General features: G+C 39.1%; 1 long non-coding RNA gene across 1 annotated transcript; it reads right to left on the bottom strand.

Annotated features, from left to right (window-relative positions):
* Positions 1-2,516: 2,516 nt before the first annotated feature.
* LOC144577985 (uncharacterized) lies at positions 2,517-44,473 on the bottom strand. The gene is made up of 2 exons (XR_013522871.1): positions 44,338-44,473; positions 2,517-3,809 (listed from the first exon to the last, which is right to left on the bottom strand). It is a non-coding gene; the product is annotated as an uncharacterized LOC144577985 (long non-coding RNA).
* Between the last annotated feature and the right edge of the window lie 8,134 nt (positions 44,474-52,607).

Here is a 52,607-nt window from a genome sequence, read left to right as displayed (position 1 = left end):
AGGAGATGGGTTATTGAGATTTATCATAGTTAGGAGATGGGTTACTGAGATTTAACATAGTTAGGAGATGGGTTATTGAGGTTTAACATAGGAGATGGGTTATTGAGGTTTAACATAGTTAGGAGATGGGTTATTGAGATTTAACATACTTAGGAGATGGGTTATTGAGATTTAACATACTTAAGAGATGGGTTATTGAGATTTAACCTAGTTAGGAGATGGGTTATTGAGATTTAACATAGTTAGGAGATGGGTTATTGAGATTTAACATAGGAGATGGGTTATTGAGATTTATCATAGTTAGGAGATGGGTTATTGAGGTTTAACATACTTAGGAGATGGGTTATTGAGATTTAACATAGTTAGGAGATGGGTTATTGAGGTTTAACAGAGCTACAGCAATCCCTCTATTAGGACCTTCCTCCCTCCTCTTACAAGATAGAAAGGAGATACTTATGACAAATACCTTCATTACTGGTTACACACAATGCAGGAAAGGAGGATCACATACTCCCAGAGGCTGCTCTTCATCACACATGCCTTTCTCAATGCATGTATATGTGTATTAAGTGTGTTATCTCAAACAGGTTTACACCTCTGACTGGGTTTTTTCTTTGAGCTATAATGTACTTAATAGTCACTGTCACTATTTGTGGGGCATGCATGTGTGTGCATGTTTGAAACATTCTGAGAAAAACGTCTACAGAGAGTGATGATATGTGCCTTTATGGGCATCTTGTAATGTTGACTGTTGATTTCTTTTGCTGATACTTTTTTTCTCTGAGGTTTTTACTTTTTAAAAATAAAATTCTCTCCTGGGTTTCCTCTTACATTTACATTCTTTGGAAATCGTAGTCCCTTTTGGATTGATTTATTTACTAAACAGTCTTTTACCAGTCCTTAATACATCCAAAGTCACACTTTGTAAATCATGTATGGCCTAAAAACATGAAAATTTCTTTCAAAAGAGACACAGCCTTTCAAAATAAGTTCCAGAGCTGCTTCTCATTCTTGGCCCAACCATCACTGAAGCTCCATGAAGTATTAATCCCAAATCAACATGAGCCTTTTTCAACCTTGCAATAGCTTCCAATTTCTGTCTTAGAAAACCATGTGTTCCTCTTAAATATTTCTCTCTTTCAGAATGCAAAAGTGCACCTTTGCAATGAGAACTGGAGAAAAAGTTTATCTATTCAGCATTGACCTGGGGGGTTCTGGCCACTGCTATCAGACAAGGGAAATAAACACAAGGAGTAAAGGTCCAGAAGAAATATTTATAGATCAAGTCACTGTTTATAGAAAAAAAAAGAAACATCTACAGACAAATTATTAGAACTAAAGCATGATTTTAACATAGTCATTGAATACAAGAACAGTATATAAAAACTGTTTTTCTGTGTACTAGCAATAACAGTTTGCAAATGAAGTTAAAAAATATCAGTTAAGATAGTATTAAAAACAAATTTGACAAAAGATGTGTAATTGTGACATGGTAAAAGCCCCATAAAATTGGCTGGGCATGGTGGCTCATGCCTGTAATCCAAGCACTTTGGAGTCAAGGCAAGCGGATCACCTGAGGTCAGGAGTTCAAGACCAGCCTGACCAACAAGGTGAAATCCCATCTTTAAAACAAGAAAAGAAAAGCCCCATAAAACTGCATACCTCAACCATACCTCGGCTTTCTGTTGAAACCGCTCTCCATAACCCAAATGTAAATAAGTAATTAAGGACTGTAATTTCCACCCTACCCAGACAATGTGTAAACAAATGCTTATCTTGATTTGTGAACCACTTAAGTAACAATCAAAAGTCCCCTGGCCCTCGGAATGTCCGGAGCCCCTCACCCTCATCTTCACCCAGGAATCTACTGGAATGTCTGGAGCCCCTCACCCTATCTCTGCCCAGGAGGTGATTTACAGAATCCACTAGCCCTCAGAACGTCTGAAGCCCCTCACCCCCACCCCTGCCCCTCACCTTCACTCCCAAGGTGGTTTTACGGGTATAAAAGGTCTTGACACCCTCCTTTCAGGGCTACAGGTTGGAGAGACTCGAGTCCTTCGTGGCCGCCAGCAATAAAGACCCTGCAATTTGGCATCCTTTTGTCTTAGTGTTGACTTTCTATGTTTGGGCCAGTACAACATAATACCTCTATGCTAAAAATTACTGAACAATATTGAGAGAAATCTCCACTCCTAAATCAGTGGAAGATATGTTATAGTCACAGTTTGGAAGATTCAATATTTTTGTGATGTCAATTATGTAGAAATCGATCTACAGATTCAGTACAATCTCAATCAAAATTCAAGCAGGTTTTTCATTGGAGATTAAAAGTTTGATTTTAAAATAGTTATAGAAATACAGGGATCTAGACTTGCAATGCTTTGTATAAAAAGAGAAATAACATTCAAGGAGTTAACTAAAACCTCACTATAAAGCTATAATAATTAAAAGTTTGTGTTGGTGCAAGAAAAGACAAATAGACCAATGGAATAGAATAGGGAGCCCAGAAGCAGATCTGTACTTACAGAGTCACTTTATTTATATAAAACTAATACAACTATGGGCAGCAAGGATGGTCTTTTAAATAAATGTTGCTGGGAAAAATGCATATTTCTGTATTAAAAAAATAATCTTGGGCTGTTCTTTACAATGTCCGCAAAATTAATTTCATATGAATCACAGTCCTAAATACTAAAGGGAAAACAATACAAATTTTATAAGAAAATATCATCATGACCTTGGGGAAGGCAAAGCTTTCTTAAATAATACACAAATAATTCTAATCATGAAAATTTTATCAATAGAACCTCATTAAAATTAAGAACTCTGTTCCTTAAACAATACCATTTAAAAAGTGAAAAAGTAGCCATTTACTTAGAGAAAATATTTATAATAATTATATTCAAGAAAAGAGTCATATCCAGGATACACAAAGAACTCCTACAAATCAATCAGGAAAAGACAATTCAATATAACAAATGGGCAAAGAATTATACAAGCTCTTCACAAAAGAAGATACCCAAATTGCCAGTAAACATATGAAAAGAGGTTCAGCCTCATGACTTTTCAGAAAAATGCAAAGTAAATCACAAGTTGCCATAGTTTTCCAACTACATGTCCATCACAATAACTAAAGCTGAAAAGACTGACAACTTCAAATGTCAGTGAAGATAAGAGCAACCAGAACCTTCATACATTCCTGGAGCAAGAGTAAATGGATAAACCATTTTGAAAAACACTTAGATCACATTCCAGTACCTAATAACCAAGAGAAATGAGTACATATGTTCATCAAAATGCTAGAGGAATCTTTGTTTACCAAGCCTCTAGTTTAATAAAACATGACTAGAGAGACTCCATCTTGAAGTAAATAGCTAGGCACTCTCAAGACACCTATAAAGTTAATGTTTATCATCTGAAAATAGCCACATTCTAATCTGACCACCAATTATAATTACAGAATATTTTATGGCCATATAGAACATCTCCCACCAAGCCTACAGACTGTCCAGATATCCTAAGTGTGCAGCCCACTTTACTTAAAAATAACATTAATGATCAGGGTTAGGTTAAATAGTGAGCACATCTGCACATTCCATGTTTACTTACCTCCTTAGAGTGTTTTAAAAGTAGAGACACTACAAAGGATGAAGCATTTTCCTTCCTGCTTTCTGAAGACACCCTGCTCTGTAACAGAGTGGTTTCCAATAAGCTTGCTGCTTTCACTGTGCTCTGTGACTCCTCTCAAATTCTTTTCTGTGCGAGATCCAAGAACCTGCTCTTGGGGTCTGGATCGGGATACTCTTTTTCTGGCAACAACAACAAAAAAAACATACACAAGGATATTAACAGCAACTGTATTCGTAATTTTCCCAAACTGAAAACAATATAAATGTTCATTATCAGGAAAGGGAAGGGGTGTGTGTGTGTGTGTTGTGTGTATACACATATATACACACTTGTTCATGTATATGTATTCATAGATATATATACATATATTCATCTAATGGAATACCATACAGTGATGAAAAAGAAAGGACTATTATATACAACAACTTGGATGAATTTCAAACATATTTTGTTGAGTAACACAAACCTAACACAAAACATATATAATAGTTACCATTTTAGGGGGGAGTTAACAGGGAAATGAGCTAGAAATGTTTTTATTTTCTTTAGTTTTTTTCACATGTACAAGGAGCCTGCATAGAAATGTTTTATATCTTTTTTCTTTTTCATTATTTTTTTTCTATAACCTCAGAGCAGAAGAACTGTTTTATATCTTGCTCTGGGTGGTGGTTACATGAGCATTTGTATGTGGAAAAATACAGTAAGCTCTACACTCAAGATTAATACATTTTGTGGTATATATTTACACCTCAAATTTATAAACTTAAAAAAAATTAACAAGTTATTCTTTAGTAGGGTTGGTGCTACGAAAAGAAATTTTGGCAACCACAGAATTAAGACTTTTCCTCATTTTGCCAGATTTGTCCAGAAACACAATTCCTCCAACTCAGAACAGACTCAACTGTTTTGAAGCCAAAATTAAGCCTCAAGTCCAACTAATTGGACTCTTTTTTCAAAGAAAGACACACCTCACACAAACAGCTTCTGTCTTAAAGATCAAGTTTTTGTTATAGCCTACACGCTATGGAAAATTCTTCCCAATGACTTGGGGCATTCATTTCTCCTTTATTTCTTGCTAGCAGAGCCACAGTTTTGTTCAGTGTCCAATAGCTCTCCACTTGACTTCTAGGAAGGTAACTCTACCCATAGGTCCAAGGTAAAACCTGATTCAGATATAGGGCAAGAAAAGGTAGTTTTTCCTCTACACTTCTAAGTTCTAAACTGAAGCCTCTTTAACAGAAGACAGATTAACAAGAGGAAAACAAAGAGAAGTATATTAACATGTATATCCCATATATACATGGGAGATGCCCAGGGAAATGACTAACTCTCAGAGAGCTGGTTCAGAATACAGGTTTAAATACTATCTGCAGCTAAAAACAAAGGAATGAGGGTGATCAGGAAAAGTACAGTAAATGAGAGAAAGGGTTTGTTATGCAGATTTTAGTCTGTGCCTCCTCCCTTGATAAGAGTCTCTTGTTATTTAGAGTCTTTATTCTCTCCAGGCATAGAGAGAAAGTTACCCTTACAAATGCAGATTTCCCGCATAAAGTACATTTCCCTTACAAAAAGGCAGTGTTTTGGGCTCAAGGAGCTTCTCCTGTGTCTGCTGTGTCTCATGTTGAGAGCTGAAAATAATCCTGACATCAAAGAGGCATACTTTGGGATTTGGGGGTACCATATTCTTATGGTCCCACAGAGTAAATTACGGTAATCTCTGTTCCTTTGGCAGGAAATGGCCTAGGAGTGAGCACGTGAAACAGTTCTGTCAAGTCATATGGAAAGAGATCTGCTGTTGACACTGCCTTTGCAAAAACCGTAACAGTGAGAAAACTGTGTCAGTGTGGGAAATCTGATCTAGCCAGTCCTGCCTCTTGTTTTTAGCCTTCAGGCTGCCTTTAATTATTTCTAGGCTTAGGCCAAGCTAAATTTGGGACACATTTAGTTTACAGTTCAAATGATAATAGCCTTTCCCCAAACTCAACCTCCTTTGTAAAGTTAATAAGAGAGCAGTCTAGGAGGATAGAGGCGCCTAAACTCTGCTAAGTAGAGGTAAATGATTGCCAGCCATTATTCCAGGGGGTCACTTTAGTTGAAATGTGCAGCTCTTCAGTTACTCCTGCATAGAACATCAGGGCTGTAGAACCTAAGACTGGCCTTTTGAGATATCTTTTCAGGTTTTTTGCATGCCTGAGGACCAGCGGCTCTACCTGGACCTGCCAATTGCTCCTGTGGCCCACCTAGAAGTGACTAAACTCAGACCCAGCAAATCAGCACTCCCCATACCATAGTCCCTGCCCACCAAACTATCTTTGAAAAACTCGTAATCTCTGAACCTTCAAGGAGATTGATTTGAGTGATACCTCCATCTTCTGCTTAGCATAGCTGGCCTCGTATCAATTACTTTCTTTACTGCAATGCCATGGTCTCTGTGAATTGATTTTGTTTCTGCAGCAGTCAGGAAGAACCTGTCAAGAGGTTACACTGTCTGCATGCACGTGTGTGTGTGTGTGTGTGTGTGTGTGTGTGTGTGTGCTGTAGCTGGCCTAGAGTTAGAGCCTGAACAACACCACTTTATATAAAGACAAAGCTGTTTTTCAGAAATAACTTGTAACGGCTGCCCCATTCTCCTCACAATAACTGCTGACCTTGGCTTCTGTAAATAAAACGGCTAGCTTGCTCTACAAAATGCCCACTATGTAAAGCTGCTTACCTTTTCTTATCAGTAACTGCCCGAATTGCTGGCCTTTGCTTACTAGTAATGACTAGAATAAGCAGCCCAAGCTAATTCCATCCTGGCCCCTGCGACTTATAATAAGTAACTAAGATCTGTGGATTCCACCACTGCCCAGACCATGTGTAAACTAACGCTTATCTTGACTTCTGTAAACCACTTAGGTAACTATCGAAGTGACAACAAGTCCCCTAGCCCTTGGAATGTCTGGAGACCTGCACCCTCCTCTCTGCCCAGGAGGTGATTTATGGAATCCCCTGGCCCTCAGAATGTCTGAATCCCTTCACCCCCACCCCTGCCCCACACCCTCACCCCAGAGGTGGTTTACGGGCATAAAAGGGTCTTGTCACCCTCCTTTCGGGGTCACAGGTTGGAGTGACATGAGTCCTCCATGGCCACCAGCAATAAAGACCCTGCAGTTTGGCATACTTTTGTCTTGATGTTAATTTTTATACTTGATCAAATACTTCATGTGCATGTGGGTGTGTGTACACACATGTTGCAGACATGTTTCTGGCAAAGGCTTGTCATTCCTAAGCAGGAGATACCAGAAGAGAAGTTCATTCCTGCCACTGCATGCTGCTACCTCTGGACTTCTGCTAAGGTGATTGAGCCTCATGTCTTACTTGCAGCCAAAGATGCCCTAGTTGATACTGAGATCTTTACCTGCTTCTTTAGATTAGTAGCTCTAAATCTTCCTCATTTGATTCCAGCCAAATCATACATTTTAAATTTCCTCAACGTATTTTTTTTTTAATCTCTCTTACCTCAGAGCCTTTGGATGTGCTTTGTCCTTTACCCAAAATATTCTCCACCCTCCTTCATCCACTTTACAGCTATTCATTTCCTCAGAGAACGAGCCCTCACTCCTCAGACTGAGTCAGGCTTCCAATTCCTTTCTCTCTCAGACAGAGCAGGGACCCCTCTTAGGGGCCTGCTGGGCTCCCCAGTACCCTCAGCATAGAAATAAAAGATTTTGAGTTCTTCAAAAAAAATTCCAGGCACTCAGCCCTACAACCAGCAAGAAGGAGAGTGAATGAATAACCTGCTAAACAAGAAGATAATAATAACTTAAACAATAGCCACCCAAGTATGCCAGGGCCACAAGATCTTTGGTTCCCTATAGAAACTAAATATAACATTTTCACAAATGTCCTTGAGTTGTTTTTCAGAAAAGGACCCCTACCTGATGGAAAATGCTAAATGCTGTCACATAGACCTCAGACAGACTGGAACCAGAAAATGGATAAGGAAGTCCCAGAAATTCCTTAGCCTCTAACTCACTTTGGAAGCCTCCTCACCTCCGCCTTTGAAAATCCTTGCTTGTAAGCCATCAGGGAGGCTGCCTGTCCTCCTTGGTTGATGCCCTATTATAAATGCCTCATTCTGTCTCACTGCAAATCCCAGTGTCAGGGTTTGCCTTTTTCAGCATGCCGGGAGAGTAAATCCAAGTTTGTTTCAGTAACATCTAGTATCCTGTACAGTTCTTCATACCCCAGTATCATGTCTACGTTTTGAGACAGGAGATTGCATTTCAGAGCATATGAGCCTTATTCAGGCTGCAATTGTGCATATAAAGAAGTGTGTCCTGGTCAGGTGCAGTGGCTGATGCCTGTAATCGTAGCACTTTAGGAGGCTGAGGTGGGTGGATCATTTGAGGTCAGGAGTTTGAGGACAGCCTGACCAACATGGTGAAACCCCGTCTCTACTAAACATACAAAAAAAAATTAGCCAGGCATGGTAGCGTATGCTTGTAGTCTCAGCTACTCAGGACGCTGATGGAGGAAAATCGCTTGAACCTGGGAGTTGCAATGAGTCAAGATCATGCCACTGCTCTCCAGCATGGGTGACAGAGTGAGACTCTGCCTCAAAAAAAAAAAGGAGTCTGTCCTTTGGGTGAACGATAATGTGTCCAGCAAGATTATATTCTCTTTATATTTGACCTTTCTCCTTACCCTCAGATTGTTCCACTGAGCCCTCACAGACACTAAGACATTCACCTCTAGTGCCCTTGATATTCTTATTGGAGTCACCATGTGGTGGAGGTGTTTTGATGGCACAGGAACATGAATTCTTTGTAGCTTTGGGCCATTTTACCAAGAATCTACGTGACCTTGGCATGTACCCAGAGATTCACCCCAGATTGCTGCCAAAAGGACTGCTACTGCTGAGGCACTGTGATGGGTGCTGTGGTCTGAATAGGCCACCCCAAAATTCATACGTGGAAATCCTAACCCCCAAGATGACAGTATTAGGAAGTGGGGCCTTTGGGAGGTGATTAGGTCATGAGTGAACACCCTTCGTGATTGGGACTAGTGTCTCATAAAAGAGACCCCAGAGAGCTGTGCTAGTTAATCCCTTCCACTGTGACAGGCACAGCAAGAAGGTACCATCTCTGAGGAAGTGGCTCCTTACCAGACACTGAATCTGCTAGCGCCCTGAACTGAGACTTCCCAGCCTCCACACTGCAGGAAATACATTTCTGCTATATATAAGCCACCCAGTTGGTGAGATCTTGTTCTAGCAATCTGAATGGATTAAGACTGTGGGATTAGTGTTCTGAGTTTTGTTTGCTGATTTAAGGTGACACATTGATAAATGGAGCTGTCATGTTGACAGAACCTTGCGTCTGTGGAGGGGCTCCCCTGCACAGGCGGAAGGACAGCTCCATGAGTCCCTCCAAGATAGACAGGACAGCACTCTCCATCTTTTCAACTTACTACATGATTTCCTCAATACATAACTTTCAATGCCATTCTCTCTTAGCTACCTCCTCTCGCTCACACCTCCATTTTCTCCTGAAGTTTTCCTTCTCTAACATTTCAGGCAGCAGCATCTTCCCAACTGAGCACAACTTTTTATCTCCCGTTACTCTTGTTCTCTTCCTCCCTCAAAACTCTCCTAGGCTCATGTGAACTCTCATTCTTCAACCAGTCCACTTTCTGCCCATCTAACAGCTCCCTGCTGCCTGCCAAGATTTCCTTCCCCTTCCCACTCTCTTGGTTTCTGTGAGACCTGTGGATTGAGAGGTTTATCTGTAGAAGGGACTTGTGGATTGAGACTGACTTGCTGATTTAAAAACAAAACAATCTTAATCAGTTCTTTCTTAAAATGGTCAAACAAGTTTCTAAGTGCAGAACATTTCAAATTGTGGTTTCTAGGTAGATAAATTCTCTTTCTGATGCAGGTATAAATAGCTGAAAATGGAATGCTGAAATTTGAAGGACATGATTCAAAGGGGCAACAGGCACTTTTAAGTTCATCAACTGTGTGAGAATTATATTCTATGCAAAGGCAAAGATGGAAAAGCAGCTTAGGCCAGATAACTACATCAAAGATCAGTCTGCTTTCAGCCTTTGAAGTATCTGGAGAGACTATGGGTTAGAGGGAATAACAGAATATGCATTCTATATTTGTCCTTGTAGGAAAAGACTGGATAAGCAAATTACATTAATTTCCTTATTGGTACACAGAGCCTGCATTTCAGTCATTTTAAAAAGAAAGCAAGTTTGGTTGTGTTTACAGATGAGGGAAGTATTTCTGTCTCCAGACCCCAGAGTCTATTATTTAAAAGATAAATTCCCAACCTAGTAAAGTGAAACGACACCTTGGGTCAAGATAAGGAATATCTTTTCTGAATAATGCATAACACAAACTTCTTTGCTTCTGACTTTGGTCCCAGGACTACTTTTTTCTTCCGAGGCTTAAGTGCTATTTGTTCTCTAGGGGAGTTTGTGCTCTATGCTCCTAAAGATACTTTCAACTTGATGCTTTCTTGGATCCTGGGGTTCTCTTGAGGAATCAACCATTGAACTAAGATCTCCCCAGAACCCCGAACTTCAGGAAGACAGAAAATACAAGTATCCCTGGTTTTGCACTAGACATGGCCTTCAGCTGGTCTCTGCCCCCTAGCTGATCTCTGCCGTCTCTGAACTTGCTTTCTTTGCCATAGCATGATAGTGATAATACTTACTCTGCCTATCATGTGGGCTGCTGAACAGGGGAAAGGGCTTTATTAAATATGAAATGCAATGCAAACACAGATGTTCCTGTATTCTTATTGCACAGAAATACTGCTGGGGATAATTTTAATACCTGGAAATACTATGATTTGTATGCAACAAAAATGCCATTCTCAGTTCCTTCTCTGCTTTTTATAAAGAGTTCTAGTCACTCTTCTGAGGCTGTTTTCCGCCTTTAACACCTTGCAAGGGTAAGTATGGTAACTACTGTGTGAGACAGATGCTAGGGGGATACATAACTTCTGTCTTCAAGGAGCCTACAGTTTAGCTGAAGGAAGAAGACACACACACATGAAAGGTTTATAGAAAGCAGGTTAATCTCTTTGCCTGATTTTTAACTGTCAGAATATCTCAGGGCTCTGCCGTCTTTGCTTCTCCATATTGATTCCTTCATTGTGTGATCTTAGCCCCTCTGTGACTTTCTTTTTTTTTTTGAGTTTTTTTTTTATTGCATTTTAGGTTTTGGGGTACATGTGCAGAACATGCATGATAGTTGCATAGGTACACACGTGGCAGTGTGTTTTGCTGCCTTCCTCCCCTTCACCCACATTTGGCATTTCTCCCCATGCTATCCCTCCCCAGCTCCCCCCCACCCTGCTGTCCCTCCCCTATTCCCCCCAATAGATCCCAGTGTGTAGTGCTCCCTTCCCTGTGTCCATGTGTTCTCATTGTTCATCACCCGCCAATGAGTGAGAATATGTGGTATTTCATTTTCTGTGACTTTCAATACCAGCTTTACGCTGACGACATCCACAGCTGGATCCTCAGCCCTGACTCTGCCCTGAGCTCTAGAATCTGTATAGAAATTGTCCATATGCAACTTGCTCCTCCTTGGATGTCTACTACGCATCTGAAACTGAACCTCTCTAAAACTAAGCCCTTACTCCTCAACCTCCTCTCCCTGTTTTCACTCATCTCTTAGTCTCCATCACTTCTGGAAGTGGTGCTCCTCTCCAGTCAGTCACTTGTCTTGCTTTTTCACTTTATTCATGGATCTTTTTCCATCTGAAATTGTTTTTGTTTCCTTACGCGCTTTCTGCCTGACTCTCTGAGCTAGAATGCCTGACACCTTATAGGCACTTAGCATTTGAGTGAATTGTCAAAAGCAGTAACATAGAGGGAAAGCAGATAGAGATGAAGATTTTTGTGATCTGGGGAAGTAAAGGTAGGCTCCATGCAATAGGTTGCTAAAGCTGGCTTGTACCAATTTACAAGAGTCAATTGTCATATTTTCAAGATAAGCCAGTTGTTAAATTCAGCCATCATTAAGAATTAAATTAAATAAACACAATTAAGTAAATTATGTTACAGATATAGGTAATAAATGCTCAACTTATCATTTCTTAATTATTTACTATTTTGTTATTACTCGTGCTCTTGAGATTAATTTTACTGAATCTGAGGATGGAAATACTTTCTAAGTGGCTATTGCTCATGTCTTCCTAACTCTATGTCCAGTCATATCACCTTGATTGGAAATGACTGTAGTGAGAGTATTTACTTTACGCAAATCAACAAATGCTATAACACAAATCAGTTTGCTGGTTTTCTGGAGAGCTGCTTGGGAAATGTTTACCAGCACAGTACAGAGTCCATGTAAAAGGTGTCTTTGAAGAATGGTGGGGGTTCGCATATATAAGGATGGGAGGAGGATTCTGAGCAGTTGCCACAAAATAAGTGAAGTCCAAAGGGAGGAATAGCATTCATATATTCCGCAGCCATGTGATACAACAGAAGCATATTTTAATACTAAATGCTCAGTGAGCACCAGATGAATGAAATAAAAGGAAATACTTTTGGTACAGCAAAGACTGTTCATGGCTCTTTGTGAACTTTAGCAAATCGATTAAGAACCTATACAATCACTCTGAATGTGTGAACTGAAGATGCTTACAAGGAGAAAAACTTCTTTCAGCTAAAACTTACTCCTCCGACTTTTGTGAACTGCATGAAATTAGACTGAGACTGCATCTAGGCTGTAGATTGGGAATCCCCTCAGCCCTGAACAGAAAAAACTCATGGAAAAGCTAGAGTCCAAGTGTGGAGTAAGGATGATCAGTCTGATGGAAGATCAACATGATTGACTGAATCCATAGGAAAAGTTACCATGACTTTTATTGCCAAAAAACCTGTTAACATATCTGCTCCACTAACCTGAAAAAGTACGTGAATGTAGTTTTCAGTAAATTTACCAGAGGGTGTGTTTCTGGCCACAGTTGAAGTAATTAGAGGTGAATTGAAACACAGCAATGAGGTAGCTCTGTACTATTGATACCATACTCTTTGTTATCCATTCAGTGACGCTTTTTGTGGCTTATGTGTGTCAGGGTGTGTGCTCTGCTAAATACACAGGGGTCTTGCTGTTTTTATTCTAAAAGCATCACAATTTTCAATGTAGAAATAGAGTCTTAGAAGAAGAGAGACTTGCCATCTCTCCCAATTCAAAAAGTGAACAATAAATCCAACAATGTGAGTGGTATCTGGACCCTAATGATCTTCTGTCCTTCTTGATAAGAAGACAGGTATATATGGTGTCAGGTCCATGACTACACCAAATGTCACACTCGGGGTCAGGTTCCAGCCCCTGCTGAGGTCCTAGGAGAGTGGGTGGATGAGCAGATAGCTGAAAGAACACTCCCGGGTAGGTGGTGAGGGGTGGGGAGGGTCTGGGGAGAGGGGTGAAAGCAGTTTTATTCAGCAGCTCTCTCATCAGCAACTTATTCACAATAGCTCTTTTATTAGCAGTTCTCTTACCAGCAGCTCACTCCCACACACAGCTGTGGCTGGCTTTCCCCTCAGGGTCAGCAATTTAACTCTCTCTCTCCCTGTGCACAAGCCGGTTCCTGGCTCCCCACTGCCTGCTTGCAAGACAGACAGCTTTGGTTCTCTCTCTTTCTCTGGGCCCCACTGTCTGCAAAAGAACCATATGGAGCCATGCCCAAGAGCCTGTACAGTGTCAGCAGAGCAGTTATACCTTCTACTGACAACAGTGGCATAAAGCCAAGTATGAGCTTACACAAACAGTTTATATAACAAGTGAAGTATGCACCTTCACCCTAAACTCACTGAGTTACTCTGCTCTGGATGTCCACCTCACCTGTTGCTTGGCCAAAGTACATCCAGCTATCTTACATATGGAGAGATAGCAACTTAAATGGCAAGAGGACAGTAAGAGACCTTGACAATGATGTGAACATATTCGCTGAAGGAAAAGGAAAACATAAAGCTTTAATAAGCAATGTGAGTCCTTTGTCCAGAAGAACATGTTCAGTCTCAAAATATATTGAGAAACTGTTTTTCATCATTTTTTTCTTGAACCCATTTGGTAACATTGACATTGCTTGGTAGAAAATGACTATATTGAAAATATTGTATTTCTTGAAGTGAGAAGTGTCAAAGTTGTGAGACTCAAAATGAAGTCACTAATGTTAAGAAAATCCTGACAAATAATGTTGAGGAAGGCCACGAAGAGAAGGTGTCATTCTTATATGCCTACAATGAAAAAGACTCTACAGAAACTACACTCTAGCACAAAGGCCATTGCAACCTCACAAACACAAAAATACTTCTGGGAGGATATGTGCCCAGCAACTGCCTGTCTGACCTTGGGCTGGTGTCACCCTTGTCATTGATCTTTGCATTCAAGGATAATCATTGCAAAGCACATATTTAATCCTCATTTTTTTCCTTTAAAAAAGTCTGTCTTCCTTTCTCTCTCTGAATATGCACATAGTTTACATGACACATGCATTTCAATTGCAATACTCTATTCCCAAGTAAATATCTTTTCTCTTAGAGAGCCTCTTCATTATTTTGGTTGACAGAAGTCTAGTAGAGAAAATTATGCCATTAGTCAATGTTCAAAACAAGTATTTGCCTATACGCTCATATAAAAGCCTGCAGAATAATTTGATAAGAATGCCTTATTGAAATTTCCAATAAAATTTATGAATATGATCTAAATACAGAAACTTGCCTGTTTTAAGACTGATTCAAAACCAATCAACTCATTACAAGAAAGAATCTCTTAGTGGAAATTCTAATACCTCATTTGAGTTTGGCATAATATGTAATCTATAGCAGAATAATCTATTACAAGGTGTTTTGAGTCTTGAAGATCTTAAGAACTTTATTTACTGTTTTTGAAAACAGATAAACCCCTGGTGGTTAGTTTAGAAGCTCTAACGATTAGCTAGATCTTGATCGGATCCCCCTGCCCCGTCCCTCTTGCCACAGGCAGACTTTGTGCCTAATCAAACGCTCCCTTGCATTCAGCCCCAGACATACTCCCCTCTGCTACCAAGAAAAGCTTTGTCATGCCGCAGTCTGTCATGTCACTACCCTTTCATTGCTCCCATGCCAGCAGGCACACACAAAGCTTTCCCTGGTTTGGTGCCAGTCCTCCTGGATTATCTCTTGATGTCTGCCCTGTACATCTTGTGCTCAAAAACTACCTGTGATTCTGAAAAGAACTTGGCTCTTCCATGCTCTCCAACCCTGTTGCGTGTTTGATACTCTGTTCAGAAAAGCCTTCTCCCTTGCATCCCCTACTTACAAAGTCCTACTTATATTACAAGACTCAGCTCATGTAACATCTCTTTAAGCTCTTATTTATTCTATCCTCTCTCTAGTCTAAATTCTCAGTTATCATTCTGCTTCTTTCCCTTTTTTTCTGTCTCCACTCCTAGACCCTAAGATATTTAAGATCATTCAACATTCAACAAAGATTTATTGAGTGCCTACTACAAGACAGGAACTACTCTAGGTGCTGAGGGTACAGCCATGAACAAAGGAAATCCCCTGCCCCTACGGAGTCTCCACCCCATCAGAGACAGGCAGGTTTAGAAGAACAAACAATGACAACAAAAAAAGAACAAAAACAACCCAAATTACTAGGTTTCCTAACAGTAACAAAGACCTGGGAATCTTAGATTCTGAAAAGAAAGAAGCAAGGTAAAATCTTAGAAATTTGATCCTGAATTAACCTGCGTAAGCATTTGGAATTATTTTTAGTCTGAGGAAACCTAAGGCAAACACGTGCACATGGATTTATTCAGGAAAGTTTCAGGATTTATTGGTAGCTGACCTGAATCCTTATTGCATGTGCTCTCCATTGAGTGGCAGCTCTCAGGCAAATTCATGCATGTTCCAGCCTTGGCTGTGATCAGGGTCTTTTTTTATAGTAACTGCATAAGGTTAACTGAATGAGTTCAAGTATGGGATACAAAGACCAGATGATTTGCCAAGCTATCTCCAGTTTAGCCAGAATGACTGGCTTCCTATGAAAGCCATTACTCTGGAAAGTTGTCAAGTTCCTGGAGGAGAACTCTGCAAAGGTAGCAGCATTGCTCTGTGCCCCATCACAATCTGAGGTGATTCTGACTGTGTAAAGGGTTGACTGGCAGGATGGAGGAGACAGGGATAAATCCAGCAGAGGCAGCTTCCTCTCTTCAGGATGACAGGTGGTTGTGAGATTTCAATCACAAGCCACCTAAAAGGAGACTCATATTTGACATTCCCTTTCCGAGTCAGTGATTCACAGCATCTCTGTATGGTTTGGGATGTGCAACTGTATCATAAAAGTTGAGAAGAAGACAAGGTTCCACCTTCAAGCCTCTGCTCGTGTCATCCTCTGTCTGGTATGTTCTCTTTACTCCACTCTGTCCAAATCCATTCATTCTTCCACGCACTCCTTCTCCACAGCGTGCTCAGGCTACTCCAGTCTTCACTGAACTCTCCTCCATCCGAATTAATGTTGCTTCGTAGTTCTTAGAACGCAGTGTTTGTTTTTATTTAAGCCGTAGTTTCTTCAGCACTGTTGACATTTGGTCCAGATAATTCTTTGTTGTCATGCACATTACAGAGAACGTTTTGCAGCATTCCTGGCCTCTACTTGCTAGACACCAGTGGCACTGCCCTCAAGTCACTACAACCAAAAATATCTGCCAAATCATCCCCTGGGAGACAAAGTCACCCTAGGTCAAAAACCACTGATTTAAAGTCTCATGCATTTATTTATTTATTTTTATTTATTTATTTTGAGACGGAGTTTCACTCTTGTTACCCAGGCTGGAGTGCAATGGCGCGATCTCGGCTCACCGCAACCTCTGCCTCCTGGGTTCAGGCAATTCTGCCTCAGCCCCCTGAGTAGCTGGGATTACAGGCACGCGCCACCATGCCCAGCTAATTTTTTGTATTTTTAGTAGAGACGGGGTTTCACCATGTTAACCAGGATGGTCTCGATCTCTTCACCTAGTGATCCACCCGCCTCGGCCTCCCAAAGTGCTGGGATTACAGGCTTGAGCCACCGCGCCCGGCCTCATGCATTTATTAATAGCAAAAGCAGGCACAGTGAACTGGGCTTATATACTAGGTACTTCGCTAGGCACTTTACACATACTGTCACAGAAAAGGGACTCTAGCCCTATTTTATGTATGGGAAAACATGAGGCTAGCAAAGATTAAGTAACATGCCCAAGGTCACAGAGCTAGAAAATGGCTGAGCTGGGATATGAAGCAGTTCTTCCAACTTGAGCTGGTTCTTCTAGCCACCATTCCGCATAGTCTCACCTCCCTTCATGCTGCCACTGACACCCAGCAACTTGTTTTCTTTTCCCTACCAGTGGCAGTTCTTCCCAGAAGCAGCAGCTTTTCAAACATTCACTGATGCAGGCTTATTGTACCACTGTTAGATCTCTGAGGCACGTGGGGTGTGCTGCTCAGCTGATAGGGGCATTTCTGTGCTTGGCAGAGAGACTTTAAGGATCTGAGACCCAGTCCTCTGAGGAGGGGCCACCAACTGCCTGGTGAAGTCAGTAACTTATATCTTGTCAGGGTTCTTCATTCTTTTAGGTTTTAGTGATTTCAACCTCCTCCCTTTCCCCACCCCGCACCACTCTCAACCCAGGTAGGAGCTGCTTTCTGCATTTGCTGCTTCTTGATAACTTATTGTTCCCTTTTGATTTATTAGTTACCTAGTTAACATTTCTTTATACCTAGATAACAATCCTTTGTATTAAATTCTCTTTTATAAAGTAACTCGGGTAGTTTTTGTCTTTTGGCTGGCCCCTGATGAATACAGATGCTCTCTAGCATGTATGAAGGCTCATTGCTAACACCCCCAGAGGCAAAGGAGACAAAAGAACATATTTATTATATATAACTCAGGCAATAATTATATCTATTCAGAACTTTGAATGTGCCTCCTAAAAACTGTGATATTTATCAAGAATGTTAACATATCTGAACTTTTGTTTGTGATGAAATTGTGGAGGCAAATAAGATACAGATTATGGTACAAGTGATGATAGAAATGATTTATCCTAATTTCAATTCTGCTTTTCATGTGGGAGGCCTCTGAACCTGCAGGCAACAAACAAACAATACACTGGAGAGACCAGTAGACTCTGTATAAAATGAACCTTTAAAAAGGTACATTTAATATGGCACTAAACTGTTGGAAGGAAATTAAACTGAAATAAAAGAATGGGAGTTCCTTGGAGGAACTTTGGATCGGCACCCTACAGGATTTCTTCCAGAAAAGAAATCAATAAGGAACAGAGTCTAGGATGATAAATCCCACTGATCCATTTTGATTAACAGTCTTTTTTTCCTCCAGTTCACAGGATATGAACAGTAATGAGTTTTAATCACAGGAAAAACACACCCCATGCTTGTAACCCCAGTGTGGAAGTTTTAATATCTATTCCAGGTACTGTCCTGATGAGTACATTATACCTTCAAAATGTCTGAGAGCTTTCAATCACATTCTTCTTTTTGTAATAATCCCCCCTTTGATTCAAAAGGCTAATCTTTTGTCCAAAGCATCCTAAATGTTTGAGACATTTCTAGAATTCCCCCAACAGTTTCTATAAGCTCCTTGCAGGGCTAGGAATCATGTGCAAAATAACTTGATGCTTACAAAGAGAGCCAGCTTCCTGATGCATAACCCAGTCCCTCTGACTTGAGTCACAGGATCTCTGTGTCCCTGGCAGAGATTATATACCAATCAGGGGCTCCTTCCTACATCAGTAACCACTCACACTTTACAGGATTCTGATTCTCTGAAAAATGACAGCATCTAGGTGAATTAACCAAGGTTTCCCCATAAGATTTCTCTATACTCCTATAATATTTCTTCTTTTCCTGTAGATTGTGACATTCACTAGGTTCTACAGTTACAACTTCCCAATTCTCAGGGATATGTATAGGGTTCTATACTAAGAACTTTCAGAAGTCCATGCTGACTTGAGATTTCTGCATAAATCCTAATAAGATATATGAAATAAGTACATACAAGTTGTGATCTAGTGGAAAGTACCTAGGATTATTATACTGATTCTATTACCAATAAGCTCTGGAAACTTAAATGAGTTTCCTAATCTGCATCAATTATCTCAGTTGTAAAAATAGGAGAAATAATATCTTAAAAATTCTGCCCTTCTTGGGGAAATGATTCTAGAACTCGGGCAGAAAAGATCACGATGAATCCGGAGCATCTTGTAGTGTCAGGAAATAGGAAAGTGCTCAAAAACAAAGAAGCAAAAAACCTGCATCAGTGGATGTATTAGTCTGTTTTCTCACTGCTACAAAGAAATACCCAAGACTGGTAATTTATAAAGGAAAAAGGTTCAATAGGCTCAGTTCCACATGGCTGAGGAGGCCTCAGGAAACTTACAATCATGGCGAAAGGTGATGGGGAAGCAAACACCTTTTTCACAAGGCGGCAGGAGGGAGTGTGTGCGAGCAAGGGAAATGCCAGATGCTTATAAAACCATCAGATCTCGTGAGAACTCCCTCACTAGCATAAGAACAGCATAGGGGAAACTGCTCCCCTTATCGAGTCACCTCCCACCACATTTCTCCCTCAACACTGAGGATTACAATTCTAAATGAGATTTCATTGGCGACACAAAGCCAAATCATATAAATGAGATCATGTCAAAGGGACATAGGAGCCAAATGAAAGAATTCCCCATGGCCAGAAATGGAATAATTTGAGCAATAAAGTAATATTGAATTTTAACCCAAAATATAAAATAAATATTGATGAATTTATATTTATATAAATAAATGATTGGATACATAAATAAATGAGAGAGAGGAGAGAGAAATCTCTCTTGCATCAGAATTACAAATAATATATATAGATACTCCTCCCTCAAGGAGGAAGAGCTTAACTCCTCACCACTCCTTAGGTTTGGTCTATGCATAGTGACATCCTTTCAAAGAGTACATTATGAAAAGGCATGGAAAAATTAGTGACTTTGTAGTGAAGAAACCCGACAAACACTACTTCAGTCAGGTGATCAAGGGCAACGACAATGGTGATAAATCATGTTGATAGTATGTATCTTTATATGATGTAATGAAAATGGCACTTTACCACTGTAATCTTCCTCCCAAGAATGAATAACCCTAGACAAATTATGAGAAAGAACTAATACAAATTCCAATAGAGGGACATCCAAAAAAATACTTGACCAGAACTCCCCAAAACTGTCAAAGTCATCAAAAACAAGGAAAGTCTAAGAAATTGTCACAGCCAAGAAAACATGGCTAGTTAATGTAATAGGCTATCCTGGATGACCTCCTAGAATGAAAAAATACATTAAGTAAAACCAAAGAAATATGAATAAGCAGTAAGTTTCTAATATTATTTGATTAATTTTAAGAAAAGTGTCATACTATAAGATGTTAGGGGAAATTGGATAAGACAGGTAAATAGGAACTCTCTATACTATCTTTCCATTCTTTTTGTAAACTTAAAACTGTTTTTAAAAAATACAGTCTATTTTTTTTTTTTTTTTTTTTTTGAGATGGAGTTTCGCTCTTGTTACCCAGGCTGGAGTGCAATGGCGCGATCTCGGCTCACTGCAACCTCTGCCTCCTGGGTTCAGATAATTCTCCTGCCTCAGCCTCCTGAGTAGCTGGGATTACAGGCATGTGCCACCATGCCCAGCTAATATTTTGTATTTTTAGTAGAGATGGGGTTTCACCATGTAGACAAGGATGGTCTCGATCTCTTGACCTCATGATCCACCCACCTCGGCCTCCCAAAGTGCTGGGATTACAGGCTTGAGCCACCGCGCCCAGCTAGAAGTATCCAGCTTTCAAAGTGGAAAGCAAGCTGCACACTAGGGATGGTGGAACAAAACGCAAAAAAGTTATTGTGAAGCCTCTTGACATTTTCTGCCCTGCTCCAGAGCTCCTTTCATGTTAAAAAAAAAAAATGATAATAATTCTAAAACTTTCGGGAGTGTGTGACAATGAAGGGAGACGGGGTAAGTTATATTCCTGTTACATGCAACCAGATATGTTGGCCAAAATGATACAGGCTGGTTCTAATAAAAAAGCAATTGTCAACTCACTTTAGCCAAAAAAATCAAGAAATCATCAACTAAATGGACAAAACAAATCTGTTGTATGGGCACTGCACTGAGAAGCTACATCATACCTTTTTATTTCCATCTTTGGCTGGCTGTGCTATGGCCCAATGGCATTGGGATGGCTGGGAGTCAGTATCACGAGAGCTTAATTTTTCTTTCCTGGCTTTATCAGTGGATAAAAAGAAGTAGCAGAGAGTACCATGCAGTCCTCAGCGGCTCAATGTTTCCCCAACTCCCCAAGGCTTATAGAGGCTTGCAACATGACTTTCTTTCTGATAATGAGACTCCCTTTTGGCCTGGGCTTCCAGGAAGTTTACAACAAAATTTTATGCTAAGTACATTAACCCTGCTATTTCTGTGAATTGGTAATGGTCTTTTTCCTACATCACTTTTTTTTTCTATTCCAATTTTATTTTCCTTTTAGAAAGCCCTTTATTATGTGGTACTTTAAAATCCTTTTAAGATATAGATGGAATATAAATACATATTTTCATATATATATATATATATATAGTTTGGTTAAGATTACATAATAAGTTGAGATGGCTGCAGTCCTTTTTGAAGGACTAATTCAAAATAAAAGGAATTATTATTCTGTGGAACTTCTTTGTATGCCATCTATTCTTTCATGTTTGTAACTCAGGAGACAACTTTGCAAAATTCTTCAGAAATGATGAAAGCGAAATGCTTGGCTGGCTCCCTACGGAGATACAGAGTTGTGCTCCAAGGTTTTTGTGTGATTTTTCTAGAGAACAAATGTATACCAGCATTAATAAATAGCATTTATTTTCTCAAGTCAGGAATGAATCAAATGCATTGCTGTTTTTGATGACCAAACTGTCAAATACTGTTTCAAATACCTCTTGGTCCTCATCTGTGTTTTCTCTTTTTAAATTCACTATTTTATTCTTTGAAAATAAGACTATGAAAATTAGGCTTTGAAAATGTCCAAGGGCCTTGACATAGCCAACCGATTTTAAGGAAACAAGATGGAGAAGTGAAAGGAAACATTTCTCTAAGAAACAAAGAACAACTGAAAGCTAAATTTAAATCTTGTCTATTTTCCTTCTGATAGAAAGTTAATGTTTTGGTTTTTCAGGAAGTATAATACTTGTAGGAGCTATTGTTTTTTCACTGCCAGCCACTGTACTAGGAATTTTATGTATACTATATTATTTAATCCCTAAAACAAGCCCATGAAGTATAAAAGAATAAAATAAGACCTCTCGTTGAATAAAAATATGTAATCTAAAATAGCAATGTCCCATGAAGAAGGGAATCAGCTATGCACTCGTGAAAGCACTTAGTTTATACAGACCCCATTGTGTAAAGGCCAGGGCTGACAAAGTAGCTGAATCTAAAGCTGGAGATCTGGAATCCATTTGCTGACCCCAAGGAGGATTAAATTGGTTATGCTATCTTCTCTATCAAATTGACAACTGACTGTGATGTTTTCCTCTTGCTCAAGGCAAACCAATGAAAATTCTTGTAATGTTCAATTGTTTTATTTTTAAAATGTGCCCTTATCTATGTTTAACTAGGCATCAAGGCTTGTAAAACATGTTTTAATCATTGTAGGAAGTCATCAATAAACTGTATGTATTATCAATCACTGTAGACATAACTGAACTTAAGATGAATGTATTGGGCTTTCTTTTCTCTCTCTTTCTGTACGTCTTTGTCTGTCCGTCTCCATCTTTCTCTTTCATTTCCTTCCTAAAGCTAAACTCATTCTTTAGCACTATAAGAAACTCAAAGTAATTCTGGTATTTTAGATAATAGTCATTTTGTCATCTTCCATCTGTACTAGTTTAAAATAAATATGCCAGGGCAATCTTTAAAAATCCAAAATGGCACAAAACTTTGTTTATTCTTAAACAGAAATAAAATCCTCCAGTGCAAGAAAGCAAAACCTAGAAAAGTTTGCAAATGTTAAACAGTTAGTAGGTATGTAACTAGTAAGTGACAGAACAGAACTGCAATTCAAACCCAGGTCTACCTGATTTGAAAGGCTATGTTTCTGGCTAAAAAGGCAAAAATGTGTATTTTACAGACTTCGCCACCCGCAAAATGAGATACTAGCAATAAGTAATAATGCTGAGAGCTAATCCTTATTATAAGACAGGCCAATTTAGATGATTTAAATGTAATAACTCATTTAATTCTCATAACAACCACATGAGATAGATGCTATTATTATAATGTCCATTACATAGATCAAGTAAACAGAGGCACAAGACTGAGATTAAACCCCTTGTCCAAGGTCACAGAGTAAGTGGTGAGATTGCAGATAGTGTAATTCTAAAGCTTATGCTTTAATCACAGTGTTATACAACTTATAACAACTAATAACATTCCTTTTTACCAGCAACGAACAACTGGAAAATGTTACAACAGAGAGAAAACTATAGTCTCAAGGAATTAATCTAAAAAAAGAATTGACAAGATATCTATGGCAAAAATTCCTTGAAGATAATTCTATTTAAAAATATAAAAACTAAAGTGGGAAATGTTTTTGGATGCTAATTCCCAATGTTGTTGTAAAGATTGGACTAGTCAGCACGTGTAAGTTATAATACCCTTTGGACATAAGAAATGCTCCATAACATTATCTATTATTTTTAAAATTAGACACACCACTTATTTGCTAGTATGACCTTGAACAAGGTCAAATTTCTCTCTCTGAGCTTTGATGTCCTCGTCCATAAGAATCAGATTAATAGCAAATGTTTTGGGGCTACTATAAAAATTAGATGAGATAACAAGTAAAACCAAACCTTGCCCAGTGCCTGGTATGTGGCAGGGACTGCACTCAGGTTGGTTGATTTCCTTCTTTAAGAATAAGACTACCTTATTTTTCTTTAGAATCTGCTTATCAAGTGGTCCCCAGGCTTGTAGATTTCAGGCACCAACAATGTTTCTTCTTTGTGTATTAGTTTCCTAGCGCTGCCATAGCAAAGTGCCATAAACTGGGTGGCTTAAGCCACAGACATCCATTATTTCCCAGTTCTGTGGCCTAGAAGTGTGAAATTGATGTGTCAGGGCTGGTTCCTTCTGAAGGCAGTGAGAGAGAATCTCTTTCATGCCTCTCTCCTAATTTCCAATAGTCTCAGGCACTTCTCGGCCTATAGATAGCATCCTCTCTGCATCTTCACATAGTTTTCCTTCCCCATGTGTCTCTATATATCCAAATTTCCCCTTTTTGTTAGAACGCAGTCATGTTAAACAGGACTTACCCAAATAACCGCGTTTTAATTTGATTACCTCTGTGAAGGCCCTATTTCCAAGTAAGGTCACATTCTGAAGTACTGAGAATCAGGACTTCAACGTCTTTTTGAGGGTGACGCAACTCAACCTACAACCATTTGACTGTTTTTTGGTTTTTGGGGGTTTTTTGAGAAATAATATATAGTTGCCAGTTTTCTATTTTGTTTTATGCCAATCCAAACCTTAGAACTTTGGGAGGCGAAGGCAGAAGGATTGCTTAAACCCAGGAGTTTAAGACCAGCTTGGATAACATAGTAAGACCCAATATCTTTTTTTTTTCTTTCTTTCTTTCTCTTTTTTTTTTTTTTTTTTTTGAGACAGGGCCTCACTCCAGTTGCCCAGGCTGGAGTGCAGTGGCACAATCATGGCTCATTGCATCCTCGACCTCCCAGACTCAAGTGATCCTCCTGCCTTAGCTTTCTGTGTAACTGGGACTACAGGCATGCGCCATCATACCCACCTAATTTTTTGTTTCTTTAGTAGAGATGAGGTTTCATTATATTGCCCAGGCTGACCTCGAATTCCTGGGCTCAAGTGATCTTGCTTTGGCGTCCCAAAGTGCTAGGATTACAGGCATGAGCCACTGTCCACAGCCAAGACCCCATGTCTTAAAAAAAACATTAGCCAGGTGCAGTAGCATTGCACCTATAGTCTCCACTATTCAAGAGGTTGAGGCGGAGTATAATTTAAGGCCAGGAGCTTGAGGCTGCAGTGAGTTATGATTACACCATCACTCGCATTCCAGCCTAGCTGACAAAGTGATAGATACCCTGTCTCTAAAACAAGAAAAGGTTTTTTTTTTAAATAAGCATTTTTAATGAAGGCAGTGAACAACAACAAAACATCTCTTGACTGCTGCTGCTCTAGGGTAGTTGCATAAAGCTCACTAAATTCTTCTTGAATAATTTTTCTTATATGCTTGTATCATGCTATTCATGTATCAGTAACCCCAAAGCAAAATTCTCTTCTTACTTCCTTGCCAATGCATTTGCAATATCAGCACATTCTGCTTGGTCCATTCCTTCCATTACTGTCAATTTCTTCTTCCAGTGAAGTAATTTCAAGTACTTCAAATTTACCTCTTGGGAAATGTATGGGAAGGCTGAGTTTGAGTTTAGTCTCTGTGTTGCCTAAACTGCTGTGCAATTTCTAGGTCATCTCCAAATCAGGACTTGAGGACTTAATAGTTAGATTTTCTATACCAAAGAAAACAGTCATCACCTCTGCATCTCTTCCGACCCCTTTGCCTTTCTCCTTCTCTCTCTGTACTTTATACTAGACTGTTATAGATGGGTGTTTGTGAATTCTGAAAACTGGTATGTTGAAATTCTAGCCCCTCAATGTGATAATGTGATTATATCAGGAGGTGAGGCCTTCAGGTGGCAATTAATTAGTAAGTGTGGAACCCTCATGAATGGGATTAGTGCCTTTATAAAAGACACTAGAGCTTGCTCCCTCTCTCTCTTTCTCTCTTTCATCTTTGCCATGTGAGAAGACAGCTGTCTGTAAAGCAGAAAGTGGGCCCTCACCAGATGTGCTGGCATATTGATCTTGGACTTCCAGTTTCCAGAACTGTGAGAAATTAATGTTTGCTACTTAAGCCACAAAGTCTATGGTAGTTTGCTGTGGGAGCCTGAACTAGTGGGCTTTGACACTCTCCAGCAAAAAGTACTCCCAAACAGCTATGTCATTTGACCATCACTTCAGGATGACAGTTTTATAGACAAACACTGTTTAGATCTTTCACCCTCAAAAATAAGTGACAGTTCCCTTCTCTCCCACTTTTTGTTCCTCTGCTAGTAACTATTTTTTATTTATGCTCTATTTGAGTTTTCTTCATCTAGAGAAAACATCAGTTACCTGATACCATGAAGCAGCTAGTTTAAGACATCTATTTATTGTCCTTTGATATTAGTGGTACTGCTAGCTTTATGGTAGAAAACGTGTATTTTAATAGTTTATGTAGCATTTAATTAAGAAATAAAGTGTAATGAGATGCGGTTTATGGGATTCATTATGCTTTAGAGAGTCTAGTTGGCCTTCTGATATGTATTTTCATCTTGCAGTATGCATCTTTTTAATGAACTCCAGCCTCAGAAGATATTGCCAAAAACCTAATTTTTTCAGTTTAAGCATCTAATGATATAGGATTTCATTAAATTAGTATACTCTAGAAACAATGCCAACATTTTCTCCATCTAATCTCATACAGGCATGCTTTATACTCCAAAATAACTGAGATATTATAATGCTAGAAATGTTAAGCAGGCTTTGTGCTTTAGTGAACTTTGTGTCTAAGTGTGCTTTGAAAATTTAGGTCTGAATCTTAGCTTCAGTATATAAGGGTTTGATCATGGGAATTCATTTAGACTCTGAGTCTAAGTTATCTTACATATAAAATGAAGATAACAATATTCATCTTACAGAGCTGTCATAAATATTAAATTATGCACAAAAGTGAACTAAAAATTGATCATAGACCTAAATGTAACAGCTAAAACTATAAAACTCTTAGGACTATATCATATTTTTTAAATTTCATGTTTGTAGAAAATAATGCTATCAAGAAAGTGGAAAGACAACCCTCAGAATGAGAAAAAAATATTTGCTAGCTAATAAGTCTAATAAAGGACTTGTATCTAGAATAAGGAACTCTTACAGCTTGAGAAATTAAAATACACATCTCTAAAAAGTTACACATGAATGTTCATAGCATTATTTATAATGGCTGAAAAGTAGAAGAAACAAGATAATTTCTATAAACTGATGAACAGTCACACAAAATGTGGTATATCCAAATGTGGTATATCCACATAATGGAATATTATTTTGCCGCAAAAAGGAATAAAGCACTGATATGTACCACAAACATGGATGAATCTCAAAAACATTATGCTAAGTGAAAGAAGATAGTCACAAAAGACCACCTACTTTAAGATTTATTTTACATGAAATGTTTTTTTAAAAAGAGGCAAATTTATAGAGAGAAAGTAGATTAGCAGTTGCCACAGGCTGGGCAGGGAAAAGGAGAGTAAATAAGAATGGGGAGCGACTACCTACGAGTATAGGGTTCCTTTGTAAGGATAAAAATGTTCTAAAATTAGATTGTGATTATGGTTGCACAACCCTGTGAATATACTAAAACCATTGAATTGTACACTTTTGCTTTTTTCTTTTTGAGATGGAGTCTCACTCTGTCTCCTGGGCTGGAGTGCAGTGGTACAAGCTTGGCTGACTGCAACCTCTGCCTCCCAGGTTCAGGTGATTCTCCTGCCTCAGCCTCCCAAGTAGCTGGGATTACAGGTACCTGCCACCATGACCAGCTAATTTTTTGTATATTTACTAGAGATGGGGTTTCACCATGTTGGCAAGGCTGGTATCGAATTCCTGACCTTGTGATTCACCTGTCTTGGCCTCCCAAAGTGCTGGGATTACAGGCATAAGCTACTGCGCCCAGCCTGAATTGTACACTTTAAATCAGTGAACTTTATGGTATGTGAATTATATATCAATAAAGAAATTAAAAATAATTAAATTAAAGGGCATTTTTAAAAGTCCCAGCAGACCAAACAGAACATGATAAACATTTAGCGAGTTTTAAGTCCTTTCCCTCTGGGCTGTCAGAAACCATGTTAGCTTTGTTGATTTGTTGTATTTTTTTTTATTTCATTAATTTCTGTTCTTGTCATTATTTCCTTTCTTCCACTTTTTAAAGATTTCATTTGTAGTTCCTTTTCCAACTTTTTTAGATGAATGCTGAATTCATTAATTTGTAGCTTTTCTTCTTCTCGAATACAGGCATTTAAAAGCAAACATTTAAGCATGCTTTTTCTATATTCCAATGTTTCAATTTATACAATTTTTATTATGCATTTCAAAATATTCTCAAATTACCATTTGACATCTTAAAAATTTAGAAATTCATAAAAAATAAAGAACTTTCTAGTTGTATTTTATTAATGACTTCTAGCTTAATTAAATTGTAAAAAAAAAAATAGGCTTGTGATTCCCACTCTTTGAGGTTTGTGGCAGCTTGCTTTATGACTCATTAGAAGGTCTGTCCACAGCCATCATGGTGCAATATGTTCATTATGTTAAGTTTATCATGTTCTTTAAATCCTCCATAGCCTTAATACTTGGTGTCTATCTGCTAATGAGAGAGGTATGCTTTCTCACTATAATTATTAATTTGTCAACTCCTCTTATTTGACTGAACTCTGAGTAGTTCAATGTTTCCTTTATACATTTCGAAGCCATGTTATTTCATCCACATAAAGTTAGAATTGCTGTATTATCCTGGTGAGTTGAACCTTCCATCATTATGAAATGCCTCTTTCATCTCTAATAATGCTTTCAGCCTTAAAATTTATTTTGTCTCATGCTGGCATAGCCATGTCTTTTTCTGTTCTTTTATATCCAACCTTCTGTATCCATATATTGAAAGTGTGTCATTTGTAAGCAGCATGGGCTTGGATTCTGGTTTTTTTTTTTTATGTCTAAAAATTTTTGCCTTCTAATTGATGAAAATATTCACATTATACACATGGATTTATATGTATTCCATATTTATTTGTACATACATGTGCATGCACTTCCTATTTGCCCTGCCTATGCTATGTTCCTTTCTCTTTCTTTTTTGCCTTTTTTCAGGGGGATTGATTATTTCTTATAATTTATTTTGTTTTTCTGTGTTCATTTGCAAGTGATAGGCTTTTTTACTCAGTCTCTACAATATGAATTCTTGAATTATTAAAATCAAATATTAATTGATATTTTTACCCTCTTCCTCAAAAAAGCAAGGAGCTTAACATAACATTACTTTCTCTCAACTTTTATGCTTCTGCTGAAATGCGTGCTGGTCTATGTTTAAATTCTCTCTCTTCCTCCTCCTTCTCTGCCTCCTCCTTTTCCTTCCTCTCTTCTTTCCCTCTCTTTCTGCCTTCCTCTGTACTCTCTAACATCTGGATCTATGTCACAATATATTATCATTGTTGTCTTGTAAGAGCACCATCCATTTAGATTTACTGATACGTTTGCCTTTTTTTCATTGTTCATTTTTTATTCCAGTATCCATAAGCCTCTGTCAGGTATAATTTTTGCCTGAGGAACAACCTTTAAAGTCTGTTGCTGATTAATTCTCTCAATTTTGTGTATCTTAAATGTCTTTGTTTCACTTTCATTCTTGGAGGAAATTTTTGTTAGGTATGAAATTCCAAGCTGACAGTTATTTTCTTTCTAAAAAAATCTCCCTATTTTGACTTTCAATTGTTTTTCTTGAAGAGCCAACCTTCAGTCCAACAGTTGATCCTTTAAAGGTGAACTTTTTTTTTCTTCTAATTTTGGATTTTCTACTTGTCTTGGAATTTTGCCAGTTTTATTTTGAGATGTCTTTTTGTTTATCATACTTGGGTTTGTGGAACTTATTTTTATCTGTGAATTGAAGTCACTCATCCGTTTGGGAGATTCACAGCCATTAGTATTTCAAATATTGCATCTGTGCTATGGAGTTTTTTCCTCATTTCTCCTTCTGGAAATTTATTTAAGCACATAGTAGTATATCTTCCCACTGTCTCTGCTGTGTCTCTTATCCTGTTTTGTATTGTTATCTTTTTCTCTTCCCATATTTTATTCTGTATAATTTCTTCTGAACTGCTTTCTAGTTTTTTAATTTTCTATTCAGTTGTATCTAATCTATTGTCAAATGCAACCACTGAATTACCAATGTTTCTTAAAGTACAAAAATGTAATTTAGTTCCTTTATGAGATTTTTAGTTCTAGAATTTTGATTTGATTTTTCTTATATTCCAGTTATTTACATTTTCAGCCTTTCATCCATTTTCTCCTCTTCTCCATATATATACCCATACACACACATGCACATACATACATATATAAATAAATCAGGTTTCTTTTTAAGTCCTTGTTGGCTAACTGATATTTTGAACACCTATGGACCTGCTTCTCTTGGTTTTTAGACATAGGACCGCATCTTTGACTTGCCTAATTTTTTTTATTGTCAGACATGGTATATATAACTGTACTGAAGCTTCACAACCTTTCTCTAGAAAGGATTTATCCCTCCACTGGGCACATGGCAACGTTATCACTTCAATCCAATGAGGAACATCTGCCTTTGGCTTTCTAGGCTTTTCAACTAACAGCTTCCTGTGTTTTTAGCAATCTTATAAGACAAAGTCAGAGTTGGAGTGGTCTCCTTATAAAATTGCTTAAAAACCATCCTCTAATTTTCAAAGGTTTTCCCACTTAAGTTTGCAGGCTTCCACCACATGTATTCCTAGTATTTAGCAAATGTCTTCAGGGAAAAACCAGTTATGCTTTTGAGAACATCTCCTCTCTGCTGGTTTATTTCTTTTGTTTCAACAACCCTCCCAAATTGTGCATCAAATGCTCAGATCTGACACATGCCTCTAGGATAAAAGTAGCTGTGAAAGTCAGCTCAGTTAAGGTTCTTCCTTCCTGGATTCTTAGTCCCACTAATTCTTATTGTCTCAGCAGCTCTCCACTGCCTTAGAGAGATGCTTTTTCAGTTGTATCCATGTTTCCTAGGTGGGAATTGTTCTACGTGGGAGTGCTGGTCTGCTGCCAGTCATTTCATCCCACTCAGTAGAAGTCCTTTCAGAATGTTTATGTCACTTTTTGCAGTTTCTAAGCTAGTGGCTAAAACTTTCAAACTTGTTTTTTTATCTTCATATATGTAATAAGCAAAATTTAATTTAAAGTTTGTGCCAAATAATTCTAGTGTGTGGAGTCCCTGCCAGTCTGTCTGTATTTTCTGTTGTTTCTATTGATGATTGTTGTTATCTCATGTTTGAGAATAGCTGGTTATCATTGCTTATGTATCAGACATAGAATTTGAAAAAGAAAATATTTTGAATAATGTTTTAATGCCTAAAATGACTTTAGTTTCCTCCAGAGAGACTTTTTGTTTGTTTTTTCCAGATGCCAAGTGATATCAGCAATTAAGATCACTTTAGCAGTTTCATGGATTAGGATATCCTTGAATAACCAGTTGATTTGGATCTAATCATCAGTTTCTACAAGGGTTGTTTTACTTCTAATTTACCCTTAGACTTGTGAAATTTTTCTACCTGGATTTAGAAATCAAGACAAATATTTTTCAGCAAAGCAAATGATAACATATAAAACCTAAAAGCTATCAGTAGCTATATTTCCTGTTATGTGGGAAAACAAAAACAAAATGAGATTGACATGAAGTCAGAAACAGCCATAATAATAGCTAATACTTATATAGGGCTTGCTCTGGAATTGTCTATTTTAAGCAGTATTTACATCAACTCATTTGTTCTCACCACAACCTTGAAACAGAGTAAGTCCCGTTGTAGTTTGAGTCCTTGGCTTCAGTTGTTCCCAATACTCAGCCCAACTACTGCCATTCATTCTTACAACAGTCAGAGACTGAAATGTGAGGTTTCTCGCCTCACAGCCTTTGTTTGCTCAGATTTTATCAGCGGCCTCAGGAATGACTTGCCTTTTTCCAGCTCCAGGTCTTAGGGCGGCCAGGTCTTTCTTTTTCATAAATAATGGCATTGTACGGCTTGACAATTTTTTCATTTCTATTCATCAAACTAGCTGTTACTGACTGACAGAAACTGCTGCAAACCCTTCCCCAAGTAGACTGCACAAAACATTTTTTGAACAAACAGTACAGATCCCTACAATGCCCCCAAAAAGGTATTTTATAATTTATGGGTTATTACAAATAAAACATTATGTTAACCATAAATGAAATTACAAAGGAAAAATCCCTCACAATTGTATTACCTTAAGAGTTCTTACATTCTCTTTGTAATTCTTAGCCATATTTTTTATGAACATGGTTGCCATTATTCTTAGCTACATTATTAAGTGCACTTAACAATTCATTAGTATTTCTCATGGTATTGATTAGAAGACCCCAGAAAAAATAATGGGGTAGACATTGGCATTGTTCATCATATAACAGTAGATTAGAGCAAGGGGTAGGTGAAGCTTCCAGTGGAACTAAAAATTACTGAGTACTATGGTTTGAACATCCCTTCTAAAACTCATGTTGAAATTTAATTGCCAATGTAAGGATATTGGGAGGTGGGACCTAAAAGAGTTGGTAAGGTCAGGAGGTCCTAATGCCGTTACCTCTGTAGTGGGTTAATTATCTTGAGGGTGGGTTCCTGATAAAAGGATGAAGTTCAGCCCGTTTCTCTGTCTCACATGCTCACTTGCCCTTGTACCGTGTCATGACGGAGCACAGAAGCCCTCGTCAGAGGCTGGCACCATGCTTTTGGACTTCTCAGTCTCCAGAACAATGAGCCAACTAAATCTCTTTCTTTACAAATTATGCACTATGTGGTATTCTGTTATAGCAGCAGCAAACAGATTAAACTGAATCTTAACTGTTCCTAAGGCCCTTTCTTTACTTTAGCCATATTTTTTAAGAACATGGTTGCCATCACTCTTAGCTACATTATTATTTCTCATGGTATTGATTAGAAGCCCCTAGAAAAAATAATGGAGAAGGATAGGATCTTTAATCTGGTGCCACATAGGGTCAAATTTGTGACACACTCATATGACCTTTGTTATTCACTACATTTCCTTTTTTTTTTTTTTTTTGAGCAAAGCAAGATGTAAATTATTCACATTCAGAAACTAACACTCAGAAGATTACATGATTCACATTCATATAAATGGTAAAGCTGATATTTGAGTCCTAGTCTAAAAGACAAAAATAGCAGTTTAATCACTATCACTTCCTTGGCCCCTGTAGCAGACTCCTTTGGAGTGCCCCCTGTCAAGTTGCCAGATATAAGAAATAAAAACATAGATCATCTAGTAAAATTTGAGTTTCAGGTGAATAATAAATTAGTTTTGGGTAGATGTATGCCTCAAATATTGTGTACTTTACCCACATATCCCATACTAAAGAAATGGGCCTAAGTGGCCACTCCTAACACCTCCCTTCTCTCCCTTCTCTCCCATCTGCTTGCTTTCACTATCTTTCTCTCTCTCTCTCTCTCTCTCTCTCTCTCTCTCTCACTCTCTCAACTTAAAGGCACAGAAAGTATACTCAGAGGGTCTTTAGCACTGCAGCTGTAAAGTCTTGTCAAGCTGAAATCAAAACTAGTACCATGGTATGCCAAGACACATGCATGCAGAATACATGGGATAGTGAAGGAAACTGCTTGCAGAGAGGAGACTGAAGCAAAGTGCAGAAAGAACCCAAAGTAGAGAAAAGCTACATGACAGCTTCCCCTGCCTGAAAAGCACAGCCATGCATGCTACACTGAGGTCCAGAAGATTCTCCTGTATCTCTACTAACTTGACAGAGTTCTCCTTCCTTATAGAACCTCCTCCAGGCATTAGTGGGAGTCTGTGGCTGGTGGAATAGCTGAACTTTCTGGCTGAGTTTGGAGAGTCAGGCCCAGTCACTGGCTTTGCAGTGACATGCAGTGGGCACTGTGCCTATGTGGGCAGCATGTAGCCAATGCATCAGTTCCCTTCCTGCTCATTCTGCTAAGGAACTTCATGCCCAATTGACTCAAACCTGAAGACCAGATTCTTCAGACAGACAGAGAGGAGGTCTAAGGGGTCAGGAAGCTTTCTGGAATACACTTTAAGATGTCGTTTTTTGATCCATCTCTACTGGTCCAATCACACATACACACACACTCACCCCTACCTGTATGTGCTCCAGTCATTCTTTCCTTTCTGTTCCATCACATTTATTTTCATACCTACTCCCCAACTTCTCTTTGAAACTCAGGTGTAATGTGTCAAATCATTTTTCAGGTACAGAGTGGCTCAAAGCAGAAATGTGAACTCTGCAAGGTAGAGGCCTAAGCTTCTCTAAAGGATGCCTTCCCAAAGGTTGAGACTTTCTTTTCCAAGGTCAGGATATTGCCAGACACAGCAGAATCACTTTCTGATTGCTGAGACCTCCTATGAGCTTCTTTGCTCCAAAGAGGCAGAATCTCAAGTTCTTTGATCTCTGCCCTGCGAATGCAAATTAGCCAACACAGGCAGCATCAAAGGCAGTGCTGACCCTGAGTAAGCACAGCGTTGTTTTCCTCCTCACTTTATCAGCTAAGATGCCTAAAGCCCAGGAGAAAACTACCCAGTGAAGGGAAGAGTTCATACTCAGCCAGGACACAATTCCAGCTCTGACTCCTAAAAATAAAGATTGTTCTCTCTAACTGAAAACCTCATCACGTAGGGACTGCACTTAGCTCTAGAAAGAAATGCTCACAAAATTCATAGCCAATATTATTCTACTTATATTGCTTTTCATTAAATCACTCTCAGGTCAATGATCTCACTTGACTTCACAGTTCCCATTCGGCACCCAAAGGATGACTCAGTGGACATTTACAGTGTCTATCCAGCACTCATGGATTACAGTCCCAAGGTTTCCAACCGCCCCTTGCAGGCCCTGTGCTTGGGGAGACTGACCTCACCCTCAGGCCTACAGGAGCCTGGATAAGCAGAGCCAAGCAGCCTGTGTAACTGTCTTCATCACAATCATGTTCTTGAGTCTTTGCCCATGATCTAATCTAGCTCAGTCAGGATTCCTGCTGAAAGCTGGGGCAGAAGCTGTGCCTTTTCTTCTGCAAGCTTGAACTAGAAGTCAGGCAGTATCAATCTGCTGCGACCCACATGTAAATTGAGCCAACACTCTGGGTGGCAGAACAGAAAAAACATGTAAAGAAAGTGCAACCTTGATAAGAGCACAGTTGAGCTGCTGATTCAGCCACACTGATGCCTGTTTTTATGCTGGACTTTCCAGGCACACAGATGAACAAATCTCTCATTTATCCAAACTTGGAATTGCATTTTTTATTATGTGCAATTAAAGACAAGTAAAACAACTAGTGAATGTTTTCGTGAGTAATGTGACAGTGGCCGTTCCAAAATTGCTTATGTGTGTGCCTGGCGCAGTGTGCAACCTGCACAACTATACTGTGTGGGCTTTGGCATAGAAGCAAGTATTTATCTTAGAGCTGCATTTACAAAGCAAACATAATGTTTACATCTAGATTGATTGCATATTTGGGTGATTTGAAGAAGTGAACTGACAGAGACTATGCATCCTCATTCATTTATTCAAGTATTTATTAATACAAAAATATTATTGAATGCCTAATATATGCCAGGCCCTGACAGAGAACTGCACAAGGCAAGGAACTTTTCCTCCTATGTTTTAACCAGGGAGAATGATCATAAACGAATTAGTATGTAATATAAGAACAAATAATGATGTGTTATGAATAAAAATAAATTAAGGGAAAGAGTGCAGGGAGTGGCAAGAATTATTTAAATAGAGTAAATTAAATAAGGTGCCTCTGAGAGGCAACATTTGAGAAGAGATCTGAATGAAGTAAGGAGCCAAATTGTATGAAAATAGGAGGAGAATTTCAGGCAAAGAGAGCAGCCAATGCAAAGAAGCTGAGGCAGAAACAATGTTGGCATGTTTAAGAAACTAGAAAGGCAGTGTAGCTGGAGCAGAACAAATGAAGATGAGAATATAGGCAATAAAATAAGAGAAGTAAGCAAGGGCCAGTCATGTAGGGGGTTCCGAGACCAGAAAGGAGACTGGATTTATAGTCATCTCTCAGTACACAAGGATTGGTTCCAGGATTCTCTGTGTATACTCAAATCTCTACAAACCCAAGTCTCACAGTGGCCTCTGTGAAATCCAAGTATAAGAAAAGTCAGCTCTTGACCAGGCACAGTGGTTCATGCCTGTAATCCCAGCACTTTGAGGCAAAACCATCACTTGAGGCCAGGAGTTTGAGAGCAGCCTGGCCAACATAACGAAACCCATCTCTACTAAAAATACAAAAATTAGCCAGAGGTGGTGATGCATGCCTGTAGTTCCAAATACTCAGGAGACTGAGGCACAAGAATCACTTTAACCTGGGAGGTGGAGGTTGCAGTGAACTGAGAACATGTCACTACACTCCAGCCGGGGCAACAGAGTGAGGCACCATATCAGAAAATAAATAAAATTAAAGAAAAGTCAATTCTTTGCACACTTGGGTTTCAAGTCCCCTGAATATTCTATTTTTGATCTGCATTTGGTTGAAAAAAATTCACATCTAAATCTACTACATTTCAAACTCTTGTTGTTCCTGGGTTAATTGTAATTCTTTATTTTATTTTAAATTCCAGGATACATGTACAGAGTGTGCACGTTTGTTATGTAGTTATACACGTGCCATAGTTGTTGGCCACACCTGTCAACCCACTATCTAGGTTTTAAGGCCCACATACATTAAGTATTTGTCCTAATGCTCTTCTTCCCCTTTCCGCCCTTTCAGGGTGGCCACACCCTGAAAGCCCCAGTGTGTGTTGTTCTCCTCTCTGTGTCCATCTATTCACAATGTTAAACTCCCGCTTATTAGTTAGAACAAGCAGTGTTTGGTTTTCTGTTCCTGGGTTAGTCTGCTGAGGATGATGGCTTCCAGCTTCATCCACGTCCCTGCAAAGGACATGATCTTATTCTTTTTTATGGCTGCATAGTATTCCATGGTGTATATGTGCCACATCTTCTTTAACCAGTCTATCATTGATGGGCATTTGGGTTGATTCTATGTCTTTGCTATTGTAAATAGTGCTGCAATAAACATATGTGTACATGTGTCTTTATAGCAAAATGATTTATATTCCTTTGGGTATATACCCAGTAATGCCATTACTGGGTATGTCTGGTTCTAGATCATTGAGGAATCTAGATCATCGACGATCTAGAACCAGAAACACCATCTTCCACAATAGTCAAACTAATTTACAATCCCATCAACAGTGTAAAAGTGTTCCTATTTCTCCACAGCCTCGCCAGCATCTATTGTTTTCTGAGTTTCTAGTAATCACCATTCTAACTGGTATGAGATGATATCTCATTGTGGTTTTGATTTGCATTTTTCTAATGACCAGTGATGATGAGCTTTTTTTTCATGTGTTTATTGGCTGCATAAATGTCTTCTTCTGAGAGGTGTCTGTTCATATCCTTTGCCCACTTTTTGATTTTTTTTTAATTGTAAATTTGTTTAAGTTCTTGTAGAGTCTGAATATTAGACCTTTGTCAGATGGGTAGATTGTAAAAATTTTCTCCTATTCTGTAGGTTGCCTGTTCACTCTGATGCTAGTTTCTTCTGCTGTGCAGAAGCTCTTTAGTTTACTTAGATCTCAAAATTTGTCAATTTTGGCTTTTGTTGCAATTTCTTTTGGTGTTTTAGTCATGAAGTCTTTGTCCATGCCTATGTCCTGAAGGGTATTACCTAGGTTTCCTTCTAGGGATTTTATGGTTTTGGGTTTTACATTTTAGTCTTTCATACATCTTGAGTTAAGTTTTATATAAGGTATACAAAAAGGGTCCAGTTTCAATTTTCTGCATATGGGTAGCCATTTTTCCCAGCACCTTTTATTAAATAGGGACTCCTTTCCCCATTGCTTGTGTTTGTCAGGTTTGTTGAAGATCATATGGTTGTTGATGTGTGGTGTTATTTCTGAGGTCTCTGTTCTGTTGCATTGGTCTATATGCCTTTTTTGGTACCAGTACCATGCTGCTTTGGTTACTGTAGTCTTGTAGTATAGTTTGAAGCCAATTAGCATGATGCCTCTAGCACCATCATCAAGTTGGCTTCATACCCAGAATACAAAGCTATTTCAACATATGCAAATCAATAAACTTAATCCATCACATAAACAGAACCAATTATGAAACCACATGATTATATCAACAGACGCAGAAAAGGCCTTCAATAAATTCAACATCCCTTCATACTAAAAACTCTCAACTAACTAGGTATTGATGGAATATATCTCAAAATAATAAGAGCTATTTATGATAAACCCATAGCCAATATCATACTGAATAGGCAAAAGCTGGAATCATTCACTTTGAAAACAAGCACAAGACAAGGATGCTACCCCTATCTCACCACTCTTATTCACATAGTATTGGAAGTTCTGGCCAGGGCAATCAGAAAAGAGAAAAAAATAGCGTATCAAATAGAAAGACAGGAAGTCAATTTGTCTCTGTTTGCAGATGACATGATTCTACATTTAGAAAACACCAGCGTCTCAATCCAAAAACTCCTTAAGCGGATAAGCAACTTCAGCAAAGTCTCAGGATACAAAATCAATGTGCGAAAATCCCAGGCATTCCTATACACCAACAATAGACAAGCAGAGAGCCAAATAATGAATGAACTCCCATTCACAATTGGTATAAAGAGAATAAAATACCTTGGAATATAGCTTGTAATGGATATGAAGGACCTCTGCAAGAACTACAAACCACTGCTCAAGGAAATAAGGGAGGACACAAAGAAATAGAAACACATTCCATGCCTGTGGTTAGGAAGACTCAGTACCATGAAAATGGGCATACTTCCCAAAGTAATTTACAGATTCCATGCTATTCCCATCAAAGCTATTCCTGTCAAACTACCATTGACTTTCTTCACAGAATTAGTAAAAACTACTTTAAATTTCATATGAAACCAAAAAAGAGAATAAATAGGCAAGACAGTCTTAAGCAAAAAGAACAAGGTTAATTGTAATTCTTAAGCAGCAGTAAAAGGCTTTTGTGCAGATAACAATCTGATTTAAGCTTTAAGATGCCTCAACACAGATGAACTCAAAAACAATGTCGAAAAAAGAAACAAGTTGGAGAAGAATTAATGAGTCCAAAACAAACAATACTAATCAATATATTATTTAAGGATACAATTTTATTTTTTAAAAAATGAAAAGCAGAAAATGATAAACACAAAATTCAGGATGTGAATTACCTCTCAGGGGAGGCAGGAGAATGCAATTTGTGAGAGAACGCAGGGCCTATCTAGAGTATTGTAAATTCTGTTTCTTCAGCTGCGGGGTGGCCATGGGGTTTTCATTTTATTATTATTATTTAAATCATATGTAGTTTGTTTCCTAGATATGATAGATTTGATAATAAAAAAAAGTACTTTAGCAGTAGTGGATGATTGACTATAAGTGGCCAAGATTGACACAGGGAGACTCATGACAGAGCTGCTGTTAGAATCCAGCTGAGTGGAGATGGTGGTGTGGCTAGTGCGTGGCAGTAAGTGAGAATGGATGAGATGTGGGTATATTTTGAAAGTGGAGCTAATAGGAATAGCATATGCATTGCATGTAGGATATGAGTGGAAAAAGGAGATGGAAAAAGTAATAGAGAGGAGCAGCCTAGGGGACAAACACCAGACCTCATTTCTTCGGACCCGTCTAGCTCTCCTGAGCTGGTCACCAAGGTTCTAACAGGTCTTGCTGAAGATCTTCAACAAAAGCCCAGAAAACAGTTTTTCCAATAAAGTAATTCTCCAGATAACTGAGCTTTTGAGCAATCTAAGCAGAGAAAATGAAGAATGAGAATAAAAATTAAAACCCCCAAATAAACATAACTAAATGGTATGGATGAACTCAGCAGGAGAAAAGGAAGCAAAATCAGGAGAGAGACTGCCTTACTTCCTTGGAAACTCTGCCAAGTTAAGGTTGAAGCTCCTCTGAGCAGGGCCACCTGAGGTTAGCCTGACCTCTCCCGAGTCTACAGGGCCAGTTCTGCCAATCCAACTGGAGTAGTAGAGCCATATGAGGGGCAGGGAGATCTTTGTCAGACCAGACCTCTGACTCCATGCATCCACCCAACAATTCCTAAGGAGGAGGAGGCACCCTCATCACTGTGCACCAGCTTTTCCCTCGTACCTTGGGACAGCCAGAAGGATTCATAATAGGCCACAATTCTGGAGGCTGGATGATGCCAGGGCCCTAATTTAAAGCCAGAGACAACCATGGTTCTTGGTTTAGAACATTTTTTTAAAAATTAGCGTATGCATGTGATGATTCAGGTTTTGAAGCTCTCTCTTCCTCCCTGCCCCTTATTTTCTCCCTTCCTGTTCCTGAATCAGGCTAAATTAATACTATGAACTATAATAATGATAGCTACTCCTCCTCTACCGTTTACTGTTCACTATTTATGTGCCAGGCACACTGCTAAGTGGTTTCCTTACATTAACTCATTTTATCATCAATACCACCTTGTGAGGTAGCTATTATTATCTGCATTTCACACATAATAATGTCAGCTCACATTTATCCAGATCATTCCATCTGCCAGACACTGTGCAAAGAATAGGTGTTGTATCATTATAAGGAAGGTACTACTCTCCCTCCCATATCATAGAGGAGGAAACTCACTCAGAGAAGCCAGGTAACTTGCTCAAGGTTTTACACCCTGTCGGGAGCAGGCCGGAAATGTCTGGGCAGGATTTCCTCAGAAGGACTTTCAGCCTGGGAAGTTCCAGCCATTGCAGGCCAAAATCCAGGTACTAAGGAAGCCCCCTAAAGGCATTCTCAGTAACAGCTTTACTGCGATATCTGTGATCCCTTTACTCACAACACCACTGGCACCAATTGCAGGGAGTTTTCCACATGCCAGCCAATTCTCCAGCTCTCCAGACACCAACTGGGTATTCTGCAGTTCAGTTCTGAAAATAACTGCCCAGAGTTAGCGCAGGCCCCACTGGTTAAGGGCTTAATGCCACAGACTCCCTAATTGCAAGTGTGGGCCTTCCAGATGGACCAAATATAAATTAGGGATTCCCAGGACCCTCCTCCTTGAGTTTTATAATTTGTTTGGTTCACAAAACTAAGAAAGAACTTTACTATTACTAGTTTATTGTACAGGACACAACTCAGAAACGGCCAAATGGAAGAGATGCAGGGAGCAAGGTATGGGAGCAGGGGCACACCACTCTCCCAGCATCACTGAGGCGTTCACCAACCTGGGAGCTCTCTGAACCCCTTCATTTAGGAGTGTTTAAGGGAGGCTTCATTCATAGGCATGACTGATTACATCATTGACCACTGGTGGCTAACTCATCACCAGCTTCTCTCTCCTGCCTGGAGGTCTGTGGGTGGAGCTGTTAGTTCCAAACCTCTAATTACTTGGTCTTTCCAATGACCAGTCCCAGCTGGAGCTGTCTAGGGCCCCTCCCCACCCAGCCACCTGTCATTCACTAGCATACAAGCAGCACCCTTATCCCTCTGGAGAGTCTAAGGGATTTAGGAACTGTGCCACAACCTAAGACAAAGACCAAATATACAGTCAGCCCTCTGTCCTCTACATCTGTAAATTCAATGAAAATATTTGGAAAACATAAATATCAAATAACAATTAAAAATAACACAAATTTAAAAAATACTGTATAACAACAATTTACATAGCATTTACATTATAATAAGTATTATGAGAATCTAGAGATGATTTAAAGTACACGGGAGGTAGTGTATAGGTTATATGCAAATACCACACCACATTACATAAAGGACTTGAGCATCACAGATTTAGTTTCTGAGGGGGATTCCAGAACCATTCCCCCACAGATATTGAAGGATGACTATATATTTCTTATTGTTACCAGTGGCAAAGCCACACGGGTCTGCATCAACTTCAGTTCTTGCCTCTTCAGAAGACAAAATTCCACTGAAGGGGTATAAGGCAGAGTGAGAGACCAAGACAAGTTTTAGAACAGGAATGAAATTTTATTAAAAAGCTTTAGAGCAGGAATGAAAGGATGTAAAGGACACTTGGAAGAAGGCCAAGCAGACAAATTGAGAGATCAAGTGTGTGGTTTGAGGTTTCAACTTGGGGTTTTATGTGTTGGCATGCTTCCGGGGTCCTGCACTAACTACTTCCGATTCTTCCCTTGGGGAGGGCCGTCCACATGCACAGTGGCCTGCTAGCACTTGGGAGGGGCCACATGCACAGTGTGTTTATTGCAGTTGTGTGTTTGCGCGCTGGAGGCATTTTTTCCTTACCAATCCAGTGCTCCTAGGCAAAGATCAACCACCATTTTGACTCTTAATGCGCATGCCTGAGCCCACTTGCGCAACCCCTAAGAGCTTACTGAGAAGCTGCTCATCACCAGTTTCAGATGTTTCTATCTATTGGGAGGCTGCCTTTCTCTGCCGCCGGCTGTGACCAATTATTATTTTAGAGAGCGAGCTTAACAACTGCTTGAGCATCACCTGATGGTCACCTGACATTCCTGGTGGGGGTGTGGGGGTGCCCTCTCCTGTCCTGCTTATGTCTGACTAGCTACGTATGGTAACATTATTACTTCACAAATCATATAATTCACCCATTTAAAGTGTAATGATTAACTGGTTTTAGTATATTCAGAGTTGTGCAACTATCACCACATGTTAGAACATTTGAATCACCTCAAAAAGAAATCTCACTTACCTTAGTTATCAGCCCCCAAGTCTCCATTCTCACAGCTCTAGTTAATTGCTAATCCACTTTCTTTTTCAGTTAATTTGCCTATTCTGGACATTTCATATAAATAAAATCATGCAATATGTGACATTTGTGACTGTCTTCTTTTACTTTTTTTTTGTTGTTGTTGAGACAGTGTCACTCCGTTACCAGGCGCCAGGCTGGAGTGCAGTGGCACGACCTTGGCTCACTGCAACCTCCACCTCCCTGGTTCAAGCAATTCTCCTGCCTCAGCCTCCTGAGTAACTGGGACTACAGACGCACGCCACCACGCCCAGCTAATTTTTTTGTAATTTCAGTAGAGATGGGGTTTTACCATGTTGGCCAGATGGTCTCGATCTCTTGATCTTGTGATCTGCCCGCCTCGGCCTCCCAAAGTGCTGGGATTACAGGTTTTAGCCACCACACCCGGCCTGTCTTCTTTTACTTAACATGATGTTTTCAAGGTTCATCTTTGTGTATATCAAGCTTTAGTAATTCATTTCTTTTTATTGCCAAATAATATTCCATTGCAGTGCTATATCATACTCTATCCATTCATCTGCTGGTAGACATGTGGGTCGTTTCCACTTTGAAGCCATTATGAGTCATGCCACTATCAACACTCAAGTAAAAGTTTTTGTGTGGATGTTTTTCATTTCCTGTTGGCACTTTTCTACAGGCCTCTGAGATAGTGTTAAAGACAAATATTTGAACTTGAACTTCAATGATGTCCAGAAAAGAGTGAGCTGCCATATCTACAGCCTTATGTGCCACCAATTTAATCTACATGACGACCTTGTGAACTAGATTTTTTTTAATTCATAAATTAAAACAATTTCTATATCTGTTCTCAAAACCCATGCTATTAAACACTGCAATACAGCCTCCCACTCGATTTGGGGAAAAGGGATGTTATTCCCATTTCCGCACATAATATGGTGTGGCTTAGCAGTCTAACAAGTTCTGGAGAAAACTGTTGAAACTGCTAGGTGGGAAGGTCTCCCTGGGGAAACTCCAACCAGCATGCGCTGGGAGGAGTGCGCACTTGGGTGGAGCCACTGAAGTTTGCTCTGTGCTGTAGTGGGGAGGAACCTGGGACTTGAACTGCGAGGCAGGAAGCGCACCAGCAGGGACTCTGGCTTTGTAAAGGGTCCCCGTTTCCTTTTTACGTTTTTGCCCAATAAACCCTGCCCTGCTCACCCTTCAAATTGTCTGCGAGCCTAAATTTTTGTGGCCGTGCGACAAGGACCTCATCTTTAGCTGAACTAAGGAAAAGTCCCAAAACACCGTGAAAGGAAGCTAACAATCTGAGGCCCCAAACTCATTATGCCAAAGGGAAAAGTCAAGCTTGGAAAGTGAATCATGCAAAACTGCCTCCCATTTTGTTCTTATATAGGTTGATAAAAAGAAAGAAGGCTACTGACCTCTCCAGGGCCCCTCCCTCACAATTTGCTTAGGAGGAAACTCCTTGTGATCCCCAAGATCTTTACCCTAAAACAATTCTGTTGAATTTCACCCAATGTAAATTAACAGACTATCTTCACAGGTATGGGACAAAGACAGAATTAGGAGTCATCCCTCCCTCACTTAAGATAAATGCATATTTGACTGCTTTATATTTTTTCTTACGTAAAAATGTAGATTAACCACTCACCAGACAAATGCAGAATTGACTATTTTCTATCCTCTTCTTTCACATGTAAAATATGAATTCAGTGAAGGCTGATCAAAGCCTCAGAAGAATGCAATTGCTTTTCTCTCTTATTTACACTACCCCGTTTTCTTTCCACTTTCCCTTACTGCCTGCTCTTTTCCCTTTAATTATAAAAGTCCTTAAACCCCGTTTGGAAAAAGCGCAGTTCACAGATGTTCCTGTGATTCTGGGTTCCTTTTTCCCTGGCACATGCTCAATTTTGGCAAAAATAAACCTGTAAGATGATGGAGACTTACTTCTGTCATTTCGTTTGATTTACAGAACACATTGCCATTTGATACCTCGAGGGTGTTGTGGCTTCGGGAGTATCTGAAGCTTGCTTCCTGGGCTGGGCAGTTTTTATTTCATGAAGGACAACAGCAGTCACAGCAGAGGAAAAGCATCTTCCTTCAGTGGCTTGTGGCTGAGAGACAGCAACTAGGATGGTGGAGCAGAGGAACAGAGGATCGTTATTGCATGTGTGTGAGACATCTGTAGAGACATCTGAAAATAAGTGAAAAGCATAGGCAGAAAACTAAGAGGAGCCATTGTGTGACATGCTAATTGCCCCTTAAACTGCATACCTCGCCCATACCTCGGCTTTCCGATGAAACTGCTCTCTGTAACCCTAATGTGACAGGCAAGCAGTTCAAACCAACGCCATTTTGGCCCCTGCACCATTTTAAGAAAAACTAACACTGGTAATAAGTAACTAAGGTCTGTAACTTTCCACCCTACCCAGACAATGTGTAAACTAATGCTTACCTTGACTTCTGTAAACCACTTAAGTAACAATCGGAATGTCCAAAGCCCCTCACCCTCATCCCTGTCCAGGAGGTGGTTTACAGGCATAAAAGGTCTTGACACCCTCCTTTAGGGGCCATGGGTTAGAGAGACATGAGCCCCCCATGGCCACTGACAATAAAGACCCTGTAATCTGGCCTAGTCTTTGTCTCAGTGGTGATTTCGTGCTTGCTCAGTTACAACAATTGAAATGAGGGAATTAGTGCTGCTGTGAACCTATTTGCACCTGTTACAGGTTGTGGGGCTTTACAGAAACTTGTGTTAAACATAGCAGCCATTTTAGAGCTTTTTCCTCTTACTTCCCCCTCTGTCTGGAGACCTTCACCACCACATTGCCAACGTGGGAATATGCTAAAATGTGGTGCACCTGGAGTTAGGTAGTAACATTGAAGTAGAGACAACAGAGTATCCCAATTACTGACTCTAGTCAGAGTTGTTGACTCTAATCACACTTTACAACCGTTTTAGACTGTGCTGCTGTAACAGAATTCCTGAGACTGGGTATTTTATAGAAGAGAAATTTACTTTCTCACACTTCTGAGGCTGTGTAATCCAAGATCAAGGGACCAATAGGTTCAGTATGTCTAGTGAAGGATGCATCCTGCTTGCAAATGGCGCCTTGATGTTGGATTCTCCAGAGGGGAGGAATGCTGTGTCCTCACATAGCAAAAGATGAAAGCATAAAAGGGACAAACTCCCTCTGTCAAGGCCCTTTAGATGGGGACCTAATCCCATTCATGGGGGAGGAGTCCTCATGAGTTAATCACCTCTTTAAGCCCCACCTCTTGATAGTGTCATATTGGCAACACATGAATTTGGGAGAGTTCAAACAGTTGCACTTTGATTTTCTTTGAAGTCTGTTTTCTTTTTCTTATTTTTTTTGGGGGGGGATGGGGGTTGGCGGGAACAGGACCTTGCTCTGTCACCCAGGCTGGAGAGCAGTGGTGTGATCATAGCTCATCATAACACCTCGAAACCCTGAGCTCAAGCGATCCTCCTCCCTCAGGCACTGAGATTGCAGGTACACCAGTAGCCATGGGAAGAGATTCCTCTGCCCGAATATGTCTGAGATGTATGGAGGCTACTTTCTGTCTTCAATCCAGAAGAAATATATCAACCATGACAGTAGACTGGACTGAAAGTCAGAAAGATTGTGCTCAGTGGTCTGAATTGTGCAAGACACCTGGCTTGGAGGAGGTGGAGAAGTCACCAAGTAGATATATGTAGAGTTGTTAGGAGATGAAGGCAGGAGTCTGGGTGTGGTGGTGGGGAACTCACATCTAGAGAGTCTTCAGGAGGCAGCATGGCGTTATGGTTGAGAACCTTGGCTTTTCTGTTGAGACAAACCACCAGAATTCAAATCCTGGCTTTATCACTTAATACTGATGGTGTGACCTTGAGCTAGATGCTTCACTGCTGTGAGTCTTTGTTTTCTCATCCATAAAAATCCTACTTCATAGGTTGTTGTACGGATTAAATCAGATAATGCTTATGAAATACTAACAAGTATGGTCCAAAAGTTGAGATGCCAACAAACGTGGATATCCTTAATGTTTCTAAACTGAAATTAAAATTTTTGTTTTTAATGTCATTCTGCCAAAACTGGCCCAAAACTTAACCAACTTTAATGTGTACACCCTTCTCCTGAAAATTCTGTTAAAAGTAAGATTCTCATTAGTAGGTCTGTGCTGGTGCCTGAGAGTCTGCATTTGCAACCAGCTCCCGGGTGATGCCGATGGTGCTGCACGTCCCAGGACCACAGTTTGAATAGCAAGTATCTAAAGGCACACAGAACTGACACCTGTGTAAGTTAAGATGAAAAATAAGAGGGAAGAAAATAGAGAACCACTGCAATTTAAAAGTGCCAGCCCAGTGCATAGTGCAGTAGCCACTCAGTAAATGATAACTGTTGCCATTAATCTTTGAGAACTGAAATTATCTATGCCCACAGGGCTTATTGTCTACATTAACATGACTTTACTGTCCATTGTTTTCATCAACATGATTTATTATTCTGGGACACTCTTGCCAAGAAAGAGAAAGTTGCAAGTCAGTTTATTATCCATTTCAGGAACATCCTGAAAATGTATTTAAATAAATATTAGACTATTTATAGTCCACATCTACTATAATACAATCTCAAACAATGGTTTATAGTCCAAGACTGTCTTCAAAACCCTTGCCTTATTCTGTCTACTAACCGTAATATGTCATGAGATTGCCCAATTCTAATCAAGTCCCCTGAAACAAGAGGCCTGACTCAAACCACACTCCAAAACCTCATAAGTATCTTGCCTTTGCCTTGCCTGCTTTGAGATGATACTAAGAATCTGCCCATTCGTCTTTCGAAAGATGCCTCGATGTGAGATTCAGCATTTTTCATGTCATGTCCCTTCCCACCCAAGAGAGAAACAAATGGGAGTAGGTGCTGCCTTAGGGACATTGAGAAGGAAAGGGAGGAAGCAAGAGGGATCCCATATGGTGTTTCCCTTGTCAGTGACATTGAAGGTAAGGCCACCCATGAAATGCAAATGAAAAATCTAGTTCTGTTCTGCTCACAGAAAAAGGGGTCCCTTTCCCAGCAGGTCTGACTCCTGCTGTTTAAAGTAAATGACCTTCCTCCCTTCCTCCAGTCCGGGTTCCAGAGACAGGATCCCTCACACAAACCCTGAGAACCTCGCTGTATTGGCCTCTTCGGGACTCCCAGGTTGGAGGATGGGGTTGACAAGGAACCATGAAATTTTATTTCATCAGTGCTGGCATCGTTGCATTGGTTTGGACATATTCTTTGCTCTTCTATTTCTTTGAAATAATTTGTAAAGGATTTGTGTTAATTCATTAAAACTAGCTCAGCTTTTAGAATTGGGGAGTGGGGCAAATGGGCATAGTTTTTCCATGGATAGAGTTATGATTAATTTCCCTGTCTCTCACTCCTAGTTTCCATTCCTGTAGGTTTGGGGATCAGTGCTCCCCAGAGTTCAGCTGGGAGGATTGGCTCCCGTTCCCACAGCAGCCCCTTAATGCTCACTTTCTGTGAGCTGCACTTTTTTTCTGCTCTGTTTATATACTTTCAGTGGTTTATAATATTTCAGTAATCTTTTATTTGCTAATGACTCTTCCTCAATTCTCTTTGCTACAATGCAAAGAGATATCTCTACTGCTATTTCAAAGGGGACTCATGAAAAGGAAGAGACAAATGTTTCCCAAACCCACCATTTAATCATAAGATGAAAGGTCAGTGCTTAACATACAGATTAATACTTTGTAGCTGCTCCCTCAATGTTTGTGAGGTTGAAAGGAATTAAATCTGTTGTATTGGAACTTCAGAAACTATATTATGTTGTTTGTAGTACTGCTTTTTTCCATATTTACAAAATTGAAATATCATTGATTTGTTTTTATATCTCTGAACATGCAACTCAAATAATCATTAATTTTTTAGAAGTTTTCACTTAAATGATATATATTCTTCAGAAGGATTTTAATCATACATGTGTATACACATGCAGACATGTGTGTATCATATACATACACACACATATGTATAGTCAAAATATTGTAACCATATTGAATTAACATTGAAATTTTCATTGTAAAGTGACTTTTTATTCTTATTTGGGGGTCTTAATTGTAATAAAATGTTATCAAAATCTAAATTATCTAAATAATTCTTACATTTAAGGAGATTTGGAATTGTTTGGTTTTTCTTTATTATAACCACAGAGATTTTAGATATCTGTTTTCCAGAGTCTGAATTTTGTTTCAGAATTTTCTTAATAATGAAAACCCTTAAAGACTTTCAGAAGTAATTTAGTCAATTCCTCTTGCCCTAAGCTGAAATCTTTAAACCTCTTGCAGGCATCTCAAGATAAAAGTACTCCATCTCTGGGTAAAACATTTCCATACTTACTGTACTCTTGAGAAATTCTTTTTTACATCTGACCTGTTCCAATTTGAGCTTGTCTCCTTTCTTTTACCCCCTGACATTTTAAGGAGACTAGAACATCCTGGAAGGATTCACATAATCACCCAAAGAAGTTTCGGCTTCATCATCTGACTTTTGAAAAATGCCAAGAGCTATTATCGTTAAAGTTAAATAATGCCATAGGATGATAATTAATTTGATTCTTAACTGTTCAGTGTCATCTCCCTGCACAGAGAAGCAATGACATATAATAGGTAATAAATTGGTTAAGGGCATGGGTTAGTGTTAGTCGTACTCACATTTCTATCCTGGTTTCTCCACTTACTAGCATGTCTCCGTACTTTGTTCAGTCTGGTTCCTCGTCTGTAAATTGGGATCATAATGCTGCTTCCCTCATAAAGTAGGGTAAGACTTCAACAAGATACTATCTATCAAGGGCCCCACCCATATAAAGGGCACCCATAGGGCCCCATAACTGTTAGTTTTTATTGTTTCTTATCTATAGCAGACCCATTCTATTAAAGGAGAGCATGAGCCACTGCGCCCGGCCTGACTTTATCCTTTTAACGAAAAATGATAAAGTTCTATATTCAGAAGCTGTCAGTACTGCACTATTATTCTTTGCATCTGTTCCCCAATTCATCAAACGTTTATTGGTACCTTGCTGTGCTTGGAAGGACTTTTAAAATTTATTTCCGTGGCTGCGTTTCTTGTACGATGCTTGCTTAATTTTGTCAATTAAAGTTTGAAGAGGAAAAAGTGCATGCAAATTTCAGTATCAAAATACATATAAGACATCATTTCATATTCCTCTCCATTGCTAAAGTTTCTCCTTTCTTTTTTCAAATGTTAAAAGCTGAACAGACTGAATTCCTTCCACCTTAAAAGAATGTTTTAAATTGACAAATAATAATTGTACATACTTACAGGGTACATAGAGATGTTTCAATATATATTCTCTGTAGTGATCAGATTAGGTAAATTCGCATATCCATCATCTCAAACATTAATCAGTTATTTGTGTTGGGAATGCTCAATACCCTTCTAGTTATTTGAAAATACATAATATTTTGTTAACTATAATCATCCTACAGTGGTATATAGCACTACAATTTATTTCTCCTATCTATTTGTAACTGTGTGTCCTTTAACAAATATCTCCCTATCTCTCCCTTCTCCCTCCCCTTCCCAGTCTCTAATATCCTCTGTCCTACTTTTTACTTCTATGACGTCACATTTTTAGTTTCCATGAGTGAGAACATGTGGCGTTTAATTTTCTGTTCTTGCTTGTTTCACTTAACATGATGACTTTCAGTTCCATCCATGTTGCTGCAAATGACAGGATTTCCTTCTATCTTTTTAATAATAAAATGTAGTCTCCAATTATTGTCCCTTTTTAGGTTCCATACTGAACCTAAATTTTAATAATATAATGTAGTCCTCAATTATTTTCTCTTTTTAGGTTCCATGTTGAGGCTGCTTTGTTTGGATTACAGTGCTAATAAGATTAGCATCTCATCTGTTTTAGTCTCTCATGAGTCATTTTCTTCATTAAGGGAATGGTGGGAGGGAATGTGTGAGAAGAAATTTTATTGTCTGCTAATTGTGTACCTGATTCTGGCTCTCTGATGTTGATCACTGAAAATGAACGGACAGCTCACTCTGAGCCTATCACTACTAACTTCTCAAACTTCACCAAAGATGCCTCTTACAATGGCAGAGTGCAAATGTGGGTTCTCAGGAGTCTATAGTATAACTGAAATTGGAGTCTTTACACTCCAAATTTCTTTGAATTATCGTGCTTCATTTTAAAAATTCACATCCTTTTTAGATCTTAAGCAATAACATTATTGTTTTTTAATGTAAAATAATATTTCCTCTTTCTGGGCACACAGACTCTATATCCCAGTCTCCCTTGGAATTAATAACACAGGCCCATATGATTAGGTTCTAGGTAATAGAAAGTGGGTAGAAGTGAGGTACCGCTCTTATAGGTCTGGCCATAAAAGCCCGTGCATGATTGCCTGTGCTTTTTTATCCTCTTCTATGGGGACCCTAGAAGCCACATGTTCAGTATGGTAGTGATACAGGTGCAAAGAGCTGAGATCCTGCAACCTATGTGGAGGCAAGGAGGTCAATAATGCAGCACATTGTCACATGAGAAAGAAAACTTTTAGAGTGTTAAGCCACTAGGATTTTAGGGGTGGTCTGTTATAGCAGCTATATTAACTTCTTTCTTTTTTTCACAAATATCAGTGAACTCTACCAGGGTAACCATTGAGAGAATATGTCCAGAATACCACGGGGGGAAAATGCAATATTTTAAAGCTAGTTTGCGTTGAAATTTTGGCAAGTGAATCTTCTTGTCAAAAAGAAAAATGATTTGCATCCTTTGGCAGATTTAGAATGGTTTCTGACTCACTGCCCTTCCGTCTCAATATTTTATTAAAACATGACTGATAATGCCATTTCTTTTACACTAATGTGATCATTTCTATCACTTATATATTAAGTCTCAGAAGATTAATCTTCCTAATATTTGCTGTTTTCATCAAATGCAAATTCTAAGACTTGTAACACTCCCACTCATGCACCTGTTCTCAACGCATTTTCCAATTGTTCCTGGCCACAACCAGGAAGAATCATTCAAGGGCGAGCTTTCACCATATTCAGACATTGTGTAGCCCAGATAATTCCCAGACTCATTTATTCAACCAACAATCTCTCAGCAGCAACAATCTCTCATATTTTTATTATCCCCAAACCACTTAGTAGTTGTTAAGTGGACTCTTGGACTATTAATTTTAAGTGAAGAGAAAGATGCATGATAAGTATTTAAATTATAAAAACTTAAGGCAATATTAAAGGTAAGAATAATTGTTTCGTGTCAGTGGAAGACGGCTGATCTCACTATTAACCTTTCACTCAGATTTTGGCTAAATAATTGAAGCATGAGGTTCTACATGCAGTGTTTCTTTCCTGCCTCTTTATTGCTACTCAGTTAAAGATTTCAAAATTACAATGATAGGTCATTAGGAATGTCAGCAGGTGATTGAGGGCTTCATCTGATAATTTGATTATCAGAATGTTATCTCAGTCCAGCTCAAATGTGGACAGAGAATGAATGAAGAGATTTATCAGTGAGAAGTAGTACCTTAAAGACTCTAAGTCTTTGATCCCATAATGGAATCAAAACCCGACAATTTCATTGGTTTTACTTAGGCTTAGTGACAAATTCCTAATCTACTCTGATTACATTGCACTCTATAGAGCAGGGGTCCCCTGGCCCATTAGGAACTGTCTGCATAGAAGAAGGTGAGCAGCTGGCAAGCATTACCACCTGAGCTCTGCCTCCTCTCAAATCAGCTATGGCATGAGATTCTCAAAAAGTGCGAACCCTATCATGAACTGTGCATGTAAGGGATGTAGGCTTTGTGCACCTTATTGGAATTTAATTATGCCTGATGATCTGAAGTGGAACAGTTTCATCCTAAAACCAACCCCCCGCCCATGTCTGTGAAAAAATCATCCACTAAACTGGTCCCTGGTGCTAAAAAATGTTGCTGACCACTGCTGTAGAGCAATTCTTTATGTTCTATTGTGGCATCTTGATGTATTTTTTTAAGCAGGCCCAAGATTTCATTGTTTTGTTTTCTCTAATGAGAAAGAAAATAATCCAATATTGGGAATAAGTCAAATTCCTAGTGACTGAGGCATTTGTTCCACAGCTTGTTTTGTTTTAATCCTGACCCTTTATCCTCATCATTGGAAACTGGCAAAACTTATCCCCAGAGTGTTAAGTCCTGGCTTGTCAACATAATTAAGGATATTGCTGAGATATAC

Source organism: Callithrix jacchus, chromosome 10 (assembly GCF_049354715.1).
Source record: "Callithrix jacchus isolate 240 chromosome 10, calJac240_pri, whole genome shotgun sequence".
In the NCBI taxonomy this organism is placed as follows: Eukaryota; Metazoa; Chordata; class Mammalia; order Primates; family Cebidae; genus Callithrix; species Callithrix jacchus.
Note: the sequence above shows the minus strand (reverse complement) of the source record. Positions and strands in the feature narration are given on the sequence as shown.